At 42.8% G+C, this 72,089-nt stretch overlaps 1 protein-coding gene across 2 annotated transcripts; it reads left to right on the top strand.

Annotated features, from left to right (window-relative positions):
* The first annotated feature begins 2,066 nt into the window (after positions 1-2,066).
* On the top strand, positions 2,067-60,444 carry LOC140197770 (neuronal acetylcholine receptor subunit beta-2-like). Of its 2 annotated transcripts, none has more exons than XM_072258208.1 (6): positions 2,067-2,215; positions 23,669-23,814; positions 31,390-31,434; positions 38,295-38,404; positions 39,911-40,862; positions 59,525-60,444. In XM_072258208.1, exons 1-6 carry the CDS (start codon positions 2,170-2,172, stop codon positions 59,663-59,665), a joined length of 1,440 nt encoding a protein of 479 aa, XP_072114309.1. In that variant the 5' UTR covers positions 2,067-2,169; the 3' UTR covers positions 59,666-60,444. The 2 variants fall into 2 exon arrangements, with proteins under 2 accessions (XP_072114309.1, XP_072114310.1); XM_072258209.1 differs by having other exon boundaries at positions 59,530-59,566.
* Positions 60,445-72,089: the final 11,645 nt, after the last annotated feature.

Below are 72,089 nucleotides of genomic sequence, written 5' to 3' on the forward strand. Positions count from 1 at the left end.
CACAATTTCCACCAGCACCTATTAAATTTCTCCACTAGACACATTTTCCCCTTGCCTTTACTTCCTGTAATTGCTCCCTTTCTAATTCCTTGTCGCTTATTTGCTCCCACTTGCTACTCCCTATTACATAGCACTTCCCCATCTAACTGCAGGAGGTGCCACTTCCCTTCCCATTGAGGAGCCCAAACGGTCATCCATTTCCACCTCTTCCCATTTAATGTACTGTACTGAGAAACCAATGTCGATTGAGTGAACTTCAGTTTCCAGTTGCTTGTCATTTTAATTCAATATTCAACTTACTCTGATCTATACGCCTGTTGCCCTCTACACCAATACCCAAGTCATTTCATTTTCTTTCTGGGTATATTGCAAGCTTCTAGATTTAATACTGAATTCTATACATTTAAATCCCTTGCTTTTTCTTCCTGTCAATATCAGAAACATTTCTGCCTGCCTTACGTAAGCCTTTGATAAGGTACCCCAAGCAAGGCTTATTGAGAAAGTAAGGAAACATGGGATCCAAGGCGACATTGCTTTGTGGATCCAGAATTCGCTTGTCCACAGAAGACAAAGAGTGGTTGTAGATGGTTCATATTCTGCATGGAGGCCAGTGACCCAGTGGTGTGCCTCAGGGATCTGTTCTGGGACCCCTACTCTTCTTGATTTTTATAAATGGCCTGCATGAGGAAGTGGAGGAATGGGTTAGTAAATTTGCTGATGACACAAAGGTGAAGGGTGTTGTGGATAGTGTGGAGGGCTGTCAGAAGTTAAAATGGGAAATCAATAGGAGGCAAAACTGGGCTGAGAAGTGGCAAATGGAATTCAACCCAGTTAAGTGTGAGGTGGTAGGTCAAATATGATGGGAGAATATAGTATTAATGGTAAGACTCTTGGCAGTGTGGAGGATCAGAGGGATCTTAGGGTCTGAGTCCATAGGACACTCAATGCTGCACAGGTTGACTGTGTGGTTAAGAAGGCATAAGGAGTATTGGCTTTCATCAACTGTGGGATTGAGTTCAAGAGCAGAGAGGTAATGTTACAGCTGTACAGCTGTTCTGCACCCCCGCTCCCCCCCGCAGATATTCATCAACCTCTGGTTGGTTCAGTTTATCTACCCTGCCAGATAGTTCGAACCACCTTACTGATGACAATACATTTCACAGAACAAAAAACTTAATGTGCTGGCGAAAAAGCAAGCAGCTGGAGGGGTTCAGTGGCTACGGCAGGATTTGTTCATTTCCCTCTGCAAGTGTAGCATGAACTGCAGAACTTATTATTTATTTATTATTGAGAAACAGCGCGGGATAGTCACTTCCGGCCCTCCAGCCACGTCGCCCAGCAATCCCCGATTTAACCCTAGCTTAATCATGAGAAGATTTCCAATGCCAAGCACATAAAGAACCCCTTGTTCTTTACATTCCTCCCCCACCTTCTCTCCTAATATAAACTATCTCTTTTCCCTAGATTTAATGAGGGGTTACAGACCTAAAATAGTGACTGTTTCGCTCGCAATACAGTATATGCTGCCTGACCTGCGGAGTTTTTATCCATCGCTTTCTACTTTTGATTCAAATTTCTAGATCCTGCAACCTTTTTTCATCGTCATGGCATTGAAGATGTGGCTTTGTTGGTCCAGAAGCCTGCCTCTCCCAGCAGCTGCAGGGTGGATGGTTTGATGACGCGTGGGCAAGAAGTGGATACTCAAAAGTTTATGGGAGTCATTGCAATGTCACAGTGCAGAGATAGGATATGGAATGCTGATGGGTAGAATTGGAGAGAGAGAGAGGGAAAGTCACAGAGGACAGTGTGCCGTCTGCAGCTATTTATAACTACAGAAAGATAATGGTTTATTTTGCCCATTCATCCGACCGGCAGAGAGCCTCTCCTCATAACCTAGACACCCAGTCCAATGGGGGTGATTCTTTCATTCACTCTCCCGTTGTTCACGACTTTCATAGTCGCTCCCTCCTCCCCCTCTCCACAATTTGCCCTCCCCGTTCCGTTCTCGCCGTTCCGCGCTGATCCGGACTCGCCTTCTGCCTTCGTCAGACTGCGTGCGGATCAAAGGAGGAGAGAGCTGCGAGGGGATCTCTTCGCCTGTTCGCAATTGCACGCCCCGTATTTCGGCCTCGCCTGGGCACCCCAGAAGGGGATCGACGGGTGAAGACCATGCTGTTAACGTTAACAGTCTCCTTGCTGTTTCTCGTCTGCGAAAGTAAGTACAAACTGGTCTTTCCGTGGTTATCGACCGGGGTGAATTTAATCAAATGTGGGGGAAATCTCATCCCAAAGGCACAGGGGCAGGATCTCATGAGTTGATCTCCAGGAGTATTCGCGGAATTCACACCAATCGCAGTGTGTTATTGATGCAGCGCGTTGCCAACCGGTTCAATGTTTATTTCGGAGGAACCAGGAGGCGCTGAACCCGGGTCCCTCTGCTGTATATTCAGCACTGTTGGCGCACGTTATGGTAAAGCGTTCCCAGGGAACGATCTCTGCAGGGCAGCGCATCATCTCCCATTATACGATTTGTCATCTGAGTGGAACTTTCTAGAAAACTTGAATTTATGAATGGCAGCTAGAGCACTATAATTAGTTCCTAACCGGAAGTACTGACACTGCCTCTTGAGCTCCTGCAGAAATTGACACCCTCTACTCCGATTCACACTTACTGTAATTATTTGAAGTTTATCCCGCACTGCTCGCTCTAGCTCCTACCCAAAACCCAGAAACTGGACTGTCCGGGTAGGCCAATCCGCTTTGCCCGCTCCTGCCCCACTGAACTCGTGTCCTCTTATCTCGATTCCATTCTATCCCCTTTGGTTCTGTTCCTTCTCACCCACATCCACGGCACTTCTCACTCTCTCGAGCTCCTCACTAACTTTCAATTCCCTGGTCCTGATCGCCTCATTTTCACCTTGGATGTTCAGACCCGATACACTTCTATCCCCGGTAAGGAAGGGCTCAAAGCCCCACACACAAAACGCTGGAGCAACTCAGCAGGAGAGTAGCATCGATGGAATCGACGATAGTCAATGTTTCGGGCAGAGACCTTTCAGCAAGACTGGAGATAAGAAGATGAGGAATAGAGTTAGAAAGTGATGGGAGGGGAGGGAGAATCACAAGGTGATAGGTGAAACCGGGAGGGGGAGAGGTGAAGTAAAGTGCTGGAAAGTTGATTGGTGAAAGAGTTACAGGTCTGGAGAAGGGAGAATCTAATAGGTGAGGACAGAAGGAAAGTGGGGGAGGGGTGTGAGGGGAAGAAGCACAAGAGGGAGGCAATGTGCTGATGAGGAGATAACGTGAACGAGGGAAAAGGGGATGGAGAATGGTTAGGGGGGGGCATTACTGGAAGTTTGAGAAATCAATGTTCATGTCATCATTGGAGGCAACCTAGATAGAATATAAGGTGTTGTTCCCCCAACCTGTGTGTGGCTTAATTGCGACAGTGGAGGAAGCCTTGGATAGTCATATTGGAATAGGAAGTGGAATTAAAATGGGTGTCCACTGGGAGATCCCGCTTTTTCTGGTGGATGGAATGTCGGTGCTTGGTGAAGCAGTCTCACAATCTATGTCAGGTCTCATCAATATACAGGAGGCCACAGCGGGAGCACTGGACACAGTATATGACCCCAACAGACTTACAGGTGAAGTGTCGCCTCACCTGGAAGGACTGTTTGGGGCCCTGGATGGTAGTGAGGGAGGAGGTGTAGGGGCAGGTGTAGCACTTGCTCCACTTGCAAGGATAAGTGCCAGGAGGGAGATCAGTGGGCAGTGGGGAGGAATGAATGGACAAGGGAGCAAATCCTGCGGAAAGCAAAAAGTGGTGGGGGGGAGGGAAAGATCTGCATGGTGGTGGGATCCCATTGGAGATGGCTGAAATTGCAGAGAATTATGTGCTGGGCGCAGTGAGTACAGGCCCAGAGCCATCAAACACTCCTCATATGATAAGTTGTTAAATCCCAGAAAAATTTTTGTGAACGAACTTTGAATCCTCTCCAACGTCAGTGCATCATTTCTTTGATAAAGACCCTAAAGCTGCTCATAATACACCAAATAAGCCTCAGTAGTGCCTTAAAATTACATCCTTGCTTTTACATTCTAATCCTCTCAAAATGATTGTTAACATTGCATTTGCCTTCCTCGCCACTGACTCAACCTGCAAATTAGCCTTTAGGGAGCCTGCACAAGGACTCAAGTCCCTTTGCACCTCAGTTTTTTTGTATTTTTTAAAATTTAGAAAGCAGCCTCTACTTTTATTTTTCCTACCAAAGTGTATGACCATACACTTCCCAAAATAGCACTCCATCTGCCACTTCTTTGCCCATTCTCCTAATCCGTCTAAGTCCTCTGTTGCCTCTCTGCTTCCTCAACACTACCTGCTCCTCCACCTATCTTTGTGTTGTCTGCAAACTTTGGAAGAAAGATTGAGAATCCTCAGGATTTTACTTGGGTTTTGGTTATCAATTTAACTAAAAGCAGCTTGTTTTCAGTCAGTAAAACTTATCTGTGTCATGTTAAAATGAATCCAAACTTTGAGCAAGTGAGCAAAACAAAAAGAAGATGTTAGAGGAACTTAGGGTGCTAGGCAATATCAATGCAGGGAAATGGACAGTCAAAATTTCAGGTCGCGACCCTTCACCTGGACACTTCATCTTCATTGTTGTCCAGATGAAGAGCTTTGACAACCAAAGTCAACTGTCCTTTTCCCTACATAGATGCTGCCTGACCCACTGATTTTTTGCTCCAGATTCCAGCACCTTTAGTCTCTTACATTAACAATGGGAATGTTATGTTCATTTCACGTTGGTTTCCCTTGGTAGTGGCAAGAGTGAGGTCTGTGCTTGAGAGAAACCATTGAAAAGAACAAGTGTCATTGTGTGTGGGTTTCACTTGGCTTAATAAAAAGAAATTAGGTTTAAATGGAGCGGCCACTATGGGAGTGGCATTATTGGAGTAAACAGAGTTAAAGTGGAAAACTGCGGCTTACCCCTAGAGCAGGGGTTCCCAACCTGGGGTCCATGGATCTCATGCTTAATGGTATTTATCTATGGCATAAAAATGGTTGGGAACCCCTGTTCTAACAGCTTCAATGAGAAGAGGTGGTGGCAAAGGTTCCAGGGGCTCTGTTGGTTCGGCCAATAATGAATGGGCCATGGTTCAATTCTGAAGTTTGAGGCTTTGCCTCAAAAGGTTTCAGCAAGGAGCCACAGGTGAGAAGCAGGCAAGGTTATTTTTAGAGCAGTTGACTAAAAGGATATCAAATTATAACTAAAGTAAGGATGCATGATCGGGTGATGTGTTGTAGCTGCAAGATGTTGGAGATGGTGGACCCCACTGTGATTCCTGATGACCACATCTGCAGCAAGTGTTGGTTGCTCGGGGATCTCAGGCTCAAAGTTATGAACTGGAATCTGTGCTTCAAACAGCGCAATGCAACAGGGCGTGGGAGAGTTGCCTGCACACTGTCTTTCAGGAGGCAGGTTGAAAGTAAGTCACCTGGGAGCTTAACATCAAGGAGACATAAAATATCAAAAGTACAGATAGGTGGGCAGGGTTGGGTAAGGTAGCTTTGTTGGTAAAAAAAAAAATCATATTCTTAGGAAAAAGTGCCATAAGATCAGAAGATGTAGAATGCTTGTGGGAAAAATTAAGAAACTCAAGGGTAAAAAGACCCTGATTAGTGTTACATACAGGTCTTCAAACAGTAGCCAAGATGTGGGGTACAAATTACAAAGTGGGATAGAAAAGACATGTAAAAAGGGTAATGTTAAAATGGCCATGAGGCAGGTGGGTGCTTAGTAAGCAGGTGGATTGTAAAATTCATATTGGTGTTGGATCACAAGGGAAGAAACTTGTAGAATCTCTTCAAAATGGCTGTTTAGATCAGTTTAAGATTGAGCCCACTAGTTCTCGATTGGATGATTTATAATGAACAAGAATTGTTTAGGGAGCTTAAGGTAAAGGAACCTTTTGGAGCCAGTGATCAGAATATGGAATTCACCCTGGAGTTCAAGAGGGAGAAGCTCAAATCAGGTATGTCAGCATTACAGTAAAGTAAAGATAACTACAGAGTGACGACAGAGCAACTAGCCAAATTTGTTTGGAAGGGGAAACCAGGAGGAATTATGGTATAACAACTGTGGCTGGAGTTTCTGGGAGTAATTTGGAAAATGTAGGATCACTCTATCTCACAAAAGAAGCACTCTGAAGGAAGGTAACTGTGGCTGACAAGGAAAGTCAAAGACTGCATAAAAACAAAAGAGAGGATATACAATATAACAAAAAGTAGTGGGAAGCTTGAGCATTGGAAAGCTTTATAAGGCAACAAAAGGCAACTAAAAAGCAATAAGGAGAAAGAGGATGAAATATAAAGTTAACTTCGCTAATAATATAAAAGAGGATAGCAAAAATTTTATCAGATATATAGAATAAAAGGGAGGCAAGAGTATACATCAGACATTCCACCCTGCAAAAACTCATTTCAGGGAGGTAGCACCATCAATTTGTGGAAGACTCCTGGGAGAGGTGGGATGTCTGCAATAGAGTAGCTCCTTAGCAGCTGACCAGCTAGTTTAAATAACGTTAGCTATGCTAATGAACGAATGACACCTGTTAAACTCACCTCAACATGTCTTTTACAGTCCTAACCCACCATGGGCAATAGAAAAGTCACTGTTGCAAACAGTGCAGCGAGCAACACTGTCATTATTTTGACCCCTATTAGGCAGAGGTATACTTTAGTGTAGTCTGGGGTGACATACATTTTATATTTTTTTTGGAACACTCTGCCATGGTGCGCGCTATCTCTCTCTCGTGGTCACTCACACGCTCTCGATTGCTTTCTCTCTCGCGTTCTCGCTCGCACGCTCGCTTGCCTTCGCTCTCTCTCTCACGTGCGCTCTCTTTCGTGGTCGCTCTCGCACTCTCTCTTGCTTTTCTCTCACTCGCTCTCAAAAAAATTGATTTCCGTGATATTGTATATAATTTGCGGGCATCAGGGAGCCACTATTAATATGCGGGAGACTCTCGGAAGTTCCGGGAGAGGTGTGATGTCTGTATACATTGGACTGCTGGAAAACATGTTGGAGAATAAGTAATGGACCACAAAAATGGTGGATGAACTGAATAATAATTTTTGTGCCAGTCTTCACTGTGGAAGACATCAGCAGCATGCCAGAAATTCGAGAATGTCAGAGGGAAGATGTGAGTCAGTATTAATAAGGAGAAAATGTTTGAGAAGCTGAAAGGTCTGAAGAAAGATAGATCACCTGGACCAGATGGACTATACTCCAAGGTTTTAAAGAGGTAGCTGAAAAGATTGTGGATGCATTAGTATTGATCATTGAAGAAACATTAGGTTTTTTACATAGTTCCCGAGGGCTGGAAAACTGCAAATGCCACTCCATTCTTTAAGAAGGGAGGGAGACAAAAGGAAAGAAATTAAAGCCAGTTAACCTGCCTTCAGTGGTTGGCATTATTAGAGTCCATTACATAAGTTTTCAGGATACTTGGAAGCACGTGATAAAATAGGCCAAAGTCAGCATGGCTTCCTTTAGGAGAAATCTTGCCTGACTAATCTGTTGGAATTCTTTGAGGAAATAACAGACGGGATAGACAAAGGGCTGTCAATGGATGTTGTTTGCTTGGATATTCAAAAGGCCTTTGACAAGACACCATACATGAGGCTGCTAAACAAGGTAAGAGCCCATGGTATTACAGGAAATATAATAGAACGGACAGAAGATTGGCTGTCTGGCAGAAGGCAAAGAGTGCGAATAAAGAGAACCTTTTCTGCTTGGCTACCGGTGACTAGTGGCGTTCCACAAGGGTTAATACTGGGTCTAATGTTAATGATCTGGAACATGGTATTATTGACTTTGTGGATAAGTTAGTGAATAGTATAGAGACAGGTAGTTTTGAGGAAGCAGGGAGTCTGCAGAAAAATTGAACAGATTAGGGGAACGGGCAGAGAAATGGTAGACGGAAAACAATGTTGGAAAATGTATGGTCATACATTTTGGTAGAAGGAATAAAAGCATAGACTATTTTCTAAACAGGGAGTGAATTGAGAAATCAGATGTGCACAAAGGCTTGGGAGTCCTAGTGCAGGGATGTTAACTTGCAGTTGAGTTGATAGTAAGGAAGACAGAAGCAATGTTAGTGTTTATTTCAAGAGGACTAAAATATAAAATATAAAAGTAAAGATGTAATGCTAATGCTGAGGCTTGATAATACATTCATCAGAGCACATTTAAAGTATTCTAGGAGAGTCTAGGACCAGCGGGCACAGCCATGAGATGTACCGTTTGAACAGAGATGCAAAGGAATGTCTTTAGCAAGAGGGAGGTGAATCTGGAATTTAATGCCACAGATGGCACAGATGCTTATGGGGGCCAATTAATTGAGTATATTTAACGTGGGGGTTGATAGGTTCTTGATTAGTAAGATAGTCTAAGGTTTCTGGAAGAAGGAAGGCGAATAGGGTTGAGAGGGATTATAAATCAGTCTTGATCTAATGGTGGAGCAGACTCGATGGGTCGAATAGCCCAATTCTCTTCCTATGTTTTCTGGCCTTATTTTAGATCAACATTCTTCATTCAGTCATTTAATATAGGATATCAAAGCAACAGGAGGTTAGATAAACATAAAGCTTAAACTCAATTTGTAGTCCTACTGAATGAAGATTGGTTCATGAATAGAAGTGCATTTATGCCCCAGGGAAATGTATTCACAACTAGCAGTATATATTAATTTGCATATCTGATACAACTGTAAGATATATTTTTGCATCTGTTAAAATAGCCAAAAGTGCTTTTCATAAATTAAAATTTGACAATTTTAATATATTTAGAAGTAACAATATTTTACTTAAGCAGTAATTTGCTATTCATTTTGTGTAGGCTAAGAAGTAAATTATGTAATGCAGCTGACTGGATTTAACGACAGTCAGATCATAGATTCAGAGCTCATTTGGCCCGTCAGATCTAAACAGAATCCCATCTGTCACATCTCCTCACGCTTGTAGCACTGCAGATTGTTTTCCCTTTATTTCTACCATGCAGTCCCAGATCATAATTAGTCTCTGCAAAATGCTGTAAGTCATTTTTCTTCATTTCTCAATCCCCTCTCACGCTTTGGTCCAGAAGAAAGGTCTTAACCAAAACATCGGCTGTCCACTTCCCCTCACATTTCTGCCTGACCTGCTGAGTTCCTCCATATTTTTGTTTGCTGCTACATCTTTTATCTTTCACATTTAACTCTTGTATTCTGTAGTCATTGAACTATCAACCAATGGCAACAGTTCCACTCTATTTGCCCTTATAGACCTCCACCAAGTTTCTCTTCAAGGATAAAAACGCAGCTGAAATTTTTAGGTCTACAGACTATTCTAGTTAGTCCTTTCTGCATGTTCTTTAGAACATCTGACCAACTGTGAGGGCTAAATCAAAACTTTAATGCACATGCAGATAAAAACTTGGAGTGCTCTATTGATGAAATGTGGCCTGCGTGCTTGGTTCAGTAATGTTAACAAATAAACTGGCACATACACTCAGTGGCCACTTATTCGGTACTACCTATACCTAATGAAGTGGCCACTACGTTATGTTCATGGCTGCCTGCTGCTGTAGACCATCCAGTTCAAGGTTTGACGTGTTGTGCATTCACAGATGCTCTTCTGCACACCGCAGTTGTAGCACGTGGTTACTTGAATTACTGTCACCCTCCTGTAAGCTTGAATGAGTCTGGCCATTCGCCTGGGACTTCTCTTTTTAACAAGATGTTTCCCCCCACAGAACTGCTGCTCACTGGATGTATTTTGTTTCTCTCACTATTCTCTGTGAACTCTAGAGACGGTGTGTGTGAAAATTCCAGATCAGCAGTTTCCAAGATACTCAAACCATATACTGTACCATGTCTGACACCAACTTATTGGACCTACCTGAAGGCACACGCTCATTCAAGTAGCTCTTGACAAAGTCATTGACAACTGGGACATGTTCAATCAGATCCAAAGATAAATCTCTGTGCACCAAATTCAAAGCAGTTTCTCTCCATATCCCATATCCCTTGACCATACCTTCGCAGTCCTCACCATGGTCCTCAGTCTCTGCCTGTACACCAGGTGAAAAGTACAACCAATTGAGCAGACTTGATAAAGTGAGGGTGACATCTGCTGCAAGAGGTGAAATGATTTAAAGCAGGAATTCTTGCTGATTGGACCCATTATAGAGCAAGCAGAAGTAAACCCTGCAGCTGAGCTTTCCAGAACCCAATTATATAATTCATTGGTAGGTTCATAGTTACAGAGCGCTACACATTATTACTGATAAAATCTCTGCTAACACTCAGTGGCTACTTTGTTAAGTATCTCCTGTACCAACATAATGGCTATTGAGTATATGTTCATTCACTTTCTCTGCTGTAGCCCATCTACTTCAAGGCTTGATGTGCATTCAGAGAAGCTCTTCTGCACGCCATTGTTGTAATGCGTAGTTATTTGAGTTACTCTTGTCAGTTTGAAGCAGCCTGGCCATTCTCCTCTGACCTCTCATTAACAAGGTGCATTTTCCCACAGAACTGCCACTCACTGGATTACTTTCTTTTGCACCATTCTCCGTAAACTGTTGTACATGAAAATTCCAGGAGATCAGCAGTTTCTGAGATACTCAAACTACCCTGTCTAGCATCAACAATCATTACATGGTCAAAGGCACTTAGATCACATTTCCTCTCCATTCTGATATTTGGTCTGAACAACAACTGAACCTCTTGACCATGTCTGCATGCTTTTATGCATTGAGTTGCTGCCAAGTGGTTGGCTGATTAGATATTTGCATTAACAAGCATGTGTACACATGTACCTAATAAAGAGGCCACTGAGTGTATATTAAACTGTCACAGAAAGAAAATAAATCTCACTTATAAACTTGAGCACATGATGTGTAAGAACTGGCTACCATATTTGTGGAGACAAAAGACTGCAGATGCTGGAATTGGGAGCAACACACAATGTCCTGGAGAAGTCAGCAGGTCAGGCAACATCTATGGAGTGAAATGGGCAGTTGATGGTTTGGGTTGAGAACCTTCAGTACAGATGAGATGTCTTGACTAGAAATACTGCTTGTCCATTTTGCTCTATAGATGCTGTCTGACCCAATGAGTTCCTCCAGCAATTTGCGTGTTGTATCACATTTATGTTTGTAATTATAGGATGTACTTCTGCAATAATTCATTGGCCAGATGCAACTGGGTATGTTGAAAACACAGTAAGGTACAATGTAAGTAAGATGTAGAAAAGACATCTGGTTGTTGGTACTAAATAAAATGTAGAGTACAGGCTATTTGTTGAACTCTGTTCCCGACATTTGGATCGATGGATCACATTGGCAAGAATATAGGAAGGAGAGCAAACAAGTAGGCAGTAATAAGCCAATTCTCTAATAGTATTGTTGTACAGAAATCGCTGAAAGTCAACAGCAGATACAGCAGACAGGAAGGAAAATAGAATGATAGTTTTTATTGCAAAAGGATTGAATACAGGTGTAAAGACATCTTACGATTAGAGCCTTAGAACCATACCTGGCTTATTCTATACAGTTTTGGTACTGTTACTCAAGAATACAATACCTGCTGTAAAGTACTTGCAAGGCTTGTAGTACAGTATTTGGAAGATTACTTCCTAAGATGACAGATTTGTCAAAAATAAATTCAAGCACCAAATTAACAGAATGTAACATTAGAAATAGAAACAGGAAGAGGCCATTTGGTCACTCTGTCATTCAGTAAAATCCTGGCTGATCTTGTGCCCAAGCACTATTTTTTTTGTACCAACCCCATGTCCCTTGACTTCCTTAATATCTCAAACCTATCAACCTATCTGGAATGTACTTAACAAATGAGCACAGTGGCTAATCGAGTTGCTTCCTCAGCAACTCATGTTCTATCCTGACCTGTGCCTTGTAAAACAACAGAATTCCTCTCCCAGAAAGATCGATCCTTTTTCCTTGCCAAAACAGAGTTTTAACATACTTTATTCACCAGCAGGCATCAGAGGGAGGCTCGCTTAAAGCCAAAGAGGATCCAGGGATACGGAGATTGTTTTATCTGATCCACAGTTTCATTTTGGGAATTCTCCACATGGATCCAATGGCACTGGCAGAAGATTGACTGACTGGCAAGAAGCAAAGAGTGGGAATAAAGAGGGCCTCTTCTGCTTCACTGCCAGTGACCAGTGGTGTTCCACAGGGGCCTGTTTTGGGACTGATTCTTTTTATGTTATATGTCAGTGATTTGGTCGATGGAATTGATGGCTTTGTGGCCAAGTTTGTGGATGATGCAAAGATAGGCACGGGGTCATGTCATGTGGAGGAAGCAGAGTACCCACAGAAAAACTTGGACGGATTAGGAAAATGGGCAATGAAGTGACAGATGGAATATAGTGTTAGGAAGTGTATGGTCATGCACTTTGGCAGAAGATATAAAGGTGTACACTATTTTCTAAACGGGGAGGAAATTCAGAAATCAGATGTGCAAAGGCTCTTGGGAATCCTCGTGCAGGAACTTGCAGATTGAATCGGTAGTAAGAGCATAAGACATAGGCCACTCGGCCCATTGAGACTGCTCCGCCATTCCATCATGGCAGCTTTATTATTACTTTCAACCCTATTCTCCTGTCTTTTTCTCGTAACCTTTGACACTCTGACTAACCAAGTATCTATCAAGCTCTGCTTTAAACATACTCAATGACTTGGCCTTCACCACTGTCTGTGGCATTGAATTCCTCAGATTCACCACCCTCTGGCTGAAGAAATGGCTTCTCATCTCAGTTCTAAATGGGCATCCAAGACATCCTCTCCACATGCGCATTGTTCAGGCCTTTCAATATTTGATAGGTTTCAATGAGATCCCCTGTCATCCTTTTAAACTCCAGTGACTACAGGTCCAGAGCCATCACATGCTCCTCATACTTTAACCCTTTCGTTCCCAGAATTATTCTCATGAATCTGCTCTGGATCCTTTCCAATGCCAGTTCTGGCTACCGCTGCACCGCTGCATTCTCCGCTGCCTGGTATCGGTCCGTGGCCCGGAGGTTGGGGACCACTGGTCTATGTTGTTTATTTGGATTTACAGAGGCCTTTTAGAATTGCCACACATGAGGCTACTTAATAAGATAACAGTCTATGGTATTACAGGAACGATACTAACATAGATTGAAGATTGGCTGATTGGCCAATCCAGTATTGTCTTTCTCCTAGTGGGCTCAGCCAAAAGATGCTTTAAAATGCCATTTCATAGGCAATCTACAAATTCCCACTCTTGTGATCCAGCACCAACTTGATTTTCCCAATCTTCCTGCATATTGAAATCCCCCATGACTATCATTACATTGCTTTTTTTTACATACCTTTTCTATCTCCCTTTGTAATTTGTATCCCACATCCTGGCTACTAGTTGGAGGCTTGTATAAAACTTCCATCATGGTCTTTTTACCCTTGTAGTTTGTCAGCTTTACCCACAAGGATTATATGTCTTCTGATCCTATTGTCACCTCATTCTAATGATTTCATTTTAACAGATATTTTACCAACAGAGCCATCCCACCCCCTCTGCTTACCTGCTTGTCCATTTGATACAAAGTGTATTCTTGGATGTTAAGCTCCCAACTATGATCTTCTTTCAGCTATGTCTCAATGATCCCCACAATGTCATGCAATGTTAGCTTTCATTTTGAGAGGACTAGAACAATAATGTTGTTATATAATACCACCAAGGATATAATTCTGAGGCTTTATGAGATATTTGTCAGACTGCACTTGGAATATTTTGAGCAGTTTTGGATGCCTTATCTAAGAAAGTATGTGCTGGCAAATGTTGGCGCATGGCCAAGTGGTTAAGGCATTCATCTAGTGACTTGAAGGTCGCTAGTTCGAGCTTTGGCTGAGGCAGCGTGTGCATCCTTGAGCAAGACACTGAACCACACATTGCTCTGTGATGACACCGGTGCCAAGCTGTATGGTTCCTAATGCGCTTCCCTCCGACAACATTGGTGGCATGGAGAGGGGAGACTTGCAGCATGGGCAACTGCTGGTCTTCCATACAACCTTGCCCAGGTCTGCGCCCTGGAAACATTCCAAGGCACAAATCCATGGTCTCATGAGACTAATGGATGCCTATATAGAAAGAAATGAGCTGACATTGGAGCGGGTCCAGAGGAGGTTCATGAGAATGATCATGGAAATGAAAGGGTTAACATAAGAGGAATACACAGAAAATTCCGGTGGAATTCAGCAGGCCAGGCAGCATCTATGGAAAAGAGTAAACAGTCAACGTTTCAGACTGAGATCCTTCATCTTGGCCTGAAACGTTGACTGTTTACTCATTCCATAGTTGAAGCCTGACTTGCTGAGTTCTTTTGGATTCCCATCATTTGCAGGTTTTCTCGTTTATAATGTATGAGGAGTGCTTGTTGTCTCTGGGTCTGTCTCACTGGACTTTAGAAGAATGAGAGGGGATCTCATTGAAACTCAGCCAGCATTGAAATGCCTAGATAGAGTGGGTGTAGAGAGGATGTTTCCTAGAGTGGGGGAGTCTAGGACCAGAGGACATAGCATCAGAATACAAGGACTTCCCTTTAAAAGGACATGAGGAGGAATTTCTTTGGCCAGAAGGTGGTGAAACTACGGAATCCTCTGTGGAGGCCAAGACATTGGTATATTTAAAGCAGAGGTTGATAGGTTTTTGATTATTAAGAGTGTCAGAGGTTACGGGAAGAAATCAGGCAAATGGTGTTGAGAGGGATAATAAATTAGCCATGGTAGTATGGTGGAGCAGACTCAATGGACTGAATGGCTTAATTTTGCTCCTATGTCTTATAGTCTTAAGGCATAGTTCAATCGTAGAACTGGTGAAGACAAATCTGTACTTGAAGGTATTATGTAGTCCTTAGGCGAGGTACAATATGGGAATTTTATTGTGAAGGTCTGTAATTTGTTGGGGCATTAATGGAGACAAGGATATCAGTCTGTTGGAAAGTTAGTCTTAGTCTTAGAACAAGGCCTTATGAAAAATAAATTGTGATTTATTGAACTTCAACAGGAGTGTAATGTGCAAACCATAAGCACAAGTGATTCTGCAGATGCTTGAATTGTAGAGTAATCCACACAACATGCTAGAGGAACTCAGTGGTTCAGGCAGCATCTGTGGAGAAGAATAAAGAGTTGCTGTTTTGAGCCGAGACCCTTCATCAGGACTGGAAAGGCAGGGGGAGAAGCCAGAATAACTAGGAGGGGGAGGGGGAGGGTTTAAAATTGATAAAGAGGAAACTAGAAGTTACAAGTAAGGCATTATTTCCTTAGGTCCCACACCACCATGTTCAGGAAGTTATTACCTTCCACCTGAATCAGGGCCTCATTCATCTTTGCAGGGAGATAGGAGAAATTGTTCAGAAAATTTGGGAAGTCCATACGTTGTGATTACCCTGACCCAGATTCGAAATTGCTTTATGTCATTTCCAGTACATAAGTGTAAAGGAGAACAAAATAATTGTTACTCTGGATCTAATGCAGCATGAAAACAAAACACATTAAGATAAAGAATGCAACAATTAAAAAAAACAATTGATCTAAATACATAAGATAGCTTTTAAACATAGATTGATTTTCTGTGTATTAAAATGATGCTACGTACAGGAGTGTCTGTACATAAGTTGACTGACAGGAATTGATAATGTAGTGGTTGTTCGGGGTGTGAGGGGGTAGGTCAGTGGATGGAGGTGTTTTTCAGCCTTACTGCTTGGAGAAAATAACTGATCTTGAGTCTGATGGCCACTGTTTCCTCTAAGCTGCGTGGTTGCACAGCTGCACAATAACTGAGATGCGGCCATGCACATAGCCTTTGCTGCGCAGCTGGAATTTTCTTTTATGTAATGTTAATATAATTTTTAAATTATGCTAATATAATTTTGGTCTATGTTAATATAATTGTGAAATACCCTGCAGTTAATTGTGTTAATAAAATCCATAAATTTTATAAATAATAAATGTATCACAGCCTTTACTTTGAAACCTTTTAGATCTTCAACGTATTTACATTGTCACTGTTTCAAATTACAACTGTATTACAAATTGTAACAATAAATGCAGAATGGAAGTCAGCAGCTCCTTGTTAATAAACCTCGTCACTGTCTTGTCAAAACACTTTACTTTTGCCATTTTGCCTGTTAGTTGTTTTCACTGCCTGACATTGCTTACTTGTGTTGTGAATTGTAGTTTGTGATTGTTTGATGTGAAAAATTCTATATTTTAACTTTTTTGGTAATTAATCAAAAGTATGTGATTTTTGTTAATGAAGCTGACAAGTTAAAGGATAGTGTACCTATTTTGTTCTCTTGCATTCAGGTGTGATTCTACATAATCACAGTATGCCTATTTAAAAAAAACAGTTGCCTCAAACAAGTGCCTCACAGTTTTCAGACCGGGTAAAAACTTCCAACTCAGAGCAATGGTTGGTCTGCACAGCTATAAAAAAAATTGAGGCAGAACGTTGCTGGTGGTCCTGGCATGGATGCTACGTAGCCTCTTTCCTGAGGGGAGTGGGACAAACAGTCTATGAGCAGCGTGGATGGGATCCTTCATGATGTTACAAGCCGTTTCCTGGTACCTTTCTGTATATATTTGTAACGTTCCGTTATATTGGCTCGTGTATGTCTAGGGGAAATCCCGCCCAGCACCTGATTCAACACTCCCCTCAAGGTCAGTCGCCGCCCGAATCAATCACAACATCAATCATCAGCCAGCACACCCAGTAAATTTTAACAAATACACTTTATAGATATTACTAATTCTATGATATTAATATGCATTTGATACAGAGAGGAAAGTAATGGAAAAAAAAGGCGCCACCACTTATCAAAGTCCAAGTTCTTCGCGCGCTACCGTTGGAGCTCAATTCGACGTCAGACGACCACCCGAATTCCGTCGACTCACGGCTCGGGACCACCCTGAGTGATCGACCGGAGCCTCTCCGCACGTCCGCCGTCCTCCCCGTCTCTCCTCCGACTCCCCGCCAAAACTCAGTCCACAGTCATATCATACAGCATGGCATCCGAAAACAAAACCATACATAACCACCCATTGGCTAATAGAACCTTGGTATCTCATTTTAAAGTAAAACAAACTGTTAGCGCAAACTCTCTGCAGCGTTAAAACACAACAAAGCCGCATTCCCCAGATTAACATAACAAAATCGCCATTTTAAATGTAACAAAAGAAAGACCCCGTACACTCTCCCCCCACCTCAAAAAGTCATGCCCTCATGACGTTAACAGAGTTCACCAGTGCTCCTTGTAAAACACAAAACCCACCCAGGTGCATAAAGCAGTGACATAACTTTGCAGGGCAGTAGAGATCACACCCTGCTCTCCCGGCGCTATATAAGTGAGTCTTTCCGGGGAATGCCTACTTCTCTGAGGCCTTTGTACTTCCTCTGCTGACTCTCCCTGTTCAGACACCCCAGTTGACCCCTTGAGCCTATCTGTCGGACCTTCCCCTTCACCGGGATCCCTCTGCCCCTGTGAGCCCTCTGGCGCGGGTTCTGCCTCCACCCTTTCCTCCCCCAATCCCGGCTGTAATACAGGCGGCTCTGCAACACCCTCCCTCGGTTCCCCTGACTCAGTGATGGAAGGGCCAAGAGTCTCTTCTCCCGGCACCGGGGAATCAGCGAACGGAAGCAGGTACCACACGTCCGAATCATCTTCCGATGACGTATTCCTTTTCGAGGTGGGGACCGGCCCCGTCTCCTTCGCAGCGGGCTCTTCCCTCGCCCCGCGCCCTCGCAAAGTCCTCGTAATAGGCGTAAACTCCCATTCGGGCTCTGCGTCCATCTTCACCTCTCGACCCAGAGGCAACAGGTGGTTCCGATGGAGTACCTTGACAGGCCCCTGCCCGCCCTCAGGTCTCACCCGGTAAACTGGGAGATTCGGCATCTGACTCTCCACCACATATGGGGTGGCTGCCCAACGATCCGCCAACTTGTGCTTACCCTGTAGTCCTAAATTCCGGATAAGGACTCGGTCTCCCGGCAATAGCTGGACGAACTTTACCTTCTGATCATACCTCCTTTTATTCCGCTGGTTCTGCTTGGTGGCTGCCGCCTCAGCCAACTCGCACGCCCTTTTCAACTCTCTCCTCATATCGGACACGTACTTCAGACATGGCTTCGAAGGTATTTCCCCCGCTTCAGTCCCAAAACACAGATCAATGGGCAACCTCGCTTCCCGTAGCATCATTGCGAGTACAATTGTAACAATTAACCAAATGGGCAACGTGCTGACTCCACTTACTCTTCTGTCCAATCTCCAAGGTGCTGAGCATGTCCAGAAGGGTCCGGTTAAACCTCTCGGGTTGAGGATCACCCTGCGGGTGATAGGGGGTGGTTCTGGACTTTTCAACCCCAAGCATATCCAGCAATTCATGTATAAGCCTGCTCTCGAAGTCCCGTCCCTGATCACTGTGGATCCGCCGGGGAAGGCCATGATGAACAAAGTACTTCTCCCATAACACCTTCGCCACTCTAGTCGCTTTCTGATCCTTAGTAGGAAAAGCCTGCGCATATCTAGTGTAGTGATCCGTGAGGACCAAGACATTCACGGTATTGCTGGTGTCTGGTTCGATAGACAGGAAATCCATACACACCAGGTCCATGGGTCCCGCACTCTGCAAGTGGGATAACGGAGCCGCCTGAGCAGGCAAGGTCTTCCTCCTGACGCAACGGCTACAGGTCTTACAGTATTCTTCCACCTCCCCCCTTATCCGGGGCCAGTAAAACCGGTCCTTGACTAATCCATAGGTCTTCTCTACCCCTAAGTGCCCGGAATCATCATGTAGAGCCTGGAGCACAGCCTTTCGATACTTCTCAGGCATGACCAGCTGCCAGCGCCGGGGGTGGTCCGGAGGCGACAGGACGTGGTTCTTCAGCTTCAACCGGGGCCACTCAGCAGTAGAGGAACGGAGGCATGTTTCGCCTTCTCCACCTGCCCCATATCACCCTGGCTAACCGCGTACCAGATAGTGCCAATGCTTGGGTCATCACGCTGAGCCGCCTCTACTTCCTGGGGACTCAACTCCGGCAGTTGCCTGTTCCTCAGAGCAGTCACATTACAGTAAACAGTGGGTAGCGCGTCATCGTCAGCCCCCAGTTGATCTACTGCCCGATCCGTTCCCATCTGTGCTCCTACTTCCCCGTCGCTCCCAATTTGACACATGACCTTTACTCCCTGGGCAGGGACACTCTTCCACTCCTCGGCCGTGCCCGACATAGCTGACCGACGTCTTACAGAACTGGCATTTATCCAGGGAAAGTTTTAATCCTTCCTCCTTCAGCCGACTCAGCACCTTCAGCAGCCGCTCCTCATGTTCCTCCAATGTAGATCCAAACACTATCAGGTCGTCCAGGTACACCAATACCTCCAGCAGGTTCATGTCCCCCACTGTCCGCTCCATGAGTCGCTGGAAGGTGGCTGGGGCCCCCGAGATACCTTGGGGCATTCGTTCGAACTGGAAAAACTCCAGGGGACAGATAAAGGCGGTCTTCTCCTTATCAGTCTCGCTCATCGGAATCTGGTAATACCCACTCCGCAAATCCAATACACTGAACCACTGTGCACCACTCAGACAGGCCAAAGCATCTTCCACCCTCGGGACCGTATATTGGTCGGGAACAGTGCGGCGGTTCAGGGTCCTGTAGTCCACGCACATGCGTACCTTCCCATTTTTCTTCCTTGCCACCACTGTGGGGGACGCATAGGGGCTTCGGGACTCCGCAATAATCCCTGCGTCTTTCAACTGCCGTAAGTGCTGCCGCACATCTTCCACCTCTGCTGGGGCCAACCGCCGCGACCTCTCCCTAAACGGGGTGTCATTTGTTACCCGAATAGTGTGCCGAGTGCTCTTGGAACATCCTACATCAAACTCGCCCTGAGAAAAGACACCCCCTAACTTCAGCATCTTCTCCACCAGCCTGCTCTTATACTCCGGCGGTACAGGTGAGTTTTCAAAATTAAAGGCCTCCTCGGTCAGCCGCCCCCCGTTTCCCAATAGTTCTCCTCCAGTGGGCTTCACGGGGGCGCTGGACATCACCGTCACCGGGAACAAGTGCGCGAGGGGCATCCCGCGCTTAAAGCTGAGCTCCCTCTCCGTTATGTTCCTTACCATCACCCCCATCCGCCGTGCCTGTACAGCTGAGGGCCTCTGCAATTCAGGTCTCACCAGCGCCCCAGCCGGGAACCGGGACTCCCTTTCCAGGTCGTCGGGGGCGTCTACTAGCAGGGCCTCTCCCGGCGGTAATCCGGGGAATCTGGGGGTCCCCATCACTAATGCCGCCTCCCCTGGCCGTATCACCTTAGGCCTCGCCTGAGTGCACCACACCGTCCCTCGTTTGCACTCAGGATCCAGCCCCTGGGGGTCACCCACTCCTTCGTACACCGCTCGGAACACGGGGTGGACCGAGAGGGTCTCCAGAAAGTTCTCCCCCACTTCTTCTTACAGGCTCCCAAGAGCCGTCGCACCAGAGGGGAGTTAGTCCCCTCTAGCAGGGCAGCACCACCGGTTTCCACCGGGTCTGGACAGACCAACACCAGCGTCTCAAAGGCTTCCGATACTCCCACATCTCCCTCTGAAAATTCCAATCTCACTGACAAGTATCCATCGTACGGGTAATCACCATCACTTATGCCCCAAATCTCCAATGTGTTAAACGGAGTTACTGCCAAATGCTTCAGATATTTGTTGTAGAACGACCGGTACAGTAAGGTAACCTGCGACCCGGTGTTAAGGATGGCTTTCGCAAAGATTCCCTCTATCCGTAGGGACACGCTGGAACAGGGTCCCACCAGTCCATCAGGAATTTGGGCTTGTTCTTTACGAGGTTCCATAGCGGTTTTCTGGGAACGTGTTCCTCTCGAGACTCCAGTCCGTTCCCTCACTGAGCCTCTCCTAAGTTTCCCGACACCTCTCCCTTCTTGGTGGCCCGGGGGCCCTCCCCCCTCGGCGCATCTCGTCTCTCACAATCCTTCCGCAAGTGGCCAGCTTCCCCACAGCGATAGCACGCCCCCGGCCACTCACATTCCCGGCGGAAATGCCCCTCTCTCCCACAGTTATAGCACCCACTACTCGCCGCCTCTCTCCTCCCGATACGGGCCCCCGGGGACCCCTTGGATTTCTCTGGTCTCACCCCGGCTACCACCTCCTGAACCGCTGAAGACCGTCCCTGAGGGTCCGAGCCCCCTGGTCGGCCCAAAGCACACTCCTCGGCCCGTACCTCTCGGATCAGCTGTCCGAATGATGGAGGGGAGCTCCGCTTAAATGACTGCCGTACACTCCAAGCCACCCTGTCATCCTCCCGGGAACCGCTACATATCTGGCTCATCCTTAACTCCGCCACATAGTCCTCCCTCACTACCCCTCGTCGCAGCAACCCCGTAAGCTTTCCTTCCAGCCTGAAAGCATAGTCTGAGAGCTTTTCCCCTCTTCTCTGCCCCATCCGTTGAAACTCTGCCAAATGCCGCCAGGGATCCCCTGACAGTCCAAACACTTCCTCCAAAGCGTCCAAACACTCCGATAGGGAAGCCAAGGGGCGTGCCGCTCTCAGATCGCGGACCACCCGGGCCGCCCCGCCCCTTAAGCTTTCCACCAATCGCTGTCTCTTTTCCTCATCCGAAACTGGCCACATCTCTAACAATTGGGATGTATCTTCAACCCAGGTATCATAGTCAACCTCCCCTTCCGGGGTGGGCTTGGCTCCCAAGAAAATTCGCAGCTTCGGGCGGGGCCCCTCAACCCTTCTCGCCAGGGAGGTAATGGCAGCCGTTAACTCGGCAGTCTCCTCAAGCCCATGGGGGCGGGGCCTGGCCAAACCTTCCCACTCCACACCTCTACCTCTTGCTACGGGCCTCATCTAGCTCCTCCTCCTCCTCCAGCACCTCCTCACTTGCGTCCTCGGGGAGGGTATGGAGACCCCACGGCCCCGCCTCCCCTGGACGTGGACTGTCGCTGGTAATTCTAAAGTCATGACGTCGGCACTCGTCGGCACCAACATCCAGCTAGCCTCCAGTTCTTTCCCACCCCTTCTAGCTACAAGTTCTACCTGCCCGATACCTTTAATCAAACTCAACCCTCGCACCAGTACCTCTGCCGAAATGCGATAATCGACCCCGCTTACCACACATGCATGATTCACCAGTACCTCCTCCAATTCACACCAACTTACAATCTTATCTCGATCCATCTTCACACCACTTACCGCAACAAGTACAACTTTCCCGAAAAAGTCCAAATCCCGGACGAGCCCCCACTTGTATCGTTCCGTTATATTGGCTCATGTATGTCTAGGGGAAATCCCGCCCAGCACCTGATTCAACACTCCCCTCAGGGTCAGTCGCCACCCGAATCAATCACAAACATCAATCATCAGCCAGCACACCCAGTAAATATTAACAATACACTTTATAAATATTACTAATTCTATGACACTAATATACATTTGATACAGAGAGGAAAGTAATGGAAAAAAAAAGGCGCCAACACTTATCAAAGTCCAAGTTCTTCGCGCGCCATATCATACAGCATGGCATCCGAAAACAAAATGATACATAACCACCCATTGGCTAATAGAAACTGGTTATCTCATTTAAAGTAAAACAAACTGTTAGCGCAAACTCTCTGCAGCATTAAAACACAACAAAGCCGCATTCCCCAGATTAACATAACAAAGTCGCCATTTTAAATAACAAAAGAAAGACCCGGTACATATTGATGGCAGTAGGCTGGTGCCAGTGATGCGTTGGGGCAGTTTTGATTACCCTTTGTAGAGCCTTCCTGTCCACACAATGCTACTTCCATACCATACAGTGATGCAGCTTGCTAGGATGCTCTCTGCAGCACACCTGTAGAAGGACATGACGATAAGTGTGCACAGACCTGCTCTCTTCAGCCTCCTCAGAAAGTAGAGATGTTGGTGAGCTTTCCTGGTTGTGTAGAATGTGTTCTGGGACCATGTGATGTGAGATGTGCACTCCCAGGAGTTTGAAACTGCTTACAGTTTCCACTGCTGTGCTGCCAATAAAAAGAGGAGTGTGAGTGGTGTGAGTTCTCTTGAAATCGATAACCATCTCCTTTGTCTTTTTGACATTGAGGAAGAGGTTATTTGCATTGCAGCAGGCCTCAGGCTCTTCCAACTCCTCACTGTAGGCCGTTTCATTGTTGTTGGTGATAAGCATCACCACGGAGTGTCAGTGGTGAACTTGACAATGTGTTTACTTGGGTGACTAGCTGTGCAATCGTGTGCGAGTGGAGTGTACAGCAGTGGGCTCAGGCCACAGCCTGGGGAGCACCCGTGTTGGGGATGATGGGGAGGAAGGAGTGGCTGTGCATCCTGACTATCTGAGGTCTGTTAGGAAGTTCAACATCCAGTTCCACCATGGTGTATTTAGACCGAGGAGTAGGAGTTTGTACACCAAGGATGAGCTAGGAAAGAAAAACCCAGAAACTAAAATTAGAAGAGTTTTCTAATTTCTTAACACTAAAAGACTGCACCATAATTACACCATAAATCAAAATAGAAATAGAACCAGTTAAAAGATAGTGTGCCTATTTTGTTTTGTTGCTTTCAGGTGCTCTACCTCCTAATACAGAGGAACGCTTAGCTAGTTATCTCCTACATGCTGATCGCTATAATCGGCTCATCAGACCTGCAAAGAACAGTACTGATATAGTAACTATTGCAATAAAGGTGTCCCTCTCACAGTTAATAAGTGTGGTGAGTACGCTACTTTATTTGAAAATATCCATTTGATATTGAACTTTGCGAAGAGGTCTGTTGTCTGAATGTTGCCATCTGGTTCTGGCTCACATACATGTCACCTCTTCCCTAATGCTTCCCATTAAACACTTGGATTCCAGCACTTGGTAGTCTTTGTTTTCTCACTTACTGTATCACCCTCCAGCAGCTGTCTCCACCTTCACCCTCCCCACACCCCTCCTGGCTCCATCTTTTCTTCTCTGCCTCCTTTCCTCCCTCCTCCCCTCCCCCGCCACCTAACTCAATCTGCCTGTCATCCTTCCACACTCCAATCCATCAATCAATGTGTTCAATCACTTCTGGCTTCACTCTCACTCTTATTGTACTAACCATTTCCCATTTTCATTCTCGGTTCACTTACAGGGTTAGGACCCAAACTATTGATCATTTGCTGTCAATACAAGATGCTGCTCAGCCTGCTGAGTTCCTCCAGCAGCTGGGTTGTTAGTCAGAGAAATGCAGCAGCTGTACAGAACAAATACAGGCCGAACAGTCCATGCCAGCCAGAGTTCCCACTCAACTAGATATAATTTTCTATGTTTGCCCAATACCCCGCTGAGCCCTGTCCCTCCATGAACCTATCCGGATTCTTAAGTGAAGCTGTTATACCTGCCTCAAGGATGTCTAGCAGTTCATTCCACAAACTCACCACCCTCTGCTTGAAAAAGTTTCCCTTCAGGTCCCTTTTAAGTCTTCCTGCTGTGGTCCTAAATCTATGCCCTATAGTTTTGGTCTCCCCTACCCATTAATGAAGGGGTCAATAACTCTACTGGGTGTTTTTTATAGACCACCCAATAGTATCAGAGACATCGAGGAGCAGATAGGGAGACAGATTCTGGAAAGGTGTGAAAATAACAGGGTTGTCATGGTAGGAGATTTTAACTTCCCAAATATCGATTGGCATGTCCCTAGAGCGAGAGGTTTAGATGGGGTGGAGTTTGTTAGGTGTGTTCAAGTAGGTTTCTTGACACAATATATAGATAAGCCTACAAGAGGAGAGGCTGTACTTGATCTGGTATTGAGAAATGAACCTGGTCAGGTGTCAGATCTCTTAGTGGGAGAGCATTTTGGAGACAGTGATCACAATTCTATCTCCTTTACCATAGCATTGGAGAGGGATAGGAACAGAAAGGTTAGGAAAGCAATTAATTGGAGTAAGGGAAAATATGAGGCTATCAGGCAGGAACTTGGAATTGGTGGCAAATGTTCAGGGGATATTTGCGTGGAGTTCTGCATAGGTACATTCCAATGATACAGGGAAAGGATGGTAGGGTACAGGATCCGTGGTGTACAAAGGCTGTTGTAAATCTAGTCAAGAAGAAAAGAAGAGCTTACAAAAGGTTCAAAACACTTGGGAATGATAGAGATCTAGAAGATTATAAACTTAGCAGGAAGGAGCTTAAGAAAGAATTTAGGAGAGCCAGAATGGGCCATGAGAAGGCCTTGGCAGACAGGATTAAGGAAAACCCCAAGACATTCTACAAGTATGTGAAGAGCAAGAGGATACGACGTGAGAGAATCAGACCAATGAAGTGTGACAGTAGAAAAGTATGTATGCAGCCGGAGGAGATAGCAGAGGTACTTAATGAGTACTTTGCTTCAGTATTCACCACAGAAAAGGATCTTGGCGATTGTAGGAATGACTTACAGTGGACTGAAAAGCTTGAGCATGTAGATATTAAGGAAGAGGATGTGCTGGAGCTTTTGGAAAGCATTAAGTTGGATAAGTCACTGGGACCGGATGAGATGTATCCCAGGCTACTGTGAGAGGCGAGGGAGGAGATTGCTGAGCCTCTGGCGATGATCTTTGCATCATCAATAGGGACGGGAGAGGTTGTAGAGGATTGGAGGGTTGTGGATGTTGTTCCATTATTCAGGAAAGCGAGTAGGATAGCCCAGGAAATTATAGACCAGTGAGTTGATACGTTGATGGAGAAGATCCTGAGAGGCAGGATATATGAACATTTGGAGAGGCATAATATGATTAGGAGTAGTCAGCATGGCTTTGTGAAAGACAGGTTGTGCCTTTCGAACCTGATTAAATTTTTTGAGGATTTGACTAAACACACTGATGAAGGTAAAGCAGTAGATATAGTGTATATGGATTTCAGCAAGGCATTTGATAAGGTACCCCATGCAAGTCATATTGAGAAAGTAAGGAGGCATGGGACCCAAGGGGACATTGCTTTATGGATCCAGAACTGGCTTGCCCACAGAAGGCAAAGAGTGGTTGTAGATAGGTCATATTCTGTGTGGAGGTCGGTGACCACTGGTGTGCCTCAGGGATCTGTTCTGGGACCCCTACTCTTCATGATTTTTATCAATGACCTGGTTGAGGAAGTGGATGGATGAGTTAGTAAATTTGCTGATGACACAAAGTTTGGAGGTGTTGCAGATAGTGTGGAGGGCTGTCAGAGGTTACAGCAGGACACTGATTGGATGCAAAACTGGGCTGAGAAGTGGCAGATGGTGTTCAACACAGATAAGTGTGAGGTGGTTCATTTTGGTTGGTCAAATATGATGGCAGAATATAGTATTAATGGTAAGTCTCTTGGCAGTGTGGAGGATCAGAGGGAACTTGGGGTCCGATTCCATAGGACACTCAAAGCTGCTGCGCATGTTGATTCTGTGGTTAAGAAAGCATACGGTGCATTGGCCTTCATCAATCGTGGGATTGAGTTTAAGAGCCAGGAGATAATATTGCAGTTATATAGGACCCTTGTCAGACCCCAGTTGGAGTACTGTGCTCAGTTCTGGTCACGTCACTATAGGAAGGATGTGGAAGCCATAGGGTGCAGAGGAGATTTTTAAGGATTTTGCATGGATTGGGAAGCATGCCTTATGAGAATAGGTTGAGTGAACTCAGCCTTTTTTCCTTTGAGAGGTGACCTGATAGAAGTGTACAAGATAATGAAAGGCATTGATCATGTGGATAGTCAGAGGCTTTTTCCCAGGGCTGAAATGGCTAGCTCGAGTGGGCACAGTTTTAAGGTACTTGGAAGTAGGTACAGAGGAGAAGTCGGGTAAGTTTTTTTTACGCACAGAGTGGTGAGTGTGTGGAATGGGCTGCTGTGACGGTGGTGGAGGCAGTTATGATAGGGTCTTTTAAGAGACTCCTGGACAGTTATATGGAGCTTAGAAAATTAGAGGGCTATGGGTAATTCTAGGTAATTTCTAAGGTAAGGACACGTTCAGCACAGCTTTGTGGGCCGAAGGCCCTGTATTGTGTTGTAGGTTTTCTATGTTTCTACCCTGGGAAAGATTATAGGAATTGGGACAATATGCTGCAGTAATAAGGCAATGATATTATAAATCACCCTGACCCGTGAAGGCCAGCGAGCTAAATGCCATTCTCTACACTCTGTCTACCTGTGATGCCGTTTTCAGCAAATATGCACTTGTACACCTATCTTTCACTATATTCCATAGTTCTTTACTATCCATTAGTACTACACTTGTTTAACTTTCCAAAGTGCATTACCTCACACTTGTCCGTATGGAAATTCATTTGACACTCTTCAGCCCACTTCTCGAACTGATCAAGATCTCTTTGTATTCTACAACGGCCTTCACTGTCAACAACACCTCCTAATTTTGTGTCAAATTTCAAAGATCAAAGTAAATTTATCATGGAAGTACATATATTCCACCACATACTCTCCTGAGATTCATTTTCTTGAGGGCATTCACAGTAAATACAAAGAAACACAACAGAATAGATGAAAAACTGCATACAAGACAGGCAAACATCCAATGTACAAAAAACAACAAGCTGTGCAAGTACAAACAGAAAACAAGGAAATGATAATAATAACTGAGTAGTAGATATTGAGAATGGGTTATAGAGCCCTTGAAAGTGAGTCCATAGTTTGTGGGATCACTTCGGTGTTGGAGTGATTGAAGCTGAGTGAAGTTCTCCCCTCTGGTTCAAGAGCCCGATGATTGAGGGGTATTGTTGTTTCTATATCTCCTTCCTGATGGCAGCAGCCCAAAAGGAGCATGGCCTGAATGGTGGAGATCCTTGATATGGATGCTGCTTTCCTGCGACAGTTCCCCTTGTAGCACCATAAGACCATAAGACATAGGAGCAGAATTAGGCCATTCAGCCCATCGAGTCTGTTCTGCCATTTCATCATGGCTGATCCTGGATCCCACTCAACCCCATACAGCTGCCTTCTCACCATATCCTTTGATGCCCTGATCAATCAGGAAATGATCAACTTCTGCCTTAAATATATACACAGATTTGGTCTCCACTGCAGTCTGTGGCAGTGCAGTCCACAGATTTACTACTCCCTGGCTATAAAAATTCCTCCTTACCTCTGTTCTAAAGGGTCATCGCTCATTTCTAAGGCTGTGCTCTCTGGTTCTGGGTACCCCACCACAGGAAACATCCTCTCCACATCCACCCTATCTAGTCTTTTCAACTATCGGTAGGTTTCAATGAGACACCCCCCCCCCCGCCACATTCTTCTAAATTACAGTGAGTACAGGCCCAAAGCTGCCAAACACTTCTCATATGTTAACACCTTCATTCCCAGTATCATCCTCGTGAACATCCTCTGGACTCTTTCCAATGACAACACATCCTTTCTGAGATATGGGGCCCAAAACCGTTGGCAATACTCTTAAGTGCGGCCTGAGTCTTATAAAGGCTCACCATGATCTCCTTGCTTTTATATTCTATTCCCCTTGAAATAAATGCCAACACTGCATTTGCCTTCTTTACCACAAACTCAACCTGTAAATCAACCTTTTGGGAGTCTTGCACGAGGACTCCTAAGTCCCTCTGCACCTCTGATGTTTGAACCTTCTCCTCATTTAGATAATAGTCCGCACTATTGTTCCTTTTACCAAAATGCATTTTCATACATTTCCCAACACTGTATTTCATCTACCAGTTGTTTTGCCTGTTCTTCCATTTTGTCTAATTCCTGATGCAATTGCATTGCTTCCTCAGCACTACCTACCCCTCCACCTATCTTTGTATCATCCGCAAACTTTGTGACAAATCCATCAATTCCATTATTGAAGGCATTGAGAAACAATGTGAAAATCGGCGGTCCCAATACTGACCCCTGAGGAACACCACTAGTCACTGGCATCCAACCAGAAAAGGCCCCTTTTATTCCCACTCATTGCCTCCTGCCTGTCAGCCATTCCTCTATCCATGCCAGTATCTTTCCTGTAACGTGATAGTATTTTATCTTGTTTAGCATCCTCATGTGTGGCACCGTATCAAACACTTTCTGAAAATCCAAGAAAACGACATCCACTGCCTCTCCTTTGTCCACCCTGCTTGTTACTTCCTCAAAGAACTCTTAACAGATTTGTCAGGCGAGATTTCCCTTGAGAAAAACCATGCTGACTTTGACTTATTTTACCATTAGTCTCTAAGTCTTTTGAAACCTCGTCCTTAATAATCGACTCCCAACACTTATCTAATCACCGAGGTTAGGCTAACTGGCCTATAATTTCCTTTCATTTGCCTTCCTCCCTCCTTAAAGAGTGGAGTGACATTTGCAATCTTACAGTCCTCTGGGACCATGTCAGAATCAAGAGATTCTTAAAAGATCATGACCAATGGATCCATTATCTCTTCAACAACCTCAGGTGACTTATCCACCTTTGAGTTTGCCTAGCGCTCTTTCCTTTGTAATTCCAATGTCATTCACTCCTGCTCCCTGCCACTCACAGACCCCGGCACACTGCTAGTGTCTTCTACAGTGAAGATAGATGCAAAGTACCCATTAAGTTCATCTGCCATTTCTTTGTCCCCCTTTACTACCGCAACAGCATCATTTTCCAATAGTCCAATATCAATTCTCAACTCCCTTTTTTTTCTTTATATTATTGAAGGAAACTTTTGGTATCCTGCTTTATATTATTGGCTAGTTTGTTCTCATATTTCATCTTTTCCCTTCTTATAGCATTTTTAGTTGCTTTTTGTTGGAATTTAAAAGCTTCCCAATCATCCAACTTCCCATTAACTTTTGCTACCTTATATGCCCTTTCCTTGGCTTTTATGCAGTCCTTAACTTCCCTTGTCAGCCATGGTTACTTACCCTTGCCATCTGAGAACTACTTCTTCTGCGGGACTTATCTATCCTGCGCCTTGTGAACTATTCCAGAAACTTCTACCATCCCTGCCGGTATCCTCCCTCAATCCACCCGGGCAAGCTCCTCTCTCAAGCCTCTGTAATTCCTTTTATTCCATTGCGATACTGATGAATGTGACTTATGCTTCTCTCTCTCACATTGCAGTATGAATTCAATCATATTATGATCACTGCCTCTTAAGGGTTCCTTTATGTTAAGCTCCCTAATAATTCTGGGTTGTTACACAACACCCAATCTAAGATAGCCTTTCTCCAAGTAGACTCAAGCATAAGCTGCTCTAAAAAGCCATTTTGTATGCATTCAGCAAATTCTCTCTCTTGCGATCCAACACCAGCCATGATTTTCCCAATCCGCTTGCCAATTAAAGTCGCCCATTTCATTTGTGTCATTATTACATGCCATTTCCCAGTTCCCCTTGCTATCTGAAACCAACATCTTGGCTACTATTTGGATGCCTATATATGACATCCATAATTTTTTTTTACCCTTGCAGTTTCTTAACTCTACCCACAAAGACTCAACATTCTCTGACCCTAAGTCACCGCTTTCTAAAATTTAATTCCATCTATTACCAACAGAGCCACACCACCACCTATGCCTTCCTGCCCTGTCCTTTCAATACAAAGTATATCCTTTGATGTTAAGCTCCCAGCCCTGGCCCTCTTGCAGCTACAACTCAGTGATGCCCACATCATCATACCTACCAATCTCTAATTACGCCACGAGTTTGTTCACCTTATTCCGAATGCTACGCGCATTTAAGTACAACATCTCCAGTCCTGCAGTCTTCACCCTTTTGAATTTAGCCTTTGTGGTACAATTTAACTCTTTGCTCTGTCTACATTTGTACCCAATCGTTGGCTTTTCCTTCCTTACATTCTTGTTTTCTCCATCATCTACTTGTAAACCTGCTGGCTCATCCTTAGCTCTAACATCCTGGTTCCCACCCTCCTGCCATATTGGTTTAAACCGCTCCCAACAGTTCTGGTAAACCTGCCCCCAAGAATATTGGTCCTCCTCAGATTCAAATGCAACCAATCCCTTTCATACAGGTCCCACCTGCCCTAGAAGAGGTCCCAAATATCTAGAAACCTGAATCCCTGCCACCTCATTCTATTCTTATCCTCACTGTCCCAAGATTACTACCCTTGAAGTCCTGCTTCTCAGTTTCCTTCCTAACTCATCGTATTCTTTTGACAGGACCTCCTCCATTTTTTTACCTATAGTCAAAGTGATTAGTAGGTTAATTGGTCACTTGGGTATAATTGGATAGCGTGGGCTGATTTTCATGTTCTGTGAATTAAATAAGAATGCAGTGTTTTCACTTTGCCAGTACCATAAAATGTCTTCACTTGTGTTGTTTTGGAGTAAATTTGTTCAGATATAAATATTAAGATTTTTATATTTCTCCAGAATGAGCGGGAACAGATTATGACCACAAATGCTTGGCTCACCCAGGTTTGTACGATTTATTATATTGATGATAAGTTTAAAACACAGGAACGATATTAAACACATTGCATGATGAATGGAGTCTTAATTGTTAAGCTTTTCTTCCTGGAATTGTGCAATGAAATGACTGGACAAAATCAAGCAGTTCAGTTCTGAAGGTGACAGTTTATATACATGCACCCTGAAAGTTACATTGAAATTAACTCTATCTCTGTGCTAGGATATGAAAAGCAAATAACAGGTATGGTTTCCTACATTATATCAAGAGTGTCCAAGAGCCCATAATGGATATCACATCAGCGATACTAAAGTGAATTACTGATGCATGGAAACTTACTCAGTTTTTAAATCAGAACACAGAAGCTTTGAAGGATCAGGGTTAATATTCAGGTTGAATGTGATACCCAGCCTCTTTCTTTCAGTAATAGCTTAAACCCTTTCCTGCTGCTCCATCTATGCTGCTGTTAAATCTTGAGTTTCCTGTGAGTTCTTTGTCACCATGCTCAAGTTTGTGTATTTGGCTGCCCCTGCCAAATCCCCACTTCCATACCACCAAGTTAAATCTCTTCCAAGGTCCTACTCTACACTATTCATGAAACCACTTCTAATTTTCCTTCTGTTTCTACTCACTCTATTTCTAAGCTCATTTTTAGCCTCTGTCAAGCTCATTTCATGCCATCCTGCCTGATTTGCTGTAAGCTCCTGTGCTCCTAACTTCGTTGCACTGGAAATTGCAAACTTTTCCTTTCAAAACTACAACTCTACTGTCAAACCCCACCCTCCCGCCTAGTGTTTGCAAACTTAACCCCATCTCCTTGCCTAGATGCCTAATCTTTGCCATTTTTCTGAGAATTCCCATTTTCAAATTTCCCCTTTGGCACTCTCTCATTGCCAGTGCTTGAACGTAACTCCAGCTGAGTCATTAGCACTGTGGTGAATGATCCCTCATTGTCCTTCACAATCTCATGTACCTTCTGACATGGAGGATTTTGCCAGCTTTCACTTGCTCTTGAATTGCCTAGCTCCTGATCAGCATAAAACTAAAGCACCTTCTATTGTGGCTAATCATAAACAAAAGAGATTCTGCAGATGCTGGAAATCCAGAGCAATATACACGAGATGCTGGAGGAGCTCAGCAGGTCAGAGAGGATCTATGGAAATGAATAAACTGTCAATGTCTCATCCTGAAATACCAATTTTTTATTCAGTTCCACAGATACTGCCTGGCCTGCTGGGTTCCTCCACCATTTTGTGTGTGTTTCTATTGTGGCTTCTTAGTTCAATCCCTCAACCCTTTCTCTGGAGTCTCCTAATTCATGGGCCTTTCCTCTTCCTCAAACTGCAGTTGGTAATATCCTTTGAAGATCACATAAACACTAATGGTTCCCAGTTTTAATTGTCCACAGCCTCCCTTAATCTTTCAGCTGCCTGTTTATCATCAGACTGTTTTTCCAAGGTCCAGTTATGAAACTGCTGCATTAAAAGTAACATTATCCTTGGCTCTAGGTCAAATTGAGAGGGATTATCTACAATCCCAGTTTGCTACATGACTCTTAATCTCAGTTTCAAATTCTTATCCTCTCAATCACAAGGACCATTTGTTTCTACCTCTATAACACTACCCATTGGTTAGCTGAGAGATCACCAATAAATTCTTCACATGAATGGAGAATAATGGCTGGAACAAATGGAATAATAGCTAAGATTCTGGGGCTATGGTCTCAACAAAAGGAAGGGGGTGTGCAGCACATTAGAAAACAGATGAAGAACAGGAGAAAAACAACTCTGGCAATTGCCTGAAGTTCTCATGATAAATTTGAATCATGTTTGATCCTAGATGTATTTAAAGATTCTAGATGTTTTTGATTACAATTAATACAATACCAGGAATATTTAGTACTGCTGTATCACCTTTTTTTAAACATAAATCCACTGGGAATGAAGTTTGGTCTTGCAGGTGATTTTGTAGCTAAATTCTATATGATACACAATCCTCTGGGTAAAGGTAAAGGCATCCGTTAGTCTTGCGAGACCATGGATCTGCACCTGGAAGGTCTTCATTCTCCAGGGCGCAGGCCTGGGCAAGGTTGTATGGAAGACCAGCAGTCATGCTGCAAGTCTCCATGACACCGATGTTGTCTAAAGGAAGGGCATTAGGACCCATACAGCTTGGCACCAGTGCCGTCGCAGAGCAATGTGTAATTAGGTGCCTTGTTCAAGGACACAACACATGTTGCCTTGGCTGGGGCTCGAACTCACGATCTTCAGGTCGCTAGTCCAATGCCTTAACCACTTGGCCATGTGCCATTTTTAAATCCCCTGGGTAAGGAGGTTTTAAAAAAGTTATTGATAGAGTTTCAGGGAGTTGGAAACCAGAGTGCTGGAGCAGCTACGAAACTGGTTATGAGAAAAGATGTTGTTATGCCTACATACAAAGACAGGAATTGGAAGATTGAGCGTGGTGAGATTAAAATTATGAGTTGCATCTATTTCAATGTAATGAGTATTGTAGGTAAGGCAGATGAGCTTGGGGAATAGATCGGAATATGGTATTATAATACTGTAGGCATAAGTGAGACTTGGTTGGAAGAGGGACAGGATTTGGCAGCAAATACTCTGGGGTTCATTTGTTTTATACATGATAGAAGAAGAAGGAGGGGAGGGCTGGCATTATTAGTCAGGGAAAATGTCATAGCAGTGCTAAATCAGGACAGACTAGAGAACTCTTCTACTTTGGAGGCTATATGGGTTAAACTGAATAAGAAAGAGATGACCACATTAATGGGATTATATTATAGATCTCCCAACAGTCAGTGGGATTTAGAGGAGCAAATTTGGAGAGAGATTGCACACTGTTGTAAGAAATGTAAGGTTGTGATAGAAGGTGATTTTAACTTTCCACTTATTCACTGGGACTGCCATACTGTGAAAGGGCAGGTTGGCCTAGAGTTTGTCAAGTGTGTTCAGAAAAGTTTCCTTAATCAATATATAGAAGTCCAAGTTAGAGAGTGTGTGATACTGGATTATCCGTTAGGGAACAAGACAGTTACCTACAATACTCGTTGCATAGAAGTGTGTTCAGGGGATTCACTTTGCATTGAGTGATCTTAATTCCATTAGTTTCAATATAATAATGGAAAAAAGATTAGTTTGCTCCTCGGGAGAAAGGCCAATTTTAATGGCATCAGAAAAGATCTGGCAAATGTGGACTGGGACAGGTTGATTTATGGCAAGAGGTGTGCTTGGTAAGAGGGAGGCCTTCAATAGTGAAATTTTGAGAGTACAGAGTTTGTATGTTTCTGTCAGAATGAAAGGCAAGAATAACCGGTTTAGGAAACCTTGGTTTTTGAGAGATATTGAGCCCCTGGTTAGACAAATATAAGCAGCAAAGAACAAATGAGGTACTTGAGTATAACAAATGCGAAGAAACACTTAAGAGGGAAATCAAGAGCACTAAAAGAAGGCATAAGCATAGGCATAATAATCTTTCGGAAATAGTAGGGACAGAGGGTCCAGTGAGATGGAAGAACTGAGGGAAATACATGTTAGTAGGGAAGTGGTGTTAGGTAAATTGAAGGGATTAAAGGCAGATAAATCACCAGGGCCAGATGGTCTGCATCCCAGAGTACTTAAGGAAGTAGCCCAAGAAATAGTGGATGCATTAGTGATAATTTTTCAAAACTCTTTAGATTCTGGACTAGTTCCTGAGGATTGGAGGGTGACTAATGTAACCCCACTTTTTAAAAAAGGAGGGAGAGAGAAACCAGGGAATTATAGACCGGTTAGCCTAACGTCGGTGGTGGGGAAACTGCTGGAGTCAGTTATCAAAGATGTGATAACAGCACATTTGGAAAGCAATGAAATCATCGGACAAAGTCAGCATGGATTTGTGAAAGGAAGATCATGTCTGACGAATCTCATAGAATTTTTTGAGGATGTAACTAGTAAAGTGGATAGGGGAGAACCAGTGGATGTGGTATATTTGGATTTTCAAAAGGCTTTTGACAAGGTCCCACACGGGAGATTAGTGTGCAAACCTAAAGCACACGGTGTTGGGGATAAGGTATTGATGTGGATAGAGAATTGGTTGACAGACAGGAGGCAAAGAGTGGGAATAAATGGGACCTTTTCAGGATGGCAGGCAATGACTAGTGGGGTACCGCAAGGCTCATTGCTGGGACCCCAGTTGTTTACAATATATATTAATGACTTGAATGAGGGAATTAAATGCAGCATCTCCAAGTTTGCGGATGACACAAAGCTGGGCGGCAGCGTTAGCTGTGAGGAGGATGCTAAGAGGATGCAGGGTGACTTGGATAGGTTAGGTGAGTGGGCAAATTCATGGCAGATGCAATTTAATGTGGATAAATGTGAAGTTATCCACTTTGGTGGCAAAAACAGGAAAACAGATTATTATCTGAATGGTGGCTGATTAGGAAAAGGGGAGGTGCAACGAGACCTGGGTGTCATTATACACCAGTCACTGAAAGTGGGCATGCAGGTACAGCAGGCGGTGAGAAAGGCGAATGGTATGCTGGCACTTATAGCAAAAGGATTCGAGTACAGGAGCAGGGAGGTACTACTGCAGTTGTACAAGGCCTTGGTGAGACCACACCTGGAGTATTGTGTGCAGTTTTGGTCCCCTAATCTGAGGAAAGACATCCTTGCCATAGAGGGAGTACAAAGAAGGTTCACCAGATTGATTCCTGGGATGGTAGGACTTTCATATGATGAAAGACTGGATGAACTAGGCTTATACTCGTTGGAATTTAGAAGATTGAGGGGAGATTTGATTGAAACGTATAAAATCCTAAAGGGATTGGACAGGCTAGATGCGGGAAGATTGTTCCCGATGTTGGGGAAGTCCAGAACGAGGGGTCACAGTTTGAGGATAAAGGGGAAGCCTTTTAGGACCGAGATTAGGAAAAACTTCTTCACACAGAGAGTGGTGAATCTGTGGAATTCTCTGCCACAGGAAACAGTTGAGGCCAGTTCATTGGGGATTCACAATGCCACTTATCAGTGCACCGAGTTTTTGATGTTTTCAAACCTTGGAGAGGCAGTGTTGTATAAGGGAAAATGGTTTATTTCAATACAGTTACGTGATCCTGATATTAGTTACAATTGAATAAATAGAAAAGGTTAGTTGACTGAGAGTCTGTAGCATTGGTGTTAATACTTTTGTAAAAACTAAGGCTTACAAATTTACAAGTGTTGCTACAGTTCATGGGTCACTACTGATGAAACTACATCAAACTAGCAAAATTTCGCAACATTTTCCAAGGTTAGTCTCATTCAGAAGTTGGATTATTGCTTTGTTCTACTATTGAATCACGTCTTAATTAAATATTTGTAGAAGCCCACTGCTTAGATAGTGAAGTAGATTGCTTTAAGTTGATTTAAAGACTGATATAAATTGCAAAATAGGTAAGTGGGGAAAATACATAGGGAAAAAGAAATCATTCCAAACCTTTGCTTCATATTTATTGATACTTATTATCTCCCTATAAAACCACACATAATAAGGTTTTATAACAAGCTTGCAAAAGCACACTTAGATAAAACAAACAAAAGTAAACATCTGCATGAACAAAATTGGTGCAAGAGCATGATTTGCCTCACGTTCCCAGGGTCATTGTAGGCTCGCTTAAGGAAAAATTGAATTGAATTGACTTTATTTCTTACATCCTTCACATACATGAATAAAAATATTATGTCACTCTCCATCTGAATGTGCAATGTGCTATTTATTGTAATTTGTAATGAATAGTACGTACAACAATATGGCATAGAAATATAATTGTATCAGCGTGAAAGAAAACAAGGAAACTTCCACATTTCTTTCCATTTGTAAAACATCCAGGGCACTAAGAGTCGGCGTGACACAGAAAAGTTGAAAGAGAGCACTGAGGCTTTTTGCCAAATTATTGATTAAGCACATAGGTTCAAAGAGCTTATTAAAAAAGGAGAAAGAGGCAGAGAGGCAGAAATATGTCAGATGGGAATTAAACATCCTGGCTGCTGCAGAAGATATGGCTGTCAATGGTAAAGGAATTAATTGCACTTTGGCAAAATATGACGGACCTAAATCTTGAAGGATGAAGTTATCTGTATCTGTGTGATTATTTATGAAAGTTGTTTTAATAGATAGATAGATGCGTTATTGATCCCAAAGGAAATTACAGTGTCACAGATATACAAATGTACAAATATTAGAAGGGAAGTAAGAAAGAATAAAAATGAATTACCTCAAACATTCTAACGGGAGGTGGGGTGGGGGTGCGTCATCACTTCCCTGGCTAAAGGTTGACTCATTATAGAGCCTGATGGCTGAGCGTAAGAATGACCTCATATAGCGCTCTTTAGAGCAGCACAGTTATCTTTGTCTATTACCAAAAGTGCTCCTTTGTTCAGCCAAGGTGGCATGCAGAGGGTGAGAAACATTGTCCAGAATTGCCTGGATTGTCCATAGGGTCCTTTGTTCTACCACAGCCTCCAATGTGTCCAGTTTGACTCCAGTAACAGAGCCAGCCTTTCTAATCAGTTTATTAAGCTGTTGGCATCACCCGTATCGATGCCATTGCCCCAGCACACCACTGCATAGAAGATTGTACGGACCTCAGTCTCCTCAGGAAGTAGAGCCATAAATCATCAATTAATATTCCATTAAGTTCTCGTAATGAGTGTTTGACCAAAATGCAGCAATGGGTCCAGTTTTCCCGGTTATAGAGAAATCTCTTTCATGACATTTGATGAAGGCAATCTGACATCTCTCTTACAAAGTTTATTTTGTTATAGAATGAACAAAACAAAGTAAAGAAACATTGCTAATCACCCATGATCTGCAATTGATTTTATCCAACCAGGAATGGAATGACTATCGGTTAAGATGGGATCCAGGAAAATATGAAGGCATCGACCAGCTCAGAATATATTCTCGGCATCTTTGGCTCCCTGACATAGTGTTATATAACAAGTAGGTTAACTATTTATCACATTGTTTTTTTGCACTTTGACAGAACTTTGCAATTTTAGGGATTTATAATTTCACCTAGTCCTGTTTGGGCGAAGGCATGAAAGAAGCAGCTTTTATTTGTCCCAAAAATGACTTAAGATGGTGTAGACATACATTTCCTGGTTGAGCCGTTAAGGATAATACTGCAGGGTCCAAGAGACTGCACATCCTGGGAGTTTATCTTTAGAAACGTTAGGATGATAACCACAGATACATTGCTGTCAGAGAATCAGATTGCAGAATCACTTTTCATGTGTTGTGCATTAGAGGCAGTGACTGCTTTTAGCATGTAGATATTGTATAAACATAAATCCTGGAAGGATGGTAGAGGCAGAAAGCTTTGCTTATATTAACTATCACCGACAAGACTGTGGATTGAGAGCCAAGATTAGTCTCAATATCTCTTCGTTAGCCAGCATATGAATTAGGAGCAGTAGGTCATCTGGCCCCTCTGACTTTTTAAAAATTCATTTACGGGATGAGGGCATCGCCAGCTAACCCAGCATTGTAAGAATATCATTGTTGATCTCAACTCCACATGTCTGTCCAACTGTAGGAACCATTCACCCCTCTACTTATCAAGCATTTACCCACAGTAACTCTGTCTTAAAATATTCTAAAACTTGACTTCCACTATCCTTTGAGGAAGAAAGTGCTAAACACTATTACTCTCAGAGAAGAAATGTCACCTCATCCCTGTCTTAAAAGGGTAACCATCTACATTTTAACAATGACCCTAAATAGTTCAAGTCTTTCTAAAAAGAGAAACATCCTCCCTATATGTAGATCTCATGATCTCATCATTCATTCAGGTCCCTCTCACCCATCTAAGCTCCAACAAGTATAATCTAGTCTGTCAAATATTTCATCCTAAGGCAACCCATCCACTACATACTGTAAACCAGTCCAAGGATTTAGATCAGAGCTGTCATATTCTTCTCAGGTAGTCCCTCAGAATCTAGGAAGACTTGCTTCCACTCTGATCAGCTGAATTATGAAGTAGTTGATGAAACCATTGAAGGGATTGCCAACTCTTGTACAAATTGGACAGGAGGCTTGACAAACTAGGATGTGAGTGAGTTGAGATGTGGTTTGATTGTTCTGCCATTTATGCTGGGTTCCTCTGGGTTTAGAATTCCCATTATCTCAAGAAGGATTTGTCTACACTGTTGAATTATTTCCTCTCTCTGCATCATAATGTTTTCCCATAACAGAGCTCAGAATGGAGTGTCTGCTTCAAGAATACAAATGAGGTGGCCTTCCCCCATCATTGCCAACTGAGACTATTTTGGGTCTCAGGCCTGAGGATATGGGAGAGGACACTGATGTGATCTGATTCCTTTGTCACTCAGTGTCATCTGCAGACAAACAAAAAATGGAAAGTCCCAGCCACTTGAAAGGAGGAAGTAATTATACTTCTCTCCAAATATCCTGAGAAATTAACACTATATATTTCTTTCTTTCCAGTGCTGATGGAACCTATGAGGTGTCCCTCTATACTAATGCAATTGTATACAGCAATGGAGATATCTTCTGGCTGCCTCCTGCCATCTATAAGAGTGCCTGCAGAATCGAAGTGAAACACTTCCCTTTTGACCAGCAAAACTGTACATTGAAATTTCGATCGTGGACATATGATCGCACTGAAATTGATTTAGTTTTAAGCAGTGATGTTGCAAGCAGGGATGACTTCAAGCCCAGCGGAGAATGGGATATTGTGTCACTTCCAGGGAGAAGGAATGAGATTCCATCAGACCCAACATATGTTGATATCACATATGATTTTATCATCAGGAGGAAACCATTGTTCTATACCATTAACCTCATCATCCCCTGTGTGTTGATCACTTCTCTTGCAATTTTGGTGTTCTACTTGCCCTCTGATTGTGGCGAGAAGATAACACTGTGTATTTCTGTTCTGCTGGCACTAACAGTCTTTTTACTGCTCATATCGAAGATTGTTCCACCGACGTCACTGGATGTTCCACTAATTGGCAAGTACCTGATGTTTACCATGGTTTTGGTAACTTTTTCAATAGTCACCAGTGTCTGCGTGTTGAACGTTCACCATCGGTCACCCACCACCCACACCATGCCTGAATGGGTGAAGCAAATATTTCTTAAGAAGCTGCCGACTCTTCTGTTAATGAAGCGGCCAGAAAATCGAAGTATAAAGGACCGAATGAGGAAGAAACAGCTGTTGACCTGTATCGATAGTGAAATAGACCAAGCTGATTTTCAAACAAGCTGTGGGAACAAAGAGCCAGCACTGAGATGTGGCTGGAGACTGAGAGACATGTCCTATCAGCAGGATTTAAGGAAGAAGGGATCAGCAAAGGCTCGGTGCAACATAGAAGAGGCAGTGGATGGTGTCAGATTCGTAGCAGAGCACATGAAATGTGAAGATGAAGACCAGAGTGTGAGCTTATCCTTTCTTTCCTCTTATTTCAACATCTAGAGAACAAAGTTACTAAGCAGTAAAAAATATCCAAATTGATGGTAACTTTAATTAAAGATTTATTTTAGTATTATCGTCAAACAGACTGTGTCTCCCATAGACCTCTGCCTTGTGTTTTGTTCCAAGTAGAGCCATGAGAACCCAAAATGCAGAAAGTGGTCATTCAGCCCATCAAGTTTATGGCTGCTACCTCTTTGGACAGACATAAACTAAGGATACTGTACTGTCGCTATCCGTACATCCACTTCCAAATACTTCCTTTCATAAATTATTGGTCTCTGGATGAGTTGGCAGCCGTAGTTGATCAGAAATATTGAGGTGCTGGTTGGGAATAAGAAGGAGGTATGAGTCCAGTGCAGGCAGCTGGGATCAAGTGAATCCCTGGAGGAGTATAGTGAATGCAAGTACCTACTCAAGAAGAAAATCAGGTGGGCAAATGAGAGGCATAAGTCAGCTTTGGTAGGGAGGGTTAAGGAGAATCCAAAGAGATTTTATAAGTACGTTAAGGGAAAAAGAATAACTTAAGGGGAAAGAAGGCCCCTCACAAAGCAAATATGTTCGTATGGAGCAACAGGAGATGGGCAAAATGGTAAATAAGAGAAAATCTGCAGTTGCTGGAAACCCAAAGCAACACACACAAAATGCTGGCAGAACTCAGCAGGTCAGGCAACATCTATGGGAATTGTCATGTACCCCGTGACGGGTTAAAGAACCAGCAGAGGTGGAAAACACTTTGGAGTCCAGCATTGCTATTAACTAATAATATTTAATAGCAACCTCGCAATACAGTAATACAAATGTAGATAAATCAAACAGGTTAGCAATGATTATATATAAGTAAGTAAATCAGTAAGTGTGGAAATATATGTGAAAAACCAAGCTTCTTCAAGTCTAGGGGTAAAAGATACAGTCTTACGATGATGAGTAAATTTCAGTTCAGTTCGTGGTGTTGAGTTGAGTAGTGATGGAGAGAGAGAGAGGGAGAGATTTGAGTCTTCAGGTGAGCTGACGCCGTCGATTTTCTCGTTGTCCTCCGAAATCCTTTAAAAGTCACCGACTGTGACCACAACAAAGGGGACAGTTTTCCTGTAGTGGAGCTATCAACCTAGGCAAACGTTAGACACATGGACAACTCCCCACCGGTCAATCCCTTTTCTCACTGCAAGAGCCACTGATCAATCTGCTTGATCGATCCTCCAAAAACCCACTTTTTCTGTGGGTACAACAAAGCTTATTCAGTGTCCAAAACTTGTGCCTGAGGTCTATATCGTCTGACCTCCTATTTATCTCACCATACTGAGTACCAACTGTCATTCAAATAACTCCTTCCTTTGACTGTGTAAGAAATGTACAAGCAGGCAAATGTCCTTGGAAGTATAAACATGCTGCCGAAAAATCATAACATTGATTGTCCATCAAATAACACCGCCCTCGGTCACCACTTACGGGCTTACGGGCTGCTTGGCTCTCTCTCTCTCTCTCCAACTCAGCAAAAATCCAAAAGTTCCTCCTGCCTTAAAGTGACAGTCCAACAGTTAGTCTCCGTCTCTCTCTCTTGTTCTTTCTCTCTCTCTTTTCAAAACAACATGTTGGTGTTAAATAACTCTCTCTCTCTCTTTTTCAAAAGCACAGTTCATAGGGGTAATTCAGGACCCTGTCGCAGAATGAATAAGCAGTTAATGTTTTGGGCTGAGAAAACGGAGTCCTGAACCTCAGCCATAACATCGACTGCTTACTCTGTTTGCTCTGTTCTTACTGTAGAGAAAGACATGATGACTTTATAACTAAGGAAAGATAATTGGGATGTCTTGGGGATAATCTATATTGCAGAAGAGGAGGTGCTGGGTATCTTAAAATTTATGATGGTAGACAAATCTCTAGGGCCTGATCAGGTACACCAAAGAACAGTGTGAGAAGAAATTAATTACAGAGGCCCTGGTTGAGATGTTTGCATCATTGTCAGCCCCAAGTGAAGTGATGGGAAGCTGGGGGGTAGTGAATGTTGTGTAACATTTAAGAAGGACTGCAAAGAAATACCTTGGAACTATAGACCAGCAAGTTTAACATTTGTGGTAGGTAAGTTACTGGAAAAGATTATGAAGGGGTAAATTGTTTGTATATCTGGAAAGACAGAGGTTGATTTTTGGGTAGATAGCATGGCATTGTGCATGGAAAATCATATCTTATGAACTTGATAGAGTTTTTTGATGAAGTGACTCGGAAGGTTAATGAGGTTTTAGACATGATCTTTCTGGACTTAACTGAGGCCTTTGCTAAGGTTCCACATGGTAAGCTGCTCTGAAATGTTAGATCATATGGAATGCAGGGAGAGCTGGTTAATTGGATACACAACTGGCTATGATGGCAAGAAGCAGATAATGATGGTGGAAAATTGTTTCTCAGAATGGAGAATGTGTTTAGTGGTGTGCCTCAGTGGCTGGTGCTGGACCCATTGTTGTCTCATGCGTATCAAGGCATGGTTAAAGCTTGGACGAGAATTTACAAGGCATGGTTAATAACTTTGCTAATGACACTAAATTGATAGTATCATAGAGAGTGAAGAAGGTAATCAAAAACAACAGGGGAATCTTGACTATCTGTATCAGAGGACCAAGGAATGCCAAATAGAGTTTAATTCAGATAAGTGTAAGGTGTTTTTGGAATGTCAAATGAGGATAAGACTCTCACAATTAATGGCAGGTCTCTTTGGACTGTTGTATAACACAGTGACCTTGGAAATCAGGGACAGAGTTCTCTGAAATCGGAGTTACAGATGTACAGGATGGTGAAGAAGGCTTTTGACATACTGGCCTTAATCAGTCAAGGCATTCAGCATAGACATGTGGAGCTAATGTTACAGTCATACAAGAATCTAGTGAGGCTGCACTTGAAATATTGAGGAGTATTATGTTCAGTTTTTTTCACCCTGCTAAAGGAAAGATGTTATTAAATGGATAGAGTGCAGAAAAATTCCAAGGATGCTGCCAGGACTTGAGGAACTGAATTATAGGGAGATATTAGACGGCTAGTTTTTTTCCCCTTAGAGCACAGGAGACTGCAGGGTTAATAACGTCATAAGGACACAGATAAGGTAAATGCAGGCAGTCTTTTTTCCAGGATTGGGGGATCAAGAAGTAGTGGGCACAGGTTTAAAGTGAGAGGGGAAGTTTTAATAGGAAATCAAAGTGCAACTTTTTTATGCACAGATGATGGTATGCATATGAAATAAGTAGTTAGATAAAGTAGTTGGGACAGGTACAAAGGCAACTTTTAAAGTACGATTGGGCAGGTACGTGTTTAGAAGTATAATGACCAAATGCAGGCAAATGAGAGTAGTTTGGATTGACATCCTGATTGGCAGGTACCAGTAGGGTTAAAGGGCTGTTTTCATGCTGTTTGTCTCTGACTTTGCAGCTACATCAGGTAATGGCAGAACATTTCATGCACTACCACCCTCTGTGCACAAAATAACCTTTGTATATCATTTTTCTCTCTTTAAAACAATTGTACATTGGATTCCCCATGCAGAAATAATCACCTTTTCCAATTCACTTTATCTGAACCCTTCAGAACTAAAGAAAGCTAAAAACTGTATTCAAACCTCTATCAGCTTTCCCTGTGCTTAAGGCATAATGGTTGCCTCAAAATTCATCCCTGTTTGATTGCGTCATTAACATGCATTATGATGGGTTTAGCTAAACACCAATGTTTGTGAAAGTGAATTTTTATATGTATTATTTGTTCACCATAAGGAAAGACAGATTAATACCACTTTTCAGTGCAAACATGTTTTACCAATGTATTGTTTTCTTGTGTTACTTAAAAAGTATTTTTTTCCAGCACTGAATGATCAATCCATTTTACCATGCTGCTGAAAGCTCATCAAAAAAAAAGCAGAGGAAGATTGTTTTGCCCTCAACAGAAATTATGCCACCCAGCACTCACCTTACTGAGATAAACTTACATAACCGAACATGCTTCAGCAGACCACTGTGAAATCAGGGTTCCACCAGAAGCTTTTGCTAGCAAATTGGAACACATCTTCCCATCCTTCTAAATCAATTGAGAAAAATGCTTACGTGAACCACACTATTAAATCCTTACCCCATTCTGCTTCATTTAACTGCCTCGTCTCTACCACTCAGCAGTCATCTCCCATCAAAGTCAATATCAGCTTTCCCTCTGACATCACTCATCATGACTTCTGGTGCTGTCTGTGTGTAAATTGCATGTTTTCACTGAAATATCGTGGGTGTTTCCATTTCTTCCCACATCCGAAATGTATGCAGGTTGGTAGGTTGATTTGTTACTGCAAAAGGGCCCAAGTGTGTAGGGTAAAATCTCGAGGAAGTTGCAGAGAATGCGGGTTAATACAGTGTGATGAATGTAAATGGGTGGTTAATGGTCAGCAGGAACTCAGAGATAAAGGACCTGTCTCCATGATGTATGACTCTATGAACTCCAACAGCATTAGTGAACACAAGGTTTGCCAGCCACCCTGTCCTTGTTATGGATGAAGGCAATTATTCTCTCAAATCAACTGAGAAGAGAGAGCTGCATTCATACAGTAATAAGAATAACCCTTCAGTCTCTATTCTTAATCTAATAAAAATTCTGCTTCTTTGAGTCAATTGATCGGATGCTATACTTACATTAGGAAGTAAATTAATCTATAAGAACACAATCCTTGCTTTTTCCATTCCTTTTACCCTACTTCATAGTATTGAGACTTGCACAAAAATAATCAAATTCTGAATCTGTCTGCTCCTATAAAGCGAGGACGAGCTCCCCAAAGCCTCCCGCCAAATCCTGTACTTGCACTGCTCTGCCAGCCTGCTGGCCGTGCCTGTGTATATTGACAAATCAATGAACGGATCAGACCTCTGTTGGAGGTTTGTCAGCCAATAGCATCAAGAAGTGGATCTTGCACGTATCTCAAGCAAAAGAAAATATGCAGATGCTGGAAATCCAAGCAACACACACAAAATACTGGAGAAACTCAACAGGCTAGACAGCATCTATCAGAGTACAGTCGATGTTTTGGACCGAGACCCTTCAGTAGGACTCATGATGAAGGGTCTCGGCCCAAAACGCCGACTGTTTGCTCTTTTCCATTGATGCTGCCTGGCCTGCTGAGTTCCTCCAGCAATTTGTGTGTGTCCTTTCACATATCTGCCTGATCTGTGGTAGAAAATCCTTATCTTCCTTCCCAGCAAACCTGTTAAACCCCAGGACTAATGGTGAAGGCACTGATTCCTGCTGGAGTAGTCTGGTGAATCATTTCTATACATTCTCTGTAGCAAATATAGGTAAGGAGATTAAAACTGTTCAGAATACTTCATGTATAGTCACACCAAAGCCCCATATAATTGTTGTGAGACGTCTTTACTCCCGTAGTCAGTTAGTGACAATATATCATTTTTCATCCTAAAGACCTGCTTTAGCTGCATATTATCTTTCAGTAAATAATGTACAAGGGCTCATGTGTTCCTTTGAACATCAGTTTTACTCAGTGTGTGCTTCAAAATATTTAGCGTATCTGTTTTCAATAGTGAATATTAATAAAGTGACAATTTTATTAGGTACACCTGTACCCCTGTTCATTAATACAAATATCTAAACAACCAATCATGTGACAGCACTTTAATGCATAAAAGCACGCAGACATGGTCAAGAGGTTCATCAGAAGTCCACACATCAGAATAGGGAAGAAATGTGATCTAATGGAATGGCTTGAGTATCTCAGAAACTGGTGATCTTCTGGGATTTTTTTTCATGCACAACAGTCTCCACAGTTTACAGAGAATGGTATAGAAAGCAAAAATTGTCCAGTGAGTGTCAGTTCTGTGGGTGAAAGTGCTTTGTTAATGAGAGACGTCAAGGGAGAGTGACTGGACTGGTTCAAACTGACAGGGATGTAAATAACCTCATATTACAACAGTAGTGTGCAGAAGAGCATCTCTGGACACACAACACATCAAACCTTGCAGTCAAGTGGCTATGTTGTATATAGGATATATTGTATATATTTTCTGATATTAAGGGGGTATTGAACTACAGCAGCAGAAGACCACGAACATACTCTGATAAAGTAGCCATGAATGTCAATTTTTCAACCATCTGCTACGTTGTCCACTCATCTTTCTTTCGATATTCCCTTGAAGTCTTTTGTTTTCTCATCATTCCCACTTACTGTATATTTGTGTCATTCACAAACTCAGAAATATCGCATTCGGCCTACGCAGCTAAATTCCCTTTATGAGTATGAGTAGTTGAGATCTAAGGTCCGATCCTTGCACTGCCCAGTATTCATCACCCAGAAGGGAAAGCACTCTTTATTCCTTCTCATTCCCTTCTTTCATTAACTAATTATCAAGCCGCTCTCGTATACTACCCCAGATATCTTAAGCTCTAACCTTGTTTGCCAATCATCTGTGTGGAAGCTGACTGAAAGTCTCCTAAAAGTCCAAATACATCACATTGACTGGATACCTCCCCCCCTTTGCTCTACTGGAGACATCCTCAAAAAAACTTCCCTAGATAGTCAAAAAAAAATGCTGGAGAACGCAGCAGGCCAGGCGGCATCTAAAGGAAGAGGTACAGTCGATGTTTGGGGCCAAGACCCTTTGTCAGGACTAACTGAAAGAAGAGATAGTAAGACTGTACCTCTTCCTCTACCAGCATTTTTTATGTGTGTTGCTTGAAATTCCAGCATCTGCAGATTTCTTCGTGATTGCTAGATAGTCAAATAAGGTTTTGCTTTCACATGTCCATGTTGAGTCTGCACAATCTGATGTTATTTTTTATAGACGTCTCATCCTTTTTTAAGGATGCTATCATATTCTGAACTACTGAAGTAGGGACAACAGTTTATAATTTCCTGTCATCCCTCTCTGTCTGTTGTTAAATAGTGGGGTTACATGTATACCCTGTAAAAAAAACACAAGCATGGTTTTGAACATTATAACCATTGCATCCAACTACTCTAATTCTGGGTGTAGACTATCAGGACCATGCGAGTTATCCAATTTCTGGCTGAATAACTCCTTGAGTGTTTTTCCATGAATTAATCCTTTACATTGTCAGTGCTAATGTGATTTGTCCTCTCTGTCAGTAGATTAAAAGCCTCTATTACAATATGACCTTGTCTTAATGCCTCACTTCCCTCACAATTACTATTCACCACCAATGCTTTCTACTCTCCGCCAAATTAACCATACCTAGCCATTTTAGTTTCATACTGTGATATGATCCAAAGATATCTCTACTACTGCTGTTATAAATACTTTCATCCACCTCATATTCTTAAATTTTGAATATGCATTTGCATAAGGTGGCACCTTGTTGATTGCCATCTGAACAACTCCATATATCCAGAAGCAGTAAATACCAGAAACATTCAATAAGCAGAGTGATTATCAGCAATGTTTCTCTTTCTACTGAGTTTGCCTGATGTACTGAATGTTTCCAGCATTTTCTGTTTTTGATTCTGATTTCCAGCACCTGTAGTTTTCATGATTTTCCTCCATTGGTTTTCCAGTACCTGCATTACTGATCTCATCCTAATATACAGGTAATCTGACTTATTGCGCTAATAGTGACAAGGTTTGTTCCATCTTCAGAAAAACAAGCCTTGCTGCATTAGTCGATGTGCAGTGACATTTAGATACCTTGCAGATGTTGCCTCTGCTATAGCTTTTATTTGTGATTAAGGCAACAAGGTTTCTTTATTCATTTGTGTGAGATTTTTAATTTCCCAATTCAGTACACTCTGCAGCTGGCGTAAGCATTCACTTTCAGCACTTGCGGGAGTTTGAGCTAATTGCAAAAATAGATAATAATAAGTAATAAGTAAAATTGATTACATTTTTAAAAGTTTTCTAGGCCAGTTATACATGAATCAATGCATGCATTTGTTTGTTGTTCCTTAGCCAAATCTAGACTTCACTAGAGACATGAAAGTTGCTTGCATCTAAAATTCTCAGTATAAGGACCTTACAGGTGAAAACTAATAAACTTTACAGTGCTCTGAGGATGTGGAAAGCACCTTATAATTGCAAACTTATTTACCTTCATCACTTAACATCTGCCAGCAATCTCAGAAAATTAACAGCCTTACTAATGTGTATGGCATGCAAGACACTTCATTGCTAAACAGGGAACTACTGTTCAGATGCCAAGGTTAATGTGGCCTCTTCCTGTACAGCCAATACAATAAATGTAATGATACCTATTGCACTGTCAATCCAAAGACCAGATGAAACATTTCAAGTGCCCTGAATGTTTCCTAATAGTCATCATGGTATTTCTTGCATGTTGTAAACCTGTCAATTGATCACTGTCACTGAATGGATGGCCAATTAAAGAGCATAGAGCTAAGTAAGGAAGATTACTATAGCCAGCACATCTCTGACATTTTCACTAAGGAAACGCAGTTATAGGAGGCTCATTTGCTGCCCATTAAATACACCATCGATAAAACAACAGCAGTGGCCATGTGATCAATACTCCTTCCAACTCTTTCATATTTAGTTGATATTGCAAAACAATCTGACTTCTCAGAAAAAAACTTTCCTGAAATTGCTTGCATTCCTGCTGGATTTAGCATTCTAATTTTCAGTCCACCTGCATGACTCATTTTATACACATGGACTCTCTCAATCCTTTTGTTTTTCCTCAACCTTCATCACACATTCTCGTATTCCCCCTTTAACTCACAGAGGAAAATGAAGTACAATGGCTCTGTTTAAAATAAACTGTGACATTATTGCAGTGGTAAGGAATGATATAGAATTATTTTGGGTGGAGGTAAAAAGAAACAGTAAGGACAATAAGTCACTGGTGGGCATGCTAACAGGAGCTGCTCTGTAGTATAAAGTACAAAGCAAGACATAAATAGGGCTGTAAGATAGGTACACTAATAATTATAGATGCTTTGAATCATCATTAATCAGACAAATAAAATTGACAATGATACCCTTGATGAGAAGTTCTTATGGTATATTCAAGATGATTTCTAGGTTGTGCAATGAAATTGCATTTAATAGTAATCTCTCAGTAAAGGATGCCTTGAAAAGAGTGTGGCACTTCAAATTCAGATTGAGAGTGCGAAACTTGATTATGAAACTGATGTCTTAAAGTTAAATAAAGGCAAGAATAATGGAATAAGGAGAGTTATCTAATATGGACTGGAAAAATAGATTAAAAGGTAAATCAGTGGTAGATAGGTCAGGAAATATTACATGGTTCTCAGCAAAGCTACATTCCAAAGAGAAAGATGAGTTTGATAAGAGCGATGCACTACTGTGTCCAAGAGGAAGTTCAAGGTGGTAGAAAATTGAAGAAAAGACGAGATACCAGCAATGGACAGCTACAAACTACAAAGAGAGCTAGCAAAGAACCAAAAACAGAGAGTTCCAGCTTTTATAAACAAAAAATATAAAAGGGAAATGAGCCACTAAAGGAAGCCTGTCCTCATCTTCTAAGGGGAATCTTGCATCATTCACTCTACAGCAGAAACCTTGAAGCAAACCTTGGGGTTAGTTGGGGAAGTAGACGATCCTGGATGAAGAGAACAGGTGAAAGCCAATTTGTAGACAGGGAGAAGCCCTATAGTGTGCAGGGACCCTATACAGTGCCACCCTCTTCCTCCAGCATATCATACGTGATAAGGGAAGAATACGAGTGGCTGTTTATTTCACACAAGGCAGCCTGTCAATTTCGATAAACCTTAAATCTTTAGTCGTTTTTTACCATATGTCAAAAGCCTAACTCCAGTTTATGGAAGGATATTGTGAGTGAATTAGTGGTGACCTACTAAGCGAGGCAGCCATTTACTCACCAACATTTCCTTTAAGGATCAAGCTAATGAGAAGATCAAATTATCTTTTTAGTTGACCTGGATCATTCATTTTCTGTTCTTTTGACATTTTCACCTAGCTTCGTGATTTCTATCCAGCTAACTAACACCCTATAATTTTTGGCATATTTTTGTAATTGCTTCAGGTTGAACCACTGTTCTCAGTGCTCGCATTTTCTCCTGACAACATGGGAACATGTCAGTTGGAATATTAGACTGTTCACTGTACACAAGGTGAAATCTACAGCCAGCTCAGTGATAATGGATTGCTTTGTAGTGTCGACTCAGTAAGAGATTAATTAGCTGGTAGAATTTATACTGCAGCTTTCCGCCCTGTTTGAGCTCAGGTTTAAAATGCAGATTTCCACCAGTACTCTGGTAGCAAAATATTAATATTTCATTGGCTCCTATCATGTCCTTTTCGTCTTTAGTTTTCTCTTTGAGGTACCTCAAAGCAGTAGGCTCCTAATGTGGTCCTATTTCCCCTTCACTGGAGCTGAGAAACAGGATTTATATGGCATCCGTGCCCTTTCAAGCTTTTTAAAAAAGTATTTATCAGATAGTTAGCAAGAGTTTACGATCAGTAGGATATGCTAGATTGATCACACATTGGTCTTGAAGTTCAAGTTGTGGAAAGGCCAGAGGATGAGCATCTTGCCCACTCGTGGCTTGGACTGTGAGGGTGCCTCCTTATTCTGTCACAGGAGGCTATTCCAGACCCTGAACAGGTGAATGTCCTGCCAGCCTCATTTCTGCCTCCTCTCATGTCGAGGATTTGTGTCTCAGGTGGTCTTCTGGCCCAACCAACAGCTGCGAGTTGTTGAAGATGGCCCTGAAAAGACTTCTGTAGCTTATCAACTGCATGCTGATCTATGTCGAGAATGATGCACAGTGGAATGGAAACCAAATCACTCCGACATCTCTCCTGTTCTGCCTTTTGAGCAATATGATTATATCCTGGGCTTCCTGGTGGAGTCAGAGCAGAGCCAGATCCCAGTTGGAGATGAGCCATAATGTTGTCAATGAAGTCTGAAAGGTGCTCTATCTTGCAAAATATTCAATTTGAGTCGGTCCGTACTCAGTGAAAGGAACTAACTATTGTCTAATCACTGCAATTTCATCACAAGACAAATAGTGACATATTTCACCTACTTTCTGGGGCTAAGATGAAACTGAGATGGAACAATACACGATTCAGATGTTGGGGCCCACAGTAACCATTAAGCAGTCACCAGTGCTGGAATCAGTTAAATCTGTCATCAAATATCCTGAGTCTGAAGCAGCATTTCTTTGTTAACTGAAACACTATTTCCATAGCGAACCGATAAATAAAGGCAGGAAAATCAGGAAGAAATAATTGATGGGATATTCCGCTTCATTAAAGTAACTTCTCGTTATTCATTTTAGGCTGGATAGGTTAGTGAATCTCAGTTAAGCAGATCCCCAATTATTCATTTAGAGATACAGTGTGGAATAGGCCCTTCTGGCCCTTAGAGCTACATCATCCTGCAGCACCCGACAGCCCTGGTTTAACACTAGCCTAATTGTGAGACAATTTACACTGGCCAGTGAACCTACCCAGTACACCTCTGGACTGTGGGAGGAAACAGAGCACCCGGAGAAAGTCCACACATTCCACAGGGAGGATGTACAGAGACTCCTTAGAGCGGATGTCAGGATTGAACACCAAAGTGCAACACCCCGAGCTGTAATAGTGTCATGCTAACAGCTACACTACTGTGGTGCCCAGTTCCTTGAATTCTCCAGCTCATCCTTTTATCAATTTTGTACGAGACTTTCAATATTCCTCCAGTTTCTAATTTTGCAAATTGCCTCCTAGAAAATCTATTCTTTACTTAACTTGCAACAAACTTTTCCATTGTGTGAGGTTCTCAGTTATTCATGCAGAGTACTGCAAAGGAATGCTTAATGACTTGGAGGGATTCGGTAAAACACAATGAGATCACCCAATGGTCATTTGGCCAAAGCCCAACCATGCTTGCTAAAGTGATGAGGAGTGGAACAGAAGATGCCATTTACCCATGATGCCATTCGCGGCTCCCAAGCCAAAAGCTGTGAATGAACCAAGATCTTCATTTTCTGTTAAGGTCCAAAACTGTGGCACTTAAGTCTGTCATAGTCATAGTCATACTTCATTGATCCCGGGGGAAATTGTTTTCCGTTACGGTTGCACCATAAATAATAAATAGTAATAGAACCATAAATAGTTAAATAGTAATATGTAAATAATGCCAGTAAATTATGAAATAAGTCCAAGACCAGCCTATTGGCTCAGGGTGTCTGACCCTCCAAGGGAGGAGTTGTGAAGTTTGATGGCCACAGGCAGGAATGACTTCCTATGACGCTCTGTGCTGCGTCTCGGTGGAATGAGTCTCTGGCTGAATGTACTCCTGTGCCCACCCAGTACATAATGTAGTGGATGGGATACATTGACCAAGATGGCATGCAACTTAGACAGCATCCTCTTTTCAGACACCACCGTCAGAGAGACCAGTTCCATCCCCACAACATCACTGGCCTTACGAATGAGTTTGTTGATTCTTTTGGTGTCTGCTACCCTCAGCCTGCTGCCCCAGCACACAACAGCAAACATGATAGCCCTGGCCACCACAGGCTCATAGAACATTCTCAGCATCGTCCGGCAGATGTTACAGGACCTCAGTCTCCTCAAGAAATAGAGATGGCTCTGTCTCTTCTTGTAGACAGCCTCAGTGTTCTTTGACCAGTCCAGATTATTGTCAATTCGTATCCCCAGGTACTTGTAATCCTCCACCATGTCCACACTGAACCCCTGGATGGAAACAGGGGTCACCGGTACCTTAGCTCTCCTCAGGTCTACCACCAGCTCCTTAGTCTTTTTCACATTAAGCTGCAGATAATTCTGCTCACACCATGTGACAAAGTTTCCTACCGTAGCCCTGTACTCAGCCTCATCTCCCTTGCTGATGCATCCAACTATGGCAGAGTCATCAGAAAACTTCTGAAGATGACAAGACTCTGTGCAGTAGTTGAAGTCTGAGGTGTAAATGGTGAAGAGAAAGGGTGACCCAGGTATGGCTTGCAGAGGGCTTTTTCAAGAGCAAAGAAATAATTCTGAGTGAGGTTGGTGGCGACGTCGCATGCACATCAACTCTGACAGGTTTTGCAGGACATTACTTCCTTCAAAGCGAAACCCAATAGCATGAATGACAGCGATCTTTCACCCCCAGACAAGCTCAATGCCTTCAATGCCCGCTGTGATAGGGAGAATATAACTACAGCTGTGAAGATCCCTGCTGCACCCGATGACCCTGTGATCTCTGTCTTGGAGGCCTATGTCAGGCCGGCTTTCCAGAGGGTGAACCCTCGCAAGGTATCAGACCCTGATGGAGTACCTGGTAAGGATCTGAAAACTTGTGCCAACCAATTGGCAGGTGTATTCAAGAACATGTCAAACTCTCATTGCTATGGTCGGAAGTTTGTACCAACTTCAAAAATGGAACAATTATATCAGTGCCCAAGAAGTGTAGTGTTAGCTGCCTTAATAACTATCATCAAGGAAGTACCCACATCTATGGTGATGAAATGCTTTGAGAGGTTGGTCCTGGCTGGAATCAACTCCTGCCTCAGCAAGGACCTGGACCCACTATTATTTGCCTATTGCCACAATAGGTCTTCAGCAGACACAATCTCAATGGTTCTTCACAAGGCCTTACATCACCTGGACAATACAAACACCTATATCAGGATGCTGTTCATTACAGATCAGCATTTAACACCATCATTCCTACAGGCCTGATTGAAAAGCTACAAAACCTAGGCTTCTGTACCTCCCTCTGCAATTGGATCCTTGTCCTCCTAACCGGAAGACCACAATCTGTGTAGATTGGTGATAACATCTCTGCCTCACTGACAATCAACACTGGCGCACCTCAAGGGTGTGTGCTTAGCCCACTGCTCTACTCTCTTTCTATCTATCACTATGTGGCTAGGCATAGCTGAAATGCCATCTATAAATTTTCTAATGATACAACCATTTTTGTCAGAATCTCAGATGGAGACAAGGGGTTGTACAGGAACAAGATATACCAGCTAGTTGAGTGATGTCACAGCAACAACCTTGAACTCAATGTTAGTAAAACCAAAGAGCTGACTGTTGACTTCAGAAAGGGTGGGACGAGCGGACACATAGCAATCCTCATAGAGGGATCAGAAGTGGGGAGAGTGAGAAATTTAAGGTTCCTGTGTGTCAAGATCTCTGAAGATTTAACCTGATTCCAACATATTGATGCAACAATAAAGAAGGCAAGACAGTGACTTTATTTCATTTGGAATCTGAGGAGATTTTTTTACCTAAGAAACTCAAATGTACTTTGGAGAGCATTCTGACAGACTGCATCACTGTCTGGTATGGGGGTGGTGGGCTACAACACCGGATTGAAAGAAGCTACAGAAAATTAGTCAGCTCCATCTTGGGTACTAGCCTCCGTGGTATCCAAGACATCTTCGAGGAGCAGTGCCTCAGAAAGGTGGTGTTCATTATTGAGGACACCTATCACCCAGGACATGCTCATTGTTGCCATCAGGAAGGAGGTAGAGAAGTCTAAAGGAACAGTTTCTTCCCCTCTGCCATCAGTTCCTAAATGGATATTGGCCCCATGAACACACACACACACACACACACACACACACACACACATATATATACACACTTATTGTAATTGATTTACTTATTTTTCCCTATATTATCATGTATTACATTGTACTGCTGTTGCTGCTAAATTAACAAATTTCATGACATATGCCAGTGTTATCAGGTAGTACGCCTGATTCTGATTCTGATACTAGGGATAAGCCAACATGGAATTGGCAATCTGATAATAATGCCCATGCTAGGTCACTTCGCCTCTCTCCCAAAGCCCATCCCAGTGACCAGAATTCACACAACGATCTGAAATTACATCGGTAAGCATCCACTTAGTTGCCTTTTCTAAACAGTGAATATTTTGTAAATTGATTGCGGCAATAAAGTTGAATGAACCCCCGGAGCCTGAGATTAAATATAGCAGTTAGTATGGGGGAAAAGAAAACAGGAGTATAATTCCATAGTCAGTGCCCTATGGACAAGGAGGATCTTTCTGTTCTTCTAAATGGTGCTGTGGAATAGTTAGTCCCCCATCTAAGTGGTAAACATAGCCTTAGTTTAACATTTAATTCAGAAGCTTTTCTCCTGCTCTTTACCGCACTGAAGTGTCTTCCCTGATTGTGTTCAAATGATGTTGCTTGTGTTTTTTATGAGTTAACATGCAGGCAATGATGAACTTAGAAGTTAAGAAAGTCAGGAGTGAATTTATTGTTATTTACACAAGTACATGTATTCACAGTGGCATCAAAATGTTATGTGCAGCAGCAGCATAGGAGCATGGCATCATATAATCAGCATTCACAGGAAAAGCATAAATTAAACAAATTATACATTATTTTTACAATGAAGAAAACAATTATAACAAAAAACATAAGTTTTAATGCATAGTAATCAATATGGTCACAGTGCTGCTAAACTCCAGTGATTTGTATTGTGCCAGTTGGTTCAAGAAACAAATGGATGAGGGGAAGTAGTTGTTTTTGATCCTGGTGCTGTGTGCCTCTGCATCACTCTGTGTTCTACTGTCATGATGAGGCCACACTCAAGTTGAAGGAACAACACCTTATATTCCATCTGGGTAGCCTCCAACCTGATGGTATGAATATTGATTTCTTGAACTTCCAGTAATGCCTCCCCTTCACCAATCCCCATTCCCTTTTCCCCTCTCTCACCTTATCTCTGTCATGGTCTGGTCCATGAAATCCGCATTCCGGTTCACAGTCCAGTTCATGTTCCTTATTCCAGGTTTTCTGGTTTTCCCCAGTTTCTGTTGAGGCAGCTGAATCTCATTTGGGCTGACTTCATAAATACCTTCAGGATTCAGCCTCTGGCTGCTGGATTGTTCCTGTCCATACCCCCTGTCCCCTCCTCTCCCCTCCCCTCCTCTCCTCTCCTCTCCTCTCCTCTCCCCTCCTCTCCCCTCTCCTCTCCCCTCTCCTCTCCTCTCCTCTCCTCTCCCCTCTCCTCCCCTCTCCTCCCCTCTCCTCCCCTCTCCTCCCCTCTCCTCTCCCCTCTCCTCTCCTCTCCTCTCCCCTCTCCTCTCCCCTCTCCTCTCCTCTCCTCTCCTCCCCTCTCCTCCCCTCTCCTCCCCTCTCCTCCCCTCTCCTCCCCTCTCCTCCCCTCTCCTCCCCTCTCCTCCCCTCTCCTCCCCTCTCCTCCCCTCTCCTCCCCTCTCCTCTCCTCTCCTCTCCTCTCCTCTCCTCCCCTCCCCTCCCCTCCCCTCCCCTCCCCTCCCCTCCCCTCCCCTCCCCTCCCCTCCCCTCCCCTCCCCTCCCCTCCCCTCCCCTCCCCTCCCCTCCCCTCCAGCCTAGCCTAGCCTAGCCTAGCCTGTAACCCTTGCCTGCACCGTTGTCTAGTTCAATCGCCGGAGCAAGATAAGGAAATGTCTATCGTTGTTTTGAACTGTTTCTGTGTCCACACCTTCACTAGGTAGGTCCAGCCATTTGCTGCTACTTAGTGTTGGGAACTGTCTGTATCCACGCCTTTGCTAGGTAGGTCCGGCCGTTTGCCGCTACCAAGTGTTGGGAACTGTCTGTATCCACGCCTTCGCTAGGTAAGTCTGGCTGTTTGCCGCTACCTAGTGTTGGGAACTGCCTGTATCCATACCTTCGCTAGGTAGGTCCGGCCATTTGCTGCTATCTAGTGTTGGGAACTGTCTGTATCCACACCTTCGCTAGGTAGATCCGGCTGTCTGCTGCTGCCGTGTGTTGGGAACAGTCTCGTCGTATTCTGCATTCTGTGTATGAGTCCCGGTCCTATATCCTGTTTCTAAGGAGGAGTCCTGGCTCTGTGTTCCATGTTCCTGTCTCTCCCTTGACCAAGGCTCTGCGTTCTTGTCTCTCCCTTGACCAAGGCTCTGCGTTCCTGTCTCTCCCTCGACCAAGTCAAGACTTCAGGGTCTTGTCCAGATCTAGCCATGATCCAAGAACCTTGTCCTGTCCTAGCCATGGCTTTGTGTTCTCATCTTGTCCATGTGCCTCGCCCAGCCCAGGAGTACCTTGCCCAGCCCGGTGCTGCGGTTCCCTCGTCCTGTGCTGGGGTTCCCTTGCCCTGTCCAGGAGTCTCGCGTCCAGTTCTGTTGCCACTCCTCTTCCTGTAGCCATGTCTTGTCCTCGCCTAGTTCTGGAGTCCGAGCCTGAGTCAAGTCCCAGGTTCTAGGACCTTGCCCAGTCTCTGGCTCGGAGTCCATATCCAAGCCTCAAAGATCCCCAGCCTCAAAGAACCCAAGCCTCGTCATGTCCTCGCCTAGTTCCGGGGCCCGAGTCAAGACCAAGGTTCTGGGCTCCTGTCCAGTCTCTGGCTCGGAGTCCAAGCCCAGGCTCCTAGTTCCAAGTTCCATGTCCTGGTTCCACTATCCTAGTCAAGTCCTAGCCCAAGCCCTGTATCCTTGTATCGTCCAGGGCCTGTGTCATGTCCAGCATCCTTTCTTCCCCACTTCCCTTGCTTCCTTGTCACTCCGTGTCATGTTCCTAGTACTTCAGTGTCTGTGTCTTGTATTTGGGTCTGCCCCCAGCTGCCCCCTTATGCCAATCGCCTTGCCTGCCCATCACCTCCCTCTGGTGCTCCTCTCCCCTTTCTTCCATAGCCTTCTGCCTTCTCCTATTAGATTCCCTCTTTTCCAGCCCTGTTTCACCAATCAACTTCCCATCTCGTTACTTCACTCTTACCCCTCCTAGTTTTACCTATCACCTTGTGTTTCTCCCTCCCCTCACCTCACCTTTTAACTCTACTCCTCATCTTTTGTTTCCAGTCGTGATGAAGGGTCTCAGCCCAAAACATAGGTGCTGCCTGGCCTGCTGATTTCCTGCAGCATTTGTGTGTGTTGCAATAAGATGGGATGTCCTGGATGGTGGGGATTCTTGATGATGGATGTTGCTTTCTGGAGTAATTTAAACTTTGAAGAATTAACTGCAGAAAATTATGTTGTTAAAGTCTTTGCTAGATTATAAATGGAAATGGACCTTTAAGTTATTTTGTTTTTGGACATTTTGTCCTGAAAATAGATTTTATAAGAAATGTAGAGTAGCAAGCTCCGAAGGCAACATTTTGAACTGAGATGCTATTTTTCTACCTGGGTATAAGGGCAATGGAAAAGGTGGGAAATACTTAACAGGTCAGGGAGTCACGGTGAAAATGGAAACAGAAGTTGACATAAAGCTACTCTGACCTGCTGAGTATTTCTAGCATTCTCTTCTTTTTATATTCTTACTTACAGCTATCGTAGTATTTGTATTTTGAATACTCAGAATGCATGTATGGCTACAGACAAGGGTAAATTGTGCCAATATTTGCTCACCCATACCTTAAAAGTTATTTTCAATGTTTCTCCCTGTTTAACGTCAGTGGAAGTGTAAAGGAACAAAGTTGAGCTAAGTTGTTAAGTTTCCTCTTGCCCAAATTCATAATGACACCTGGCGCATTTTATGCCATATGATTTAGAAGAAGTAGATGAAAGGTTAATGACACTGTTAGGGAAGGAATGCATATGTCTGGATGATCCCAAGGATGACATCACTCAAAAAGGACAGAAAAAATACACACAGCAATAAATTCCTTTCAACGTTTGTGTTAATATTTTAACAAATTATGTTCTGACATGTATCTATCTCTGATTTTCAGATCAGTGAAGACTGGAAGTACGTTGCTATGGTTATCGACCGCCTGTTTCTGTGGATATTTGTATTTGTGTGTATGGTTGGTACCTTGGGTCTGTATCTTCAGCCTTTCTTTCAAAACCACACTTCACCACACATTTTCTGATGCAAAGTGATGCTCTTCCCAGCGCAATGGTTACATTTTCCAATCTGAAAGAAAATCCAAGGCACCAAGCAAGCATGTGCTGTTTACAGACACAGAACAATGGTGATATTGATGACACTATCCACTTTAAAACAAATACTGTTACATGATCAACCAATAAAGAAATTTTAACATGATCTCCTGTTTCCCTCACCCCCACCAATTTGGGAAAAGTTGAAATAAAAGCTCATTGTAAATATGTGCTCTGCCAAGTAAGAGCTTCCATTTTTGAAAATTTCTAGCACGTAGGTCTCTATGGGCTCAGTGCCCACATTGAATTTGATTCAAAGATTATTACAATAGAATGACTGGAAGGATATGAAAGAGCAGCACTCACATCAAAAGCCAATAAACAAAAACTTCCCACTCTTGATTTGCAGTAAATGATACAAACCAGGAATTTCCACTGGAACTGCTGACTCTTCATTACTTCAACTCCTAATAGACAACATGATTTATACAATTGTGTGAGAAAGACCAAATGGTATACTTTTTAATCACCCAAGTCTGTACATGAAACATAGCTCATGCTTCTATTGCTTAGTGCTGTTGATGCCATCGCATTGCTTGTTGGTCAACATTTTATTGAACATGAAGAAGGCTTTACATTAATTCAACGATCCAAGCAAATTATTGTAGATATCATTCAGGTAAAAGGTATGAGTTATGTTTGCAATTCTGGGCTGTGGCGTTAATGAGTATATGGGATGTTTCTGTAAGGAGAAAAAATGGACCAAGATATTGAACATTAATAAAAAAAAACTTCTTCCTGTAAACCTGATATGTGGATTGATCTATATAGCTCTTTCCCCAGAATATATTCTTTTATTTGCAGGATAAGAACGTCCTACTGATGAGGCCAGTATGAATTGCCCACCACTTGATTAAGATAGTGGTGAGCTACCTTTTGCACTGCTGCAGTCTTCCTCGTGGAAGTGCTTCCTCAGAGCTGTCCAACAGTGTACCCTAGGATGTAGACGTGGTGATAATAAAGGAGCTTTAATTTATTTCTAATTTGGGATATTCTGTGACTTGCATATAGTCGTGTACATATATAACTGTTGCCCTTATAATTCTTAATGGCAGGAGTGGAAGTCTTTGGGAGCTAAGCTTGGCAAGTTGTTACAGTACACTTACTAGATGGCATGCATTGCAATATTATGTGCCTAATTATGGAAGGAATTAACATTTTGGTGCGGAAATTGGAGGGTCAATGAAGCAGGTTTTTCTTGTCAAGGGTAGTTTAGCTTCTGGAGTTGCACTCATCCAGGTAGAGATAATTCCATCACACTTCCAATCTGTCACTGTAGATCATGGAAATACTTTCGGAAATCAAGTGGAGATTTCACCACAGGATATTCAGCCCATATTTCTGGTGGCTGTTCCAGCCAAGGTTCTGCTCAATGGTGGCATACAGGATGTTGATGGGGTATCAGTAATAATCAATTTATTGATTGTTAGTAGAGACCTGTCAATTGTCTGGTGCATATCACTCACTATCAGCCCTTACCTAAAGTTTGTATAGGTCTTGCTGTCCACATGCATGGACAAGTTCGTGATTTAGAGAGTTGCAAATTGAACAAAACATTCACAATTATCAGTGAAGAGCCCCACATTTGATATGATTGGGGGAAGACCACTAATGAAACAGCCTAGAACATATCCAAATTCCTACAGTGATGTCCTTCAGTGGAAAGGATGAACCTCCAGCTAACGTTATCATCCTTTGCCCTGGGTAAGGTTCCACAGCTAGAGAGATTTAATGTGATTCCAATTGGAACCTTTATTGTGCTGTTTTGATATTACACTTTTGCCTTGACTTCAAGATTAACTCTTGCTTATTTCTAGAATTCACCTTTCTACATCAGAATACACTGAGACCTGAATGAATTCTGAAATCATTTGGCAAGAACCAGATGGGTGATGAAACGTCTCATCCACAGTGCAAGTGCTTGATGAGCAGGTACAGCTAGCTTGCACTGTGGATGAGACTTTTCATCACCCCACTAATGATCATACAAGGCTAAGGGGTCTTTATTTGTCATTTAACTTGCCATTTGTTCTGCCACATATGGTCTGGACCTGGCCAACTGCATGTACTGTTGGGTGGATGCTGGTGTTGTGCTAAACCGAAACAACTTAGACTGAAGCAGACATAGTTCAGAGCAAAGTCTTGAGCAATAATTAGGAAGATGCCTACTCCCATGACCTCTGTTGTAAACGTCCCTGATGATACATGGAATGAGTGGAATTTGCTGAAGACTGGCTTCTGAGATGCAAGGGACTTCAGGAGGAACAGCAAGATGTCATCCACAGTACACTTCTGTCTGAAAGTGCAATTAAAATTATTTGGCCTGGAGGCCAAAGCATGAAGGTTTCTGTTCTCTGTGGTGCATTATCACACTGATTTTTTTCAAACCACATTTGGACAGTTGTCAAAGTTCAAAACTTAATGTAAATTCATTTTCAAAATACATCTAGTCACCATATACAATATTGAGATTCATTTTCTTGTAGGTATTCACAATTAGTATAAAGAAACATAATAAATCAACAAGATAGACAAGATAAACAACCAAAGTGCAAAAGACAGCAAACTGAAAATAAAAAAAGAAAACAATAATATTGAATGAATAAGCAATAAATATCATGATCATGAGATGAAGAATCCTAGAAAGTGATCCATTTTTCTCAGCCCCAGTCTTCTGCCTTCCTCCAATATCCTATTATGTCCTGACCAATCAAGAATCTGCCTTAAATATACATAAAGATGTGATCTCCACTCCTGCCTGTGGCAACAAATTCCACAGATTTACCATTCTCTGGCTTAAGAAATTCCTCCCCACCTCCATTCTAAAAGGATGCCACTATTTGGTGGCTATGTCCTTTGGTCTTGGACTCTACAGCCAGAGGAAACATCTCTCCACATGCACTGTATCAAGTCCTTTCACCATTCAATAGGTTTCAATGAGTTCACCCCTTGTTCTTCTGAATTCTAGTTAATACAGGACCAGAGCCATCAAACGCTCTTGGTCTGACAAGCCGTTCATTCCTGGAATCATTTTCATGAACCTCCTATGAACCCTCTCCAATTTCAGCACGTTCTTTCTAACATAAGGGGCCCAAAACTGCCACAATACTCCAAGTGAGCCTTAGCAGTGTTTTACAAAATCACAACATGACATCCTTGCTGTTATATTCCAGTCCTCTTGAAGTGAATGTGGACATCACATTCGTCATCACAGACTCAACCTGCAAATTAACCTTTCGGGAATTCTGCACAAAGCACTCCCAAGTCCCTTTGCACCTCAGTTTTTATATTTTTTTCTCCATTTAGAAAAGTCAACTCAAGTCCCTTTGCGCCTCAGTTATTTATATCTTTTCTCCATTTAGAAAAGTCAACCATTTGATTTCTTCTACCAAAGTACATTACCATACAATTCCTAACACTATATTCCATCTGCCACTTCTTTGTCCATTCTCCTAATCTGTCTAAATCCTTCTAATATAGGCTCTCTACTTCTTCAAAACTACCTGCCTTCCACCATCTTTGTATCATCTACAAACTTTGCGATAAAGCCATCATCAAAATCATTGGCATTGTACTTAAAAGGAATCAGTCCCAAATTAGACCTCTGCGGAGCACTACTAGTCACCAGCAGCCAACCAGAAAAGGCTCCCCTTAGTCTTACTCTTTGCCTCCTGCCAATCAGCCAATGCTTTATCCATGCTAGAATCTTTCCTGTAATACCATAGGCTTGTAACTTGTTAAGCAGCCTCATGGGTGGCACCCTGTCAAAGCCTTCCAAAAATCCAAGTATACCAACATCAACCAATTCTCTTATGTTTACCCTGCTTGCTATTTCTTCAAAGAATTCCAACAGATTTGTCAGACAAGATTTTCCCTTGAGGACACCATGCTGACTATGGGGTATTTTATCATGTGCCTCCAACTACCCTGAGACCTCATCCTTAATAATCAGCTCCAACATCTTTCCAACCACGATGTTAGACTAACCGGCTTGTACTTTCCTTTCTCCTGCTTCTCTCCTTTCTTGAAGGGCGGAGTGACATTTGCAATGATCCAGTCTTCCTGAACCATTACAGAATCTAGTGATTCTTGCAAGATCGTTACTAATGCCACAACAATCTCCGCAGCCACCTTTTTCAGAACACTGGAGTGTACATCATCTGGTCCAGGTGACTTATTTACCTTTAGACCTTTCAGTTTCCCAAGAACTTTGTAATAGTAATTTCACACACTGCATGACCCACTGAACTTCCACCATATTGCTAATGTCTTCCACAGTGAAGACTGATGCAAAATAGTGATTCAGTTCATCTACCATTTCCTTGTCCCCCATTACTACCTCTCCAGCATCATTTTCCAGAGGTCTGATAGCCACTCTCACCTCTCTTTTACACTCTATGTATCTGAAGAAACTGTTGGTGTCCTCCTTAATACTATAGGCAAACTTATTTATTGTATTCCATCTTTACTTCTTAATGACTTTTAGTTGCTTTCTGTTTGTTTTTAAAAGCTTCCCAATCCTCTAACTTCTTGTTGGCTTTGACTTCTCTTGTTAGCTACCATTGAGTCATCTTGCCTTTAAGATTACTACTTCCTCTTCAGGATGGATATATCCTGTGCTTTCTGAATTGATTCAGGAAATTCCAGCCATTGCTGCTGTGCTGTCATCCCTGCCAGTGTTATTTTAAAATCATTTCTGACCAACTCTCTCATGCCTCTGTAATCTGTTTACTCCACTATAGTACTGATACATCTGACTTTAGCTTCTCCTTCTCAATTTCAGAGTGAATTTGATCATATTATGATCACTTTCCCCCAAGGGTTCTTTTACCTTAAGCTCTCTAATTGACTCTGGTGCATGTAGAAACTCCTCCTCCTGGAATCCAGCACCAATCTGATTTTCCCAATCTACCTGCATATTGAAATGCACCATGACTATTGTAACATTGCTCTTTTGGCTTGCATTCTCTAAGTCCTTATAACTTGTAGATCACATCCTTACCACTGTTTGAGGGTCTGTATACATCGTTTTACCCTTGCAGTTCCTTAGCTCTACCAGCAATGATTCAACACTTTCTGACCTTATGTCACTTCTCTCTAATGATTTAGTTTCATTCTTTACCAACAGATAAATGCCACTCCTTCTGCCTTCTTGACTGTCCTTTCAATACATTGTGTATCCTTGGACATTAAGCTCCCAGCTATAATCTTCTTTCAGTTATGATTCTATGATGCCCACAACATCATACATGCCAATCCATAACAGTGCTACCTTCAGTCCTATATTCACCTTTTTGATTTTTTCCACCTTTTACATTGCAACTCATTTTGTTGACTGTAATTTTGCCCCTCCATCAGGCTCTTCTCGCTATTCATTGCCTCTGTTTGTAAACCAAGTATCTCATCTTCAGCACTATCCCTGCCAAATTAGTTTAAACCCTCTGGAACAACTCTAGCCAGAGTTTGGACCCTCTCAGGTTCAGGTGTAAACTGTCCCTTTTGTACAGATCGTAACTTCCCCAGAAGAGATCTGATGATCCATAAATCCGAACCCCTGCCCCCTACACCAGTTCCTCAGCCATGCAATCACCTGCGAAATATCCTCACTGAATGTGGCACAGGCAGCAAATCATGAGATTACTACCCTGGTGGTCTTGTGTCTCAGCTTTCTATCTAGTTCCCTAAAATCTCTCTTCAGGATCTCCTCACCTTGTGCACCTATGTCATTGGTACCAATATGCTTCAAGAGATCTGGCTGCTCACCTTTGCACTTGAAAATGCCGTGAACCTGATCTGAGATCCCTGATCCTGACACCAGGGAGGCAACATACCATCCAGGTGTCTCTATCACACCCACAGAACCTTGTCTCCGTTCCTCTAACTATGGAGTCTCCTATTAACACTGCAGTCCTCTTCACCTCCCTGCTTCTCTGAGCCGCAGCACCAGACATAGTGCCAGAGGTTCAGTCGCTGTGGCTCTACCTGGTAGGTCACCCCCTCAACAGTATCTAAAGTTGTATACTTATTATTGAGGGGAATGGCCACAGGTGTACACTGCACTGGATGTGCATTTTCCCTCCTTCTCTTGACAGTCACCCAGTTACCTGTCTCCTGCAACTTAGGGATAACTACTTCCCTGTAGCTCCTGTCTATCACCTTCTCATTCTTCCATATGAGTCGAAGGTCATCCAGCTCCACCTTCAGTTCCTTAATACGTTCTCTCAGGAGCTGCAGCTCAGTGCACCTGGTGAAGAGGTGTGTATCTGGGAGACCTCCACTCTCCCAGACTTCCCACATCTCACACACAGTACAAAACACTGCCCCTGGAGCCATTCTTACTAAACTACTGTGACACTCTGCGGGGTGGGGGGGTGCGTGGTTGACAGCTCACCCTGGCATTTCTAATGACCAGTACTGTTTATTGGTCTTATGTTAAAATGCTTTTGTGGAATTGTGGTGGGAAGTTCTAGTTCATTTATTGTTACATTTTAGCTTGGGATATACAGTTATTTGCTTGCATATTTGTGGGTCACACTGACTGTAACCGGGGTGTGTGATTGTCACCTCCCTCGTCTGGTGAGACTAGTTGGGTTCACTTTCTGAGTCACGGTGCCTGGTCTGTTTTGTGTTTATCAGGATAAAATGGCTATTGTGTTCAATGAGCTTCCTCATCTGACACCACCTTTCCAACGAGTAGAAGAAGGGTGAGCCACGGTCCAAATCCTGCAGCATTTGGATCCGTGACCTCACGTACGCACCTCGGGACTGCTGGAGCTGCAGGTTCCTTAGTGCGTCCTTCTTCTCCTGGTATTCCTGCCACAGCTGCTGGTCAAACTCAGCAAAACATCCTGACTGCCCCAGTAACGTGTCACATTATTTGTGGAGCTTGGCCATTGTTTGATATTCTTTTAAGAGTGTTCTGGATTGAAGACGTGATTGATGCTGTCGTAACTACCCATGATGATCCGTTCTGAAATTAAAGATTGTGCCTTAAAGTATTTTTGAAGACATTACCAATTAATGAATGCTGAGGAACATTGGTAATTTCCACTTGGCTAGTTTTAGTTGATTTTGTAGCGGCAAAGTTGTTCTTATGGAGTACACCTTAAAGACTACTTATACAGTATCATGTTTGTATAGGCCCCCAAGTGTAGAAATGGGATGCATATCACCATACAGCCACACGTAAACAGAGGTAGAATGTCCATAAATACTGTACATTTACATTACAGATGTGGTTAAGATAGATAAAATAATACACTGTATGTGAATCTGGCAGGAGGAACTTTGTTCTCTGCTTTACCTCAGATAACTACTCCAGGTGTTCCCTACTCCATCCATATTCTGCACTTCTGTAGGGTTTTGATTTATTGTTCTATTAGTACACCACATTTATAAGAATATTTGTTTTCTTTTTAAGGCTGCTATCTCAAGTGTGATAATAAAGCATCCAACTAATATTTTGCACCATGTTTGTCAGTGAGCCCGTATAATTAATTAGAACAAACATGAAGGTGAACATTTTGCATTTCTGAATACTGCTGGAAACATCCTTTTGATCCAGTGTGTAGGAATTTCTTGCAACTGTTTCTTCTGACTGAGTCAGCCCATTGTTTAAGAATGCATCTCCTCAATTAGCTGTCTTGTATCATACTCTTTAACTAAATGTCTTAGGATGTCACTGGAATGATTGATGCTAATTGATCCACATTCTATTTGGACTTTGAGGTGTGGATATTTTCCAGAAGTATCCAATGAAAAAGAGACTTGATGATTCTTCCATTGATATGGGCTTGTGGACTATGATACAGCATGGTAATACATTTGAGTGTGAGAATTATTGAATGAGTGAGCAGAGAAAGGAAATTTAGGGCACTATACCAGCCCTATTAAGATATCTAACCTGCTCCACTCCCTCCGTGTTCACAATTGCTTTTTTCTCAATTCTGCAAGACTATAAACACCTACACGAAAGTTAAAGACAGGAACAAAATCCAATTTTACTTGAAATTTGTGGGGTTTTATTTTATAATTTTCTTGTCACTATAAACAGGAATGGATTAGGCAATTCAGGCTGACAGACCGGGGCCAGTCCCACCAGTCAGAAAAAAAAGGCTTGTATTTATATAGGTCCTTTCAATACTTGGGTATTTGTGACAAACAGTGTGGTGCTTCTTGAAGTGCAATCATTATTGCCATCATACATTTGAAACAATCAATTACATCACAGCTAATGTATCATATTTATACTTGTCTGGAAAATAATCCTTCTATTCTCTTTGTGATATCCAGTAGATCGGAAGCATCAAGCCTCCATCAAGGCTGTGAAACATGTTAAAACATCTATGCTTCAGTGTTTAATGTGGAATCAAATTTAAACTCCTTTGCCTTCCCCTGAGTTTATGCCAATGTTTTTGCTGCAAATGAGCCAGAAAATATGTGCAGCATGGAGACCGCAACTGTTAGCAGAAATGTATCACGGGATCACTGAGCAGTCAGAGTACCGCACTGTACCATTTATATGAAAAACTGTCACCTCTTTTCCTCTACATAATAATCAAAATAACTATGGCTAATTTGACTGCCCATCTATCATATGAATTGAACACATATATCTCTTTACCCAGTATATGTATTGGATATCAAGAATATTCCAAAGTAGCATTACCTTCATTAATCATTTCTGCAGGCATTTATAACCATCCATGAAATGCAAAATAAATCAAATTATTGGAAGTTTGCTTTTGCATTAAATGACAGCTAAGTTAATTTGTGCCAAAGAAAATGATAACGTAGCCCAAGGAGCTTTCAAGGAATGAATATCTTTACATGCTTTATCAACTGTTAAGGTTAAAAAATCACTATCATATTTCAGGGATATTTAACATGATCCCTTTTCAATGGCAGAATCAAAACTAAACATAGCCTAAATTAAGAGTGATGTAAAAATGCATCAAACTTTCCTTGATACACAATGTGTGATAGATATTTTTCCCTAAAACATGACATTACTTTGAATTTTAGACAACAGCTTTAGATTCAAAATGCAACATAAAAAATTCAGTTGAGTCTAACTCTCCTGCGCAGTGCTGAGTGAGTACTACATTGTCAGAGATGTTGAACTGAAGGTAATGCATTAAACTGTGAGGCTGCCTGTACTCATAAAAGAATCCAGGGCACTACATGGAAGAAGAGTGAGGAAATCATTCCTGATACTATTACAATAATTAGCATACCACCAACTTTACTCACTCATGTTTACATTTTGTTGGTAGAGTTAAACACATGTAAAAATATCAACAAACGACTCTGCTCACCTCTACAAAGTTAATTAGAGTTTAACCCACAGAAACAAGTGTGGAGAGCTGCATACTACTGGTCACCTATATTCTTGTTGCATTCCGTATCAGTGAACAAATTTCTCCTCGGTCTGCTGTTTTCTGCTTTATTGTTTGTGGGAGTTTGTGCAAATTGCCGGCTTCATTTCCTGTAACATAGCTGCTTTAAATTTTGAGACAACCCAAAATTTTTCATGGACAAATGGCCACAGTGTTGTTCAACAGGTCCCAAGTGAAGAGAAAGAACTAGGCCTTTCAAATTACTTTTAAAGGGTGGTCTCTGTTGTAACACAGGAACTGATGGTCTGCTTACCATTAACTGACAGGAGTGTGGTTGTGGTATTAGCTTGTTTCTAGAGGTGAAATGCTAACTACTAATTACTGATATAGACATTTATTAAGTAGTAATCTACATTCAGTGGCCGGTAGTGCTGTGACATCAGTGCTGGACTCCGAAGCGAAGGTTCCCGAGTTCGAATCCAGTCTGGCTGCTCCTGGGCATGCTGTCCATCCATGCCGGGTTGAGTGTCAAGCTTGCAACTCGGCCTCGTAAAAAAAAACTGGGCTGTGAGAAGGATGTGGGGGACCACTCACAGAATCTTCCCTCCAAGACAACCACTTGAAAAAAGTGGTCGCCGAGGCTCTGGCAGAGTTTGGCACACAAAAAAAACAATCTACATTATTTTAGAAAACAATTTTAAAAGAACTTGTTTCAGTAGCTGTTTTTAAACTTTCTCTGCTATGTTCCCTCTCATGCCAATATGCCAATGAGACAACTCCGTTAGGCATGGCTACAAAGCCACACAATTAATTTTGTATTGTCCTTCATAAACTTGAGGAAAAATGAAATTGCATTATCTGTTTAATTTACTGATTCCATAACATCGCCAGATCCACTGGTGAGGTATCAAACCAGAGTCAATTCTCCAGGACCAAAGTGTTGAGGACATTCAGCCTACTCCAGTAGATGGACTATAGAGTCTGTACATCTGCTACCAAATTCTTGAAACCGAGAAACTACTGTGAGTTCCAGGAAGGCAAAAAAAAAACACAACAAGGGCATTCTCTTAGCTGTTACGAAAAACTGTAAATCCTCACCAACTCATGGGAAATGCTGACTTGACACAAATCAGGTATCTGGAAAGGCACTGAACACCTTGAATCTCATCAATGGGTGAATAAAGAAGTCAAACGAATATGGGGAAAGGAGCTGAGAACCTCCTGAATAGCCAGTTGACTGTCTCACCAAGAACATCTGGCCCCATCCTCAGCAGAATCTGGAGATCCCATTTAGTCTGCATCAAGTTCCTTTGAATCATGAATCTCAGGGTAGTATATGGTAAAATACTGTGTATGCACTTAGATAAGGAACTTACTTCGAACTTTGAATCACAGTCCTGAAGTAGAAGGAAGTCAACAACACTCTGAAGGACTGGAGAAGAGTGGTTCTTTCTTCCTAATGGTACAGAATGGCAGTTAATGAGAGAGAGAGTAATTTACAGTACGTAGGCAGTCCATTGGTGCTGGAGTCACAGGCATATGGGGATGTCAAAAATGATCTATCTGATCTGATCTGGCTGACAAGAATACCAAAATGTTTCTCAGCTAAGTTCCAGATTATATTCCCGCTGTCACCGGATGCGCTATATTAATCACTGACATCTTCTTCCTATTTGTAGGGAATAGAAAGCCATTGTATCTCCAGCCAGCATTTACCAAGTGCTCCAGCAAGCATGGGGTACTTCTTGGGCAATCTTTGCTCCATCGGTTGGCTTGCTTGTATAACTAGCTTCAGGATCCAACAGAAACTATTCTTGCTAAATTGAATCAGCCTGCCATCATACAGCCGTTCAGCCTAAATTTAAAGATTCAAAGTTCATTTATTATCAAATATATACAACTCTGAAATTCGTCTTCCCAACAGATAGTCAAGAAACAAAGAAGGAATATGGTACCAACCCATTCAAAAAACATCATCAAATCTCAACCCCCTCCCCACCTCCCTCTAGGATTATGAAGGATCCCAGAAACAATATGTGAGTGCTGTGTCTGGACCTGCTCCTTCCCTCTCCAACCACACTCCTACCTGCTACTTCTAGTGTGTTGGGTCATTCACATCCAGGTCATTAACATTTCCAGATAAATCACAGAATTCAATAGCTGCTGGCAAAACATGAAAACGTGACATTTAGAACTAACGTTTGGCACTTAAGGGAGATGACTGATATCAAGTAAAACAAGTGAGCAAGTTTAATGCTGCTATGGCCTGTTCCTGTGTGCAGCCTTCTGCATCAGAAACCAATAATCTCATTGTGCACATTCTTTACAGCAAAATGGCTTGTCAAATCTGCAGATAATAGCCTTTGTTGCTTGCTCGATGGCAAAAAAACAAATCAGCTAGCTGCTTTCTGTCTTCCTTCAACAGTATCACTGCAGAGCCACCAGAAGCCTAATTCCAGAAATTGTTTCTTTTGTGCTAGCCTAGTGGCTGAGTCTGCTACTGAAATGCGGTATCAATGTAGAGGTCAAACCTGGCACCAAGGTAGGGGCCTACTTATACAGGGCCTAATCACAGTACCTCAAGGTTCAAGATTCATTTATTATCACAGAATGCATAAGTTATACAACCTTGAGATTTGCTTGCTCACAGGTAGCCACAAAGCAAGAAACCCAAAAGAACCCAATTAGAAGAATAAAAGTAAAAGGACCAACATTTGATGCACAAGAAAAAGAAAATAAAGTATAAATCATGCAAACAATTGAAGAGAACAACAGTATTCTGAACCAAAATTGTGACCTCAGTTCATCATATTAGCGGGCACAGAGCACCGCAGCTGCGGCAGGCTTCATAGCCTCAGCGCCATGGAGATGATCATCATGGATCAAACCCCTGTCTTTTCTATCTGTGCCAGCTTTTAAATTGCTCAAACAATGGGAACAGTGAAAGGCTCCAGTCCTCTGGAGAGAGGAATGAAGATCACGGAGAGTGAGTGAAATTGGCTCTCGCCTCCAATCT

Source organism: Mobula birostris, chromosome 5, assembly GCF_030028105.1.
Source record: "Mobula birostris isolate sMobBir1 chromosome 5, sMobBir1.hap1, whole genome shotgun sequence".
In the NCBI taxonomy this organism is placed as follows: Eukaryota; Metazoa; Chordata; class Chondrichthyes; order Myliobatiformes; family Myliobatidae; genus Mobula; species Mobula birostris.

What these genes read in the sequence shown, in the direction of transcription:
- LOC140197770 (XM_072258208.1), top strand. Translation starts at nt 2,170, where the DNA reads ATGCTGTTAACGTTAACAGTCTCCTTGCTGTTTCTCGTCTGCGAAA. An exon ending in GCTGTTTCTCGTCTGCGAAA is followed by an intron (nt 2,216 to 23,668) that starts GTAAGTACAAAC and finishes TGTTGCTTTCAG; the next exon opens with GTGCTCTACCTCCTAATACA. An exon ending in CAAATGCTTGGCTCACCCAG is followed by an intron (nt 31,435 to 38,294) that starts GTTTGTACGATT and finishes TTATCCAACCAG; the next exon opens with GAATGGAATGACTATCGGTT.